We start from the raw sequence: 72,089 nt of genomic DNA, 5'->3' as shown, positions 1-72,089 counted from the left end.
TAATGATGGGATGATAATGAGAGATGATGTGTGTTGTTTAAATGAATTAGGAGTGATGCCTTATTTAGGGATTTCATAGTAAAATTTCCTTGAAAATGGCAAGACTGACATATTATCCTTCCAAAAATTTAGCCAAAAAGCATCGGACCAAGCACCATTGTCTCAACAAATTACTCTCAAATTTTTAGGGATGTGAGATAATAGGGTCCTGATATCAAAAATATAATTTATATGAAAAGTAATAATATTTAGATGGGGGAAAAGGTGCATTGAACTTTTTAATGACATATGACCCATATAAGTATGAAATGAAATGCGATGAAGGGCACAGATAAAATAAGAGCCCAAATAATAAAGTGTTGATGTATTGAAATGAAATATGACTCATAATATTGAATCAAATATTAATTCAACATAATAAAGGTCCTATAATGCATAGACGGATGAGAAATATGAGTTAGAGGAATGGGAGATTAATTAGATTATTTTATTTAAATTTTATATTCTTCAACAGTTAATAGTAATTACACATTTCTTTCTTATCAAAAGACAATAAATAACATCATAAAATAAAGCTATCTAAGTGGCAAGAGTAGAAAAAATTGAAAGAGGCAGAAGACAGTTAGACATTGGAGGAGTGATCTTGTATCCACTCATCTTTTTCTAAAATATGTGTACTTAAATTTCTAATTAATAGAATGCCAACACACTTATTTATAAAAAAAATGATAAATAATTATTATATTTCATTGATCAAAATTTTCCAATAAATTGAAGAACAACCATCTTAAATACATTATAAACTTGTCATGATTGAATAAATATAACCCCTATCTGAACAATAAAAATGATATGGAAGTGGAGGGGTAGGAATCTCCTCCTCTGTTGAAAGCATATCAAATACTTGTGATGTCGACGGGCGTATCTTGGATTCTCTTTGAATGCACCAAAGGGCTACTGTGATTGTTCTTAATATTCTGGTTGGATTCAAACCCTCAGTGCTGAGTAATTGAGGGTTTATTAACTCAATAGGGCGATACTCTCTTTGTAACCTCCACGCCTGCATCCACATATGAAATCGTAAATTAAATGTTTAGTTGGGATGCCAGAGCCCCTAAAAATAAGTAGTAGAGACTGTTTTATACCAGTAAAGTACTTACATGGTCATAGAGAATGTGCATACCCTCATCTTTCTGTTGTATTAACTTTTTCCTAGATACTATGTTTAACAACAGCATTCCAAAGCTGTAAATGTCTGATTTATTTGTCACATGACAAGTTTCAAAACACTCAGGATCTATATATCCCCTGTAGAATCATTTGGAAAGAAAAATATGAATCATTGATCGAAAATATTGATAATAAAAATTGCTCACAATCATATCCAAATATCTATTATAAACCGTTGTATATAAACTCTGAAAACTTGAAAACTATATTAATCAGCTAAATAAGAAGAAAAATTTACTCTTAGAAAAACTGAATGATCTATATTAATAAACTATTTAAATATCTAATTTAGTGGTGGGACAAGCGAATCATGCATTGATCTAGAAGTATTCGTTGTTACATGGGTAGATAAATTGGCTAAGTAAGTAGGAGATACTCCACCATCTATACAAGTCTCCAAAGGGGCGCTTTGGGTGTCATCTGGAAGTATTCTCGTAGAGCCAAAATCTGAAATATTGGCATTAAAATTATTATCCAGAAGAATGTTTGATGGTTTGATATCTCTGTGCACCATACACTCGTTGGTGCCCTCGTGAAGATACCAGATTCCTCTTATTATGTCTAATATAATCTTCATCCTTGTTGGCCAGTCAATAATCTGTTTAATTTCTGGGCCTGCTCGTTCCAACTATTTTAGATATCTGTATGTTTGAGGATAAGATATGGTTTCTCCCTTAACATAAGAAACATACATCAAACAAGGAAATAGGATTACCAAAAAGTAGATATGATAGATTTCCTCCCTCCATATATTCATTTACCAACATCAAGTTATCTTCAAAGCAATATCCCAGAAAATTCAAGATGCTTGGATGGTGTAACGTTGTTACAATTACCAATTCATTCATCCAATATTCCTGGCGTCAAATTTCATCTTTGTTGAATACTTTTACTGCAACTTTTCTTCCATCAGAGAAAGTTCCCTTAAAAAACAAAAACAAAACATGTTTACTGGAGAACAACTGGCATTTTTTTTGAAACTTCAAACACTACAATACTCAAATCTTTTTATTTAATTTGAAGGAACTCACCAAGTAAACTGTGCCAAAACCCCCTTTGCCGATTTTTTCTCCAAACCCATTTGTTGCGCGCTGCAATTCCTTGAGTGTGAACTCATACCCAGATGGTCTCATCTTCTTCACCAAATGTTTCCATTACCTATAAGGTGAAGCCTTTGCCCATACTTTAAAGATTTGAGTGCTACATTCTTTTAGAAATTTACCAAACCCGAGATAGGTGGGTAGTGACATTTCTGGTTGTGGTACCTATTTGATATCTTAGATTTATCTTGTCGCTTCGAGCAGCCTGTTGGGCCTTGAAATTTCCAAATAATTTCAAGCATCCTATTATTAAAAATGGTGGTCACTTTATGGAAATGACACATAATGGATGATGAATGATTTGAGCACCTATGTAAAGAAGGATATGAATAAATTCCGATGGACCCTCATGAAAGACTAGTGTTTTTGACCTGCAGAAAAGATGACATGGACAGAGAACGAAAATGAATGAAAAATAAAAATATAAGAAAGACCAATTTCATAAAATCAATTTTCCAAGATCTAGTAAAAATATTAGGTCTGTATGTTGTGTTTTTGGCTATAGATCGTACAAAAGACCGTAAGCAGGCTGAAACGCCTTTTATTTCGACTTGCATGAAAGTAGATGTTGACTTGGCATGACAATGTTTGAAAATCTCACATCTGATGAAGACCCATTTGACATATGGATGTTTCCTACCACATAAAAAAATTTCAAAAGGTTTTTTTAATTTTAATGTAAAATGGTGACTTTTCGCCCGAAAAGGGGTATGGTGCCAATTCAACCACATATATAAGTGGTGAAAAAATGTAGATATAAGGGAGAAAAAGAAGAAAATTTTTGTAACATAGAAGAGGAGAACAAGATACTAAATGTAATATTATTTTAAGTAATACAATCAACGTTTTCATTTCAATTGCGTTGTGGAAGATCTCTTATTTCTAGATATCAGTTCTCTATGATTTTCATTTCCAGCAAATGAATGCTATCTTAAATCTTCATATGAAAGAATTATTTGTTGTCATGGCAATTTGATAAACAAGAATCATTTGTGACTTTTGTGTTCTTATGTTTCTTGTCTAATTGGTCTTTCAAGGAAAGTTAAATTCAATTTGACTAGTTGTTGTGGCCAACATTAATTAAATAGTATTGAGGGTTAGACTAGTTGACAGATTCATCCAAGTGTTGAATTTAAAAATTGTCTCATAGGGTTATACGTGAAAGTCTAGAAGAAGGTGACTCTGTAGCCCAAAAGAAAAGAAGACACTGGTCTATTGCATATAAATTTCAATTCAATCATTACTTATACTTTTCAATTTAAGTTTCATGCAAGTAGGAGATAGAAGTGGAGAGTAGGAGTAAGAAGTAATCAAATCGAAGCAAGAAGAATTAGGAGAAGTTAAAATAATTAGAATGGTGAGATAATTTATCCCAAAGACATATGCCACTTTGAGATAAACACTAGAAGGAGAAGATACATTGTACAATTTGCTATAAAAAGCACCAATTTGGAGAACTAGTTGGTGAATACGTACACCCACCTAGGTTTTGTAGAGCCTGAAGTGAGGGAGTTAGCAATCTAATTGGTTCACTCCATAAGTTGGCCAAATCAATTGGAGAGTTTGAAGATAGGAGTTGGCATTACCTTAGAACTTATCCAATATGTTGATTTGAGAACCAACATTACCATTGTCTTACTTGAATCCATTGAGCTATGTTTTTTGCCCTGTTTCACCTAATAATCCAAATTAACAGCTTAAAATTATGGGTCATCAAGATTGTAATAATTAAAATTGTATAAAATTGCCATGACCATTCAAACCTGTATCATAATGAGCATAATGCCTCAACCTATTATGTTGCTCATGGTGCCTTGAAATGTTCATGATAGATGAAGTCTACAACCAACACAATTTTAAAATATCTTGTGGTAGATGTGTAGACACGTAAAATTGATTAAACTAACATTTAATTAATTTTCCCTTTATGCCTTGATTAATTTAATTAATCATGTTAGCCTATTATTCCCTTATTTTCTTAAATTACATTTAATTAATTTTCCCCTTCAACATATATAATTTATTTATTAATTAATTATACATGTATCTTTTATCCCAAAGTTGACTTATTTCAATAAATCAAGCTCACCTTTAAGGAATATTCCAACTTTATTATTAATCCCAATTAGCTAAATTAATTCGTAATTAATTAAGCTAATTCTATGATTCCTACAAACCTATCTTTTAATCCCCCCATTAAACTAATTAACCCAAGGCCTAATCCCTATTAGTATTTATTCAAATTAAAAGTATTGCACATCTACCCAAAACCAACATGTGAACCTTTCTTGAAGGACTTGCATGCACAAGTCACTTCAAGATCTCCACATCACCTTTGACCAAGGGGTTCTCACACATGTGTGAGGATGCTCTTTCCATAGAGCCACCCTACACTTTCCTCTTTTAGCTCGTATGCCATAAACCCGCTTTTCCTAGTCCCTACCCCTTTCCACACGTATTTCACTTGTCAACTCTTTGGACTTCCCAAGGTTGCTCACACATGTGTGAGAACATCTTCCCCTTTTCCCTAGGATATTTGTTCTTCCCAAGATGTGCTCACACATGTGGGACCACACTTATCCTTGCCCCCATCTTCCCCTTGTCACAAGGCTAGACCTTCAGATATGGGACCACATTCCTTTTGAATCTGAGCCCTTCATCTCACTTTTGATCCTAACCATCCATTGTTAGGCCCCAAACTCTATAAATTGAAGCCTCTACTCACATCAAAGGATCCACCTTTCATCATAGCCTTATGCTGCCATTTTGGTTGCATATCCATAATCATTCCATCCATCATGTTGCCCTTTTGAGTGTATAATCCATTTATCATAACACCCTCATCATGTCAAGATCCTTATCCACACATCCTTACTTTGTTATGCGATTGTGAGAGCAATCCACATTCACCATCATCCATCTCTCCAAATCTTCATTTGTCAATCTTGAAGCGTCGGGGTCGTGAAGAGGAGGAGAACAAGAAAGAATCAAACGCCAATGGGAGCGTCATGAGAGAAGTTACCTTATGTTTAATCATGTTTTATCATTCACGTTTTCATCATGCTTAAATCTTTTTCTTGATATCTCATTTTAAATGGTTTAGTTTTATTAAATATTAATCATGCACTAACCATTTTTTTGTGAGACAAGATGGAGTTTTGGGATAGCAAACTTTGAAAGGTCTTGTGGTAGACAAAGAAGTGCAATGAATAGAAGTTGGAATGGCGTTGTCATGTTTTCGTACACTGGTACTGCCCCTTTTGGTCAAGCTGTAAAGTGAATGGAATAATTCATTTTATTGACCGCACCTAATCTCAAACAATTTAACAACATAATAATTCCAGAAACCCAACATTGTTATATCTCAAATAAAGCTCAAAATTAGTTTATGATCGTATAACTAATTGCTAACCTGTAATCTTGTAGAATCCTGCAAACTCACCTACGATAGAAACTCCCCATATCCTCGATTCTACCCAACATCGTAAATGTCTATTTTGCCTTCACATTCAGAAGCAATGAATTGCGATGTAAGCCTGCTCTTTCTTCAGAAATTCAGGGCCCAATGAAGAATTCCTTCACTCATCTCACAAATCTTTCTCTCTTCTTCTTAAATCAATGCAAGATCACACACGCAATAGCATGGAAGAGCTTGACCCGTAACCGCATTGTGGTCTACGTGGACCCAATACCAAAACATGACCGCGGTTTACGGTGAGAAGAAATCAATGTGGGGCATGGATTGGGATCGCTGATGATGTCATGTACAACAAAGAAATAAAATTCAAAGCCGACAAACCCAGCATGCAAGCTGTCCTGAGAATTAGTGGTGGTAAACTTCCCTTTCTCAAAATACGGTCCAGGACATGCCACACCTATTGACAAAAACAGGTCTTCTTTATAAGAATTTAAGTAGTTTATTAAAAATTTCTTATTAGCATTTGTTTTTGGGTAAATCGGAGAAGGGGTCTCTATATGGTCTAGGGGAAGAGTACCAGTAGTTGAGCATGTACCAATTGTTGTGAGGGTTGTTGATACCTTTTGTTCCAAAAATTGAACAAATAAAACCTATTGTTTGAACTATAAAATATCAATTTTTGTCAGGAAAAGTACCAATCATCGTTAGGAAATGTACCACTAGTTGTTAGGAAATGTACTAATATTGTAAAAAGTAACCAATCAGGTGATGCCATATCAGCTGCACAACTATTGGGGCGTCTTTTGCATGCCTATTGGTCTCACTTTTTTTTTGGGCTGTTTTGGACACCTTGGCAAAAAGCATGTTGATGTGGCAGCATACTTGATGATGTGGTGCTGAAAGCTTAGTTATAAGCAAGGGACTTGCCAAGTAAGCTACTGTAAAAAATTGGGAGTGATTTGAAATTTCCACGTAGGATTTTGAGAAGTGCGAAGTTACAGTGTTCAACTACTTGTGCTCTTCCCCTATAGTCTAATAATTGTGTATTGGAAAAGCATACAAAAAAAATCATATATTAGGTCAGTGGTGGTATATTTGCATGTTTAATAGTTGGGAAAAAATATTAAAAGAATTGTGGAGGCATATGTACAATTATTAGATCATTTGTGCATAAATATTTGATTGGTTGTGCAAATTTTGTGATGGTCAAAGTGAACAGTTAAAAGAACAATAAAAAATATGTATGGAACGTCAGTTTGACTTTTGTTTACATAACAAATCCTCCTGTATTTATTGTAAATGTTGTTAAATAAAAAAATACTTTGACTTATTAATTAGAGTAATGGGTGAACTTGATCTAGTCTCTCTTATGTACATATTGGATCACTTTGATGTAATCAAAGTATCTTGCAATTTTACAGAGTGGTCATGGCTCAACAATATTTTGGGAATAGTTTGACATTTCTCTTCAAAATAGAATGAGTCGATAGTGCTTTTTGTCAGCTTTGCTACTTTGTGCCCTGTCGTATTTTTTATCGATACAAGCGGTGGTAGCATCACTCACAAATGACACTGATTGCGAATGCAAATGTGTTACTGAGGACTCGACGACCCGTATAAGAAGACTATTCAAAAATCAAAGATTAAAAAATTACATAATTAAGTTTCAACATATATGATCACATAAATTGTTATTTACAGTTTTATTCACGAAAATGTTTCAAAATGATTTTGTTAAGGCGGTCCGCTTGCAAGCTCGTGGGTAAGACCCATTTGTTTTAACTTACAGGTTAGAGTTTTGGTCGAAAGATGGAATTTTCCAAGAGCATCGCAACCTGTGAGTGTTTTTATTTTCAGAACTTACATGTGAAGCATCGGATTAGTTTTCATGGCATCTAATTTTTTTCGAACGTAGACAAGTTCGTCACGGTTCTTCTTGGTCAGCAGGAAATATTTTTTATTTACTGTAAATTGGAACGGAACTATTCTCTGTAACTTTTGAGCAGGTAAGTTCATAAATGAAATACATGGAAGCATAACTATTTACTTGATAATATATTCCAGGCGATAAAGAAACAACACAAAATCACAGCAGAAATCATCAACTGAATAGCTTCTCACATATCTTTTAATACCTTATTTCACAATCCTCTGTGTTATTTCATCTGCTTCAAATATTTACCCAGCTTAACCATTGCCTTGTGAAGGTCTTATGTATTACATTACTTTCCAATTGCAGAAATGTCCTCAATTCTTTCTAAAGCAGTAGGCCTCGCTTAAAGCCCCACTACAACACAATACGCATTCCCACTCATTTTGATACATTATCCGCCACTAAATGTGCTTAGGATATAAAGCTTTGCCAAGTAAGACTGCCATTTTAAAGATACAAGTATAATCCTTGTCTACGATTTTCGAATCCCGGAAGACAAAATATAAGAAGATCCAAATCATCTAATCCAAAAATATTTTTGCACCCTATAAAATGCCATCAAACTATATAGAAAAATCCGAAGCAAAATGTTGCACTAAATTTCTTAGCTCTTCTACATTCTTAATGAGTACAGCCCAAGCTATCAGCTGCATCCATATTAATACTGAATCCAAGAAAATCTAATCAACTAGTTAATAGTAAAATTAATAGGGAAAGCCTATCCATTATGTTCTTTAGGAGCTATTATAAACAAAGAAAATATTAAGTTCATACTTACAGCCAATGATTTCGGGTAGATTGGCAATTGACATCCAATCACCGACTTCTTTTAAGATTTATAGTTACAGAGCTTGTATTCGTATTCATCTTTTTTTTCCCCCTTTCATCATTCAAATAGAGCATACTTTATATATAATTGTTATAGGTAACTTTGCACATCCACATAATCCAAATGGTACATTGGATTTCGACAATTCTTTTGTTTGTCTCCATTTGCAACTTAACTACTTATAGCTATTGTTCTAGCTTTTGGGTAGTAGCGACACACATTGTGGGATCCATTATGCATGCAAGGGTAAAAAAATACACACTTCAAAGTATCACTTGATATCTACTTAAAGATGACCCAAAAATCATACACTTAAAATTACCAATACTTATGCACAAATGCCCCAATACCAATAAAGGTGCAAAAATAGTCCAATTATGGTCCAAAAATGTTAACTATTGGGGTTAAAATGGGTGGCTGTTGGAACATGTGAAATTTATTAATGGGCTTTTAGTAATTATTTTTTTTGTGTTTCTTTATAGTTAGTATTGGGGGGGTTGGGTGTGCAAGGAGTGAATGATTATTGGAACTATAACAATTATTGGTGCTCTTCCCCTATTGTAGATAATATCATTGTTATTGGGAAGGACATGAAATGGGCTAGGAATCTTAGCAACAAACCAATTGACTTTGCTAACTCTTATGGCCTATGAACAAATCAGATGGCTTTTTTTTATTTTGAACATGCATTCTTTGTTTTCATCTAGTCAATTCAAATGCTTTTTAATGATATTTCAACTTGCCTTACTATTAGTGATTAGTGATGTAATCTTCTTCTTTTTTATTAGACATGGTTGCCCTTTTATTTCAACATTGTATGTCATGGTTGCTAAATGTTTTGGCTACTTCCTTACTAATATCGTATCTAAATGAAGTGTCAAGGTTCTTCCTTATAGCTTGTTAAGAATCATTTATCTAATGAGTCTTTCCTTAATATCTTAGAGTAAGTAGATAGTGTCAATAAAGCCATGCAATGTTTGATCAAATTAAATTTAGCCTCTCGTTTTGGTATCTATTGACAAAAAAACTCATGCTATCATGGTCATTTATCACTATACCTAGATGGCTAGAATCTTATGTCTAGAAATAAGTTAAAATCATATGGAGATCTTTCAATTTTAAGGCTTTCCATTAGCCTTTCAATATTTCTCTTACTTATTGTGGAAAGTTGTGTTTTCACAAATTGAAAATCTATTGCATTATTGGGTCACTAAACACATTTCCCTTGTTTAGAAACTTTAGATTTTTTCCAAAGTATTCATTTCCACTTATGTTTATTACTTTTCTTATTGGGTCCCTTATGAAGCCTCTTATTAGAAAATAGAATGGTCACTTAAGGAATTTCTCTAAGTGTCATCAAAGTATGGTAAATAAATTCATATAGTCATAAGAATTTTGTTACCTCCCAAGAGACTAGATGGTGGGATTGAATTGATTAAAATCTATAAATAGGAGTTGGATTTGTAATCCAAATGGATCATTCATGCCTTAGAAGGATAGGAAACTCAAAAAATTCTTTTTAGATTGCCTCTACAATTCAAAATTCAGTACTTGACATATTTATACCATTCTCATCATGAGAGAGATAGGGCACATTTTTCTTAGAATTTCTTGACATACTTCACATGTATCTAGAATTTCTTATAGTTGTCCTTGTGATCTAGGATATATCCATTATCAAAGTTCCTTAGTTTTGCATCTTAAAGATTTATAAGCATGAGAATAGTTCTTATTTAGATCTAAATATTTTACTTCAAATAATTTTAGAGATATTCTTTCTCATTCACATCAAGATGAACTATGATGATACATACTTTAAAAGTTCATCCAACAATGGAGTCAATTTTGAAAGCCAAATACAACAAAAATTATGGTCAATAAGCTTGAAGATGATGAGTATCCTACCTATTGAATTTGGCCTATATAGTGGGAAAAAAATTAATTGGAAAGTGAGTTCACCACCATCTAATATTTCTCTTGTCCTCAAGAATTTTCCCTTCCCTTTCTTAAAATACCGATTCGTCACAAGACTACTATTTCGATACCATTAAAAAGATGAAGAAGGAAATATAAGTTAATTTAAGGTGTAGCAATCAATGTAAAATAGAGATGAGATTCTCATAGGCAAAAAAATTTCCCTTCCCTTTAATTGATAGACCACATTGTTTTCTCATTGTGTACAAGTTTATGACTTGCAATTATGCTACAATACTTTGCAAGAAATGGAAATGTGTGTAAATTCCATTCTAAAGGGTTTTCCATAAATAATTGTATGACAAGGATAGATTTTTATGGGGCATAATTTAGATAGCCATTCATTCCTAAATATAACTATGAATATTCTAACTTGGAGTGTACATCGATAACAACTCACACATCCATGTTTTTTCATCTAAATGTGTAAGTCACTTAAGAGATGGAAAATATCACATTCAAGGTTCCTTCCTTTTCTCTCTTTTAATGAAAAATTATTACGATAATATTGTCAAAACATGCTAATGTTAAGTTTTCTTGTGAATGGAAAAGTTAGCATTAATTCATAACAAGTTTATTGTGATTCCCAGAGAGCATTATTTATAATAAATAAATAATAATAAAATATTATATTAGTAAGTTTCAAATTTTATTTGGATCATTGTGATGATAGGACTTGTGTCTATTGATTCATTATGCTTGTGGGTTTAAGCCTTTATGTTAAAGCTATTGGCATTCATGTTGGTGACTTCCCAAAACAATGTCAGGATAGTATGCTCATAAACTTTGTACCATTGTTGAACTATTGAGCGCATTGATTGGTCCAAGAGGCTGAAGATTATATTGGGTGTAATTAATGCATCATATTGGGTGAACTAGGTGAGCTTGGAAGACTAGAACTAGAGCTTAAACTTCCACTTAAGCTTTTGGGGAGAGGAGGAGGAACATTGTTATCTTCCATATTCATGATTATTGATGGATTTTTTTGCACATCATCTTGCCACTACCATACTCCCCCTTCATCAAAAATCACATCTCGGCTAACTATCTATTGCATTGTCTCAAGATTATATAATCCATAGCCTTTAGTTGCAGTAGAGTAGCCCACAAAGATACAAAGTTGGGATTTGGCATCCAACTTCTTCCGCTTTTGATCTGAAATATGCACATATGCCAACTATCCAAAGACTCAAAGATGAGCCACTGAAGCCTTGTGACCACTCCAGGCTTCCTTTGGAGTAAGATTTTGATCTGCTTTCGTGGGACTACAGTTGAGAATATAAACTATAGTGGCAGTTGCTTCTCCCCCAAAAATATTTGGAAGTTTTTTTGTTTGCAGCATGCTTCGTACCATTTCCATAATGATACTGTTATTTCTTTCAGCAATACCATTTTGTTGAGGTGTATGTGGTAGTAAGATGTCTCTGGATGCCATTCTTAGCACAAAAATCAGCAAACTCATTAGAAGTAAACTCTCCCCCTCTATCTGTTCAAAGTATCTTGATAGGGTACCCACTTTGTTTTTCAGCTAGTGCTTTAAAATTCTTGAAAAATGTAAAGGCATCAGATTTCTACTTCAAAAAATAAACCCAAGTGTGGTGAGAGTAATAATCAATGAATGTCAAAAAATAAAGGTTCTTACCCAATGATGGCTCTTTCATGTCACCACAAACGTTAGCATGCACAAGCTCTAGAGGAGATTTGGCCCTCCAAGACTTGCCCACCAGAAAACTGTCTTGGTGATGCTTGCCAAGTTCACACCCTGAACAAACTTCTTCTTTTGCCTTGATTTGAGGAAGTCTTCTCACCATATTATTCTTATTCAACAAATTTATCCCTTGAAAATTCAGGTGACCATATCGTTGATTCCATAAACATGAATCATCTTTGGTGCTTTGAGAGCATGCAACTTACTAGAAACCAATTTGAGAGGAAACAATTTATTCTCTGTCATATAAGTCTTCACTACAAGATGATGATTAATAGATCTATCAAAAAATTTGCAGCAACTATGTTCAAATACAAATTTATAGTTCTTTTCTAGAAGTTGTCCTATACTCAGAAGACTATGCTATAATTCTAGCACAAAGAAAGTATTATGGATATGTGTAGTGTCTCCTTGCTCAGTCTTGATTGGAAGGGTACCTTTTCCCATTACATCAACCTCCTTATTATCTCCAAATTTAAGTTTACTCATTGAATCATCTAATTTGACAAAGAAATCAAATTTACCTATCATGTGATTTGAACAACCACTGTCCAAGAACTAGACATCCTCTTGGGGTTCTTTTGCCAAATTACATGCAAAGAATATAGAATTCTTTGTGTCAGAAGACTCTTCTGCATAACTGGCTCTTGACTTATTCAAGCTAGATTTCTTCTTCCTACACTCAGATTCATAGTGCCCATATCTTTCACAATATCTATAATGTATACTCCTTCTATCAACATAATCTATTCCTCTTCCTCTTCCTCTACCTCTTCCTCTATTATTACCAGAAGATTCACCTTGAAATTTAGCAATATGAGAGGGAGGAGATTTGGATTTTTCCTCAATATCCATAGAAGACTGGAAAGCTTGCACAAAATTTTTTATAGAACGCTGCATGTGCTCTTCATGAGACTGCAAAGAACCAATTAATTCTACAACTTTTAAAGTAGTTAGATCTTTACTTTCTTCAATAGCAATTACTATTGGATCAAATTTAGGAGGAAGAGACCTCAAAAATTTTCCTACTATTATATGATCTGATATAGTTTCACCTTGAGTCCTAAGCTGATTCACAATACCTTGAGTCCTTGTAATAAATTCATGAACGAACTCAGATTTCTTCATCCTCAAATTTTCAAATTCTCTTCAAAAAGTTTGAATTCTTACCAATTTGATTTTGTCTATACCTTAGTATGCAGTTTGTAGAGCCTCCCATGCATCCTTTGATTTTGTCAAACTAGCAATTCGAGGAAAAATTGAAACATCCAAGGCAGATTGAATGGTGAAAAGAGATTTGTTATTCTTCTTTCTATCTTCTTTTTGCTGATTTTTCTATTGTGTTGTCCATGTGTTGAATGCATTCTGATCAACAAGTTCAATGTATCCACCTTCGACAAATTCCCACAGATCTTGGGATAAAAGTAGGGTCTTCATATTGATACTCCAATAATCATAGTTTTCTCCAGTAAATAATGGAAGCTGAAATGCTAAATCCTTTTCATTAGCCATTTGGAGACTACCTGCACAATAAAAAATTCTACAATAGGCTCTAATACCAAATAAAAGATTAAAATTTACAACACAAAAAAAAATAGAGCTAAAGAAGAACACTATAATTTTTCAGATCTGATAATCTTGATATTAAAAAACTCATACATCTTAGCTTCTCAGTACCCACTCCTATTTCGAGTAGCATCTTCCTTGGTTATTTTTTCACCAAGGGCTATGGGGGTTGCAAATGCTTTTCATTGCACCATGTTAAACTTCTTCAATAAATCAATTACATACTTGGATTGAGAAATAAATATACGTTATGATGTTTGTTGTACTTCCACACCAACAAAATAGTGTATAAGTCCGAAATCTAACATTTCAAACTCTTGTTTCATGTATTCTTGAAACTTCTCCATGGGAGCTTTTCTATTACCTGTATAAATCAAATCATCAACATAGAGGCAAACTATGTGAATATCATTACCAAGATGTTGGACATACAAGGTAGGCTCTAAGTGGCTTCTGTTGAATCCTTTCTTCATGAAATAACTATTAATTCTAGCATACTAGACATGAGGAGCTTGCTTGAACCCATAAAGGGCTTTCTTCAACTTGTAGACTAAGTGTTCTTTTTCTAGAACTTCATAACCGATATGCTGTTCCACATAAATTTCCTCATCTATGTAACCATTAAGGAATGCCGATTTCACAACCAGCTAAAATATTGGCCACTTGTATTGTGCTACAATAACCAATATAATCTTGACTGCGTCAAGTCAAGCCACATGAGAAAAAGTTTCTGCATAATCCACTCTAGGAGTTTGCGCAAACCTTTTGGCAACTAGTCTTGCCTTATGGCATTCTACTGAACCATCTGCATGATATTTGACTTTGTAAATCCATTTCACACCAATCACTTGCTTACCTTTGGGAAGTGGAACTAATTCCCAAGTATTATTTTTATGAATGAAATTCATTTAATCATTCATAGCATTAACCCATAGGGGTTCTTTCACTACTTCATACACAGAGGGTTCAACTTTAATTGTACTAAAAAAAGCAAAATTAACAATTGGATTTATATTGGCACTCCTCTGATAAATATCAACCAAAATTCATACATCTCTTGGAACAGATGCTGGAGGTGATGGTGCTTGTGAATCTTCACTTGAACTAGGTGTGCTTGGAGGACTGAAACTAGAGCTTGTGGGGAGAGGAGGAGGAACACTATTATCTTCCATGTTCATTATTATTGATGGATTTTTCTGCACATCATCTTGCCACTGCTAGTCTGTTGGTTAGGGAAAGTCCTTACTAGCACTTGTCTTTTGCTGGACAAAGTTCCCTGAAGAAAAAATGAAAACAACCGAAATGTTTTATCATATCCTTCTCTACTTCTATTGTCAATTAAAATTTTCTCGAGGAAAGGAAATTTTTACTTCTTATAGATTGCACCAAGAACTGCGGTCTTCGAGTTGGTGTTGAAACCCATCAGTTGCTTTCTCCAATTCCTTGAGAGTGAAGTGGATTGGTAGCACTCCAGAGTCATGTTCTATACTAAACAAAAATGGTTGGCTATCATTCCAAGAACTACTTTCTCACCAGGATTTTGATACATCTGAGATCTCAGAGATTTGCATTCTCTGAGATTTTTAAGATATGCAACAAGCCTGAAAAGAGTGGGTAAAGGCCTCTTTTATTTCTGAGGCCTATGTACCCAATTAATTGATTCACATGAAGTGACTTCCTCTATTTTTAATTCGTTCACTCGAGAGACGACGTTTGTGTTCACTGTACACATTCCAATGCTTGACTCTGCTACACACGTCTCTGTTTGGACTGCACCTGTTCATGCAAAATTAACTACACATTAACTTTATGTGCAGTAAATATTTATTGCTTCCGGGAAGAATGATTTCTTACACTGAACAATTTCATTTGTGGTAGTTGATTGCTCAGAAGGACGTCCACCTAGGTCTAATACAAAGTCAACAGCTAAAGTTTGTCACTGACACAAATGCAACAAAAGAGTTGCAAAAGTGAAAAGTAAATAGAGCAACGAAGTTCACCTATACAATTAGGGTATGGTTGTGGCTATGACATATAGAAAGAGGAAAACTTAACTTGCATCTGCAGACTCAGCTTGCCTATTATACTATCAACCTTTCTTCGTATATAGACAAGTTCGTCACAAATTTTCGTTGTGTAGAAGAACCTTTACTTCATTTTAGCATGTTAGATAGCATTTGTTTGAACTCTAACTTAACATCATATCAAATTCCTTTCTCAATTTAAATACATATATTTATAGAAGGAAGGTATTCATTTTGGATTAATCACTTACTTCAACATTTTCTTGTTAATTTCTATAACCCAACGATCAATTAATTGCTCAACAAATATCACAAAAAATAAACTATCTGATTTGTAATAATTAATACTTTGGATTATTTAACTAAATAAACAGTGGAAGAAAATTCAAAAGAAACCAAACACATAAACACAAATAACATGGATATACCCAGGAAACCCTAATGTGGGGAAAATCTTGCAAATGTGGAATCTTCTATTCAGCTTCAAGAGCAAAATTTCCTTCGAGAAATGACTTCATGAATCTTTCAATCTCAGAAGAATCTCATTCTAGTTGCTACAATGATCTTACATATATATCCTTCTTGATGAAAACATCAACTATGCAAGATAAGTGAAACTTTCCTCACACAAAACATCCTAAGAGAAACATTCCTTACATGACTCGGGAAAGGAAATTTCCTTATATGAAATGAAAATTGGAAGTTTCCTTACATGACACATGAGAAAGGAAACTTATCTTACAGAACTAAGACTATCCACACATAAAACCGTTCTTGGAAATAACCTCACAACTCTAAGAAACATTCTAAATACAGAATAGAAAATATCCTCTTGCTGAACATCCAACATGAGCTATACTTAAGCAACTTCAACAATCACACCTTCCAAACTACAAGAAACTTAACACTCCCTCTTAGTGAGGAAGTTGTTTTGCAGAACACCCAGCTTACCCCTGAAGAATAGAAAATTACTCTTCACCAAAGCTTTAGTCAGAATTTTTGCTACCTATTTGTCCATAGGAATGTATTTCAACTTCACTGTCCCCTTCTCCACACAATCCTTGATGAAGTGGTACTTGATCTCAATGTGCTTTGACTTGTCATGAAACACCAGATTCTCAGAGAGTTTGATACAACTCTGATTATCACAATAAATGACAGTAAGATCTAGCTTCTTATAAAAAAGTCCCGCTAGAAGTTTCCAAATCCAGATAGCCTCACATGTAGCCATACTGGCTACCATATACTCGGCCTTTGCAGAAATCAATGCATTTGACTTCTGTTTCCTATTGTACTAGAAGATTTCTCATGATCCCAAGCTGAAGCAACACCCTGAAGTGCTCTTTATGTCAGTGGTACTATCTGCCCAATCTGCATCGGTATACCCCTTGAGATTCATTCTATCATGTTGAATATACCTCAATCCATAATCAATTGTGCCTTGGAGATACCTCAAAACATGCTTCTCAACTATCCGGTGCACATGTTTAGGTTCCACCATAAACTGACTAAGTGAATTCACTGCAAAACAAATGTCTGGCGTACTGTTGACCAAATACATAAGAGAGCCTATCAACTGTCTATACAAAGTTGGGTCCACTGCCTCTGATCTAGAAGCATCAACCTTCTTCCAATTTGTTACAAGTGGCATAGACATTGGCTTATAGTCCTCCATCCTAAATCGCTTCTGGATATCAATTGTACACTTCCCCTATCCAAGGAAGATCTCTCCCTCTTTCTTCCACAACTCTAAACCCAAAAAGTAGTGCATCAAACCCAAATCCTTCATCTTGAACTCTCTTGTAAGATCCCACTTGCAATGTGCTATGAGCTCGTTTAACCCTGTAAGAAACAAGTCATCAACATATAACACCAATATGAGAAGCTCACCCTTCACCTGAACATAGTACAAGTTTGGATTAGCCTCACTCTTGGTGAAGCCCACACTCTGCAAGTAACCATCAATATGTGCATACCATGCTTTGGGAGCCTACTTGAGGCCATACAACTCTCTCTTCAACCTACATACATGAGAATCTCTCCCATGCACTTCAAAACCCTCTGGTTGTTCTATGTAAATCTCTTCCTCAATCATTCCATTGAGGAAAGTCGTCTTCACATCCATCTAGTGTATCCTCCAACCCAGTTGCACTGCTATAGAAATGATAGCCCTTATCGATGAGTACTTGGCTACTGGAGCATGTTGGCATTATGTGAACTAACATGAAGACATAATGATATTGTATGTTGTCATTGATGTCAATATGAGACATGGTGTGAATCGGCACATGTGATAGGTGAAGAGAGAGGAACTGACATATGTATGAACCGGTTTATATGCCAAAGTGAAGTAGCATATTTGTTCAAGGTGAAATGGCATGTAGTTATGGGAACCGACACATGGAAGCATTGTATGACTACCGGTTGGTAGGTAGCTTCCACTTCGGGGTTTCCAGTTGGAGTAGCTCAAGTCTATGTGACTCAATTGGTGATCTTTGTGTGATGAGTTAGCAGTGTGATGGAGGACAGATCATGTTGCCACGTAAGCTCTGTGTGCATGAAGGATCTTGCATGAAGATGACTATTCCTATCTACCTCGGGAATGTGCGAAGTCTGTCAAATGGTGATAATGCGTGATGGGTTATCAGTCGCTATGAAAACGGTGGATAATGGATGATGGAGAATGTCTTGAGATCGATTCAAGATTGTTGCATTTAATGCAGTATGATTCAATGGTCAAGATCGAACCGTTTGAATTGCTTAACCTAATAGGTTTAGGGTTTAGGGTTTTTGCTACTGACCTGTATGTTTCCTATAAGGTTGATGTTGGGTTTCTTTTTGAGGTTGTTGGCAAAAGTTGTGAGTGTGTATCCAAGGGAAGTGATATGTGATTCTTGCCAGACCAAAGGAGAGAAGAGATACCTGCAAAGTGAATGTGCAGAAGGAAAAGAGGAGTCTAAATGGATCTGCATTAGCATTGAGTGCTGTTAACAGATCATTGTAATACCTGTTGATCTCTAATCACTTCAACAATTGTAAAATCCCCTAACAGGGTAGCCTTAACTGGCTTGATTCAAAATCCCTTAAATCGGGTGGTCTTAACTGGCTTGTTTTAAATCCCTTAACCGGGTAACTCGAGGCTAATGAGTTCTGAGAAGTTAGAGAAGCTTAGGAGATCCTTTCAGTTATTGAGTTCTTGAAATCCTCTAACAAGGTGACCCTACCGGGTTTAACCCTTAACCGAGTGATCCCTAACAGGATTGGTTCCTACCAGAACCTATTGTAATGTCCTTAACCGGACAAGGCTCCTAATAGAGCAGACTTCTAAAGAGTTCAAAAAGTAGCTTGTGGGTATTCATCCCCACCGTGGTTTTTCCTAGTTGGGTTTCCATGTGAAAAATATGTGTGTCATGTGAAACGCTTTTGTCTTGTGATGCTTTGTTTTATCTGTTAAGCACATGAAGGTTCTATGTTTTATGCCTGTCTGTAAAACATATTGAACTCACTATTGTGAAGATCTAAAGAATAAGTTTACCTGTTTATGCATGAGAATATAATGATGCTGTAGTATTGAGCTAAGAGGAAAGCTTATTAAGTGACCGGTTCATGACTGATTGAGCTATATTGGATGTTACCAGTTGCACTCTGTTTTACCGGTATCCCTATTTGTCAATCATTTGGAGTATTTGCTGTCAAACCAGTTTTGGACTGTATTTGTGTTTGTACTGATTCACCCCTCCCCTCTCAATACCGGTTTGGTACTAGTGATTCATCATTAAGTTATCAATTGGTATCAGAGCCCCTCTAGGTCCTCTGTGTTGTAAGCTTAACTGCTTGAAGAAAAGATCCTAGTCAAATGATGAAGAGGGAAGGTCCAAAGTTTAACAGGGAAAATTTTGGTATATGGAAAGACAGGATGAAGATATTCATCAAAAGCATGGGTGTTCAACAATAGAGTTATGTTGAAAATGTATATGTTGTTCCTACCGGTACTCTCATCGATGACCAAAAGAGAGATACAAGAAAATGGGCAAGTCATGGAATCCCTCATTAGTAGCCTATCTGACATTGAATTTATTGATGTTCAGAACAAGGCAAATCCCAAAGAGTTATGGGATGCTCTTGAAAATATCTATGGTGGTGATGAGCATGTAAAACAGGCTAAGGAAGAGAGCTTGAGAGGAAAGTTTGAAGACATGCGGATGGTTGAAGGAGAGACCATTCAACAGTATGGAATAAGAAGCAAAACAGTTGTTGGAGAAATAAATAGTGCAGGTGGCAAAATAGAAGATTCCACTATGGTAAGCAAAGTCCTGAGATCCTTGTTGCTGGTCTGTGCAATAAGGGTTGCTGCTATTCAGGGGCTGAGATCAATAGACAAGTCTAAGGTGTCCTTGGATTCTATCATAGCCAAGTTGACATCCTATGAGCTGAATAGTTTTGATGGTAGTGTTCAAAAGACAGAATCAAATTTTAAAGCTTCTGCTATACCATCCAGAAAAGGAAAAGAGGCTAGCACTAGTGGGGAACCTAATTAGAACAAAGAAATGAAGGATGAAGAGTTTCTGATGGAATTTGAAGCTCTTCTTGCCAGGAGATTTCCAAAAGGGACTGGTAAATACAAAGGTAAGCTTCCTTTGAAATGTTTCTCCTGTAACAGGATAGGACATATTGCTATGAACTGTCCTAATAGTGACAACAAGGATAAACCGGAAAGGTTCAAGAAATTCAAAGGAGGAAACCGAAGAAATTGTTTTGTGGCAGTTGATGAAGGTTTCACAGATGAGGAATCAGAAGATGAAGAGAAAGAAGACATTGTGTTTGTTGCTGTAAAGGAAGATGTGGCAAACAAGAAGGCTCTTGTCTCTCGGTTTGATGATTCCAATGAGTGGATCATTGAGAGTGGCTGTTCTCACCATATGACTAGTGACCGGAGAAAGTTTCTATCCTTAGAGGATTATGATGGTGGTGTGGTTAGCTTTGGCAATGATGCACCATGCATGGTCAAAGGCAGAGGATCCATCTCTTTGAATGGAAAGAGTAGTGCTAATAATGTGTACTGGGTTGATGGTCTCAGACACAACCTTCTAAGTGTTGCCCAGCTAAATGATAGTGGTCTCACTTTGTAATTCAAGAATGGAGTTTGCAGAATCAAAGGTAAAGATGGTAAATTGGTAGCCATCGACATGCAGACTAAAGGTAACCTATTTCATCTGAATGCAAATATAAGTACATGTCTTATGGCTAAGCTTGATGATAGCTGGATATGGCATAAGAGATTCTGCCATGTGAACTTTGATAACATTGTGAAGGCTAGTAAGATCAAGGTAGTTAGAGGGTTGTCGGCACTGAGCAAACTGGACAATACCTTGTGTAGAGAATGTCAATTGGGGAAAATGTCTTCCTCAACCTTTAAAGGTAAATCTTTCACTACTGACAACTTGCTTGATCTTTTGCACACTGATTTATGTGGTCCTATGAAAACTAGAAGTGTGCAGGGTGATAGGTACTTCATGATTCTCACTGATGACTGCTCAAGAATGATGTGGGTCACATTCTTGAAAGACAAGTCTGAAGCTTTTAATAAATTCAAAGATTTTAGAGCATTAGTGTAGAAGGAAAGTGGTAAAAGGATCAAATGTCTCAGAACTGATCAAGGAGGGGAATTCACTTCCAGTGAATTCAACAAGTATTGTGAAGAATTTGGCATCAAAAGACAACTGTCTGCCCCCCAGACTCCACAATAGAATGGCCTAGCAGAGAGGAATAATCAGACTGTGGTTGAAGCAACTAGAACCATGTTGATCCAAGGAAAGGTTGCTCACACCTTTAGGAGAGAAGCGGTGAGCACTGCAGTCTACACTATGAACCGGGTACTCATCAAAAAGGGTAAGGACAAAACTCCTTATGAGTATTGGATTAGTAAGACACCTGTGGTTAACTACTTTAAGGTATTTGGTAGCAAATGTTACATCAAGAGGAGTGAACACCAAGGTAAATTTGAAGCTAAATGTGATGAGGGAATACTTCTAGGATATTCCACCAAGAGTAAAGCTTTCAAGTGCTACAACAATAGGACTCAGAGAATTATGGAAAGCATCAATGTAAGAGTTGATGAATCTTCTGAGAAGACTGAGGAAACCGACAGTGAGCAAGCTGTAAATGAACCGGTTGCAACCTTCTGGTAACCAGTTGTCAGTCAACCGAGTACCAGTAACAGTGTTCCTGAACCAGTGAATGCTGATACTGATGAAAATGAGGATGAAGAAGAAAAGCATGAAGAACTAGTTAAGACCATTCCTTAGTATGTCAAGTTGAATCGTGATCCCAAGCAAATCATAGGTGATAAGGATGCAGGAATCCTTACCAGAAGAAAGATCAGAGAAAACTCATGTATGATCTTTGAATTTGAGCCTAAGTCATTCAAAGAGGCTCATAAAGATGAAGACTGGATCAAGGCAATGGAAGAAGAACTTGACCAGATAGAGAAAAATGGTACATGGTCCTTGGTACCCAGACCAGAGCATAAAAATGTCATTGGCACCAAATGGGTGTTCAGAAATAAGTTGAATGAGGATGGCACAGTGATTAGGAATAAAGCTAGACTGGTATGCAAAGGATATGTTCAAGAAGAAGGTGAAGACTATGGGGAAACCTTTTCTCCTATAGCCAGATTGGAAGGAGTTCGTATGCTTCTTGCATATGCAACTTTTAAGAGGTTCAAGGTATATCAAATGGATGTAAAATCTGCATTCCTAAATGGTGTACTTGAAGAGGAGGTATATATTGAGCAACCAGATGGGTTTGTCCTATCCGAAGACAATGACATGGTGTGTAGGCTACATAAAGCATTATATGGTCTAAAGCAAGCACCTAGGGCATGGTATGAGCACCTACATTCCCATCTTGTGAAGATTGGATTTGAGAGAAGAAGTGAAGATAGCAATATCTACTTGAAGTCTGAAGGAGATCAGATTCTAATCTGTGAAGTTTTTGTCGATGACATCATCTTTGGTGGAGATGACAAGATGAGTCATGAGTTTGCTGATGAGATGAAGAAAGAGTTTGAGATGTCACTCATAAGGGAGATTAAGTTCTTCATTGGACCGCAGATCTAGCAAATGAAAGATGGAATCTTCATCACTCAGTCCAAATATGTCAAAGAGGTGTTGAAGACTTTTGGCATGGAAGATAGAAAACCGGTTGGTACATCAATGGTGACCGGTTGCAAATTGACAAAGGAGGATGATTCTGCACTGGTTGATGAGAAGGAATACCGATCAATGATTGGTAATTTGCATTATGTAGTGCATAGCAGACCGGATATTGCACATGCAGTTGGCATCACTGCAAGGTTCCAGAAGAGTCCAAGAGAATCTCACTTGAGTGCAGTCAAGCAGATTCTTAGGTATTTGAAGGGAACACTTGACTATGGATTGTGGTACCCATACAACAATAATTTCAATCTGAAAGTATTCATAGATGCTGATTGGGCTGGTAATGTGGATGACCGGAAGAGCACAACCGGTGGTGCATTCATTCTCAGTGGTAGACTGGTCTCATGGATGAGTAAAAAGAAGAGTTGTATCTCTCAGTCTATAGCGGAAGCGGAGTATGTTGCAGCTTTCATGAACTGCACTCAGACAATCTGGATGAAGCATGTACTGGAAGGCTTCAAGATCCCTGTATCTGAACTGGTAAGTATATTTTGTGATAACACAAGTGCTATCAATATATCAAAGAATCCGGTTTTACATTCTAGAACCAAGCATTTTGAGCTTAAGTATCATTTCTTGAGGGAAAAGGTTCAAAATAAAGAGATTGCACTGGAGCATGTGTCCAGTAAGGAGCAGTCAACAGACATATTCACCAAGCCTCTCCCAAAGACAACATTTGTGCATTTGAGAGGTGAATTAGGGGTATTGCCCCTTCAGGAGGTTAACTAAAAGTGATTGTTCCACATCAGTCAGGTACTAAAAAGACAAATTTTTGGTTGATTGGTGTGTTTAAGGATGCTACTTCTCAGGGGGAGCAGCATGATGAAACAGTGATGATTGTACCTCCACTTTGGCATTGTTGTCAAAGGGGGAGAAGGAGTGAAGCGAAAAGATATCTGCAGCAAATGGGGACAAGATGTGAAGTAGAGAAGATATCTTTTGTATATTGACATCAATGCCAAAGGGGGAGATTGTTGGCATTATGTGAACTGGCATGAAGACATAATAATATTGTATGTTGTCATTGATGTCAATATGAGACATGGTGTGAACCAGCACATGTGATAGGTGAAGAGAGAGGAACCGACATATGTATGAACCAGTTTATATGCCAAAGTGAAGTGGCATATTTGTTCAAGGTGAACCGGCATATAGTTATGGGAACTGACATGTAGTTATGGGAACTGACACATGGAAGCATTGTATGACTACCGGTTGGTAGGTAGCTTCCACTTCGGGGTTTCTGGTTGGAGTAGCTCAAATCTGTGTGACTCAATTGGTGATCTTTGTGTGATGAGTTAGCAGCGTGATGGAGGACAGATCGTGTTGCCACGTAAGCTCTGTGTGCATGAAGGATCTTGTATGAAGATGACTATTCCTATCTACCTCGGGAATGTGCGAAGTCTGTCAAACGGTGATAATGAGTGATGGGTTATCAGTCGCTATGAAAATGGTGGATAATGGATGATGGAGAATGTCTTGAGATCGATTCAAGATTGTTGCATTTAATGCAGTATGATTCAATGGTCAAGATCGAACCATTTGAATTGCTTAACCTAACAGGTTTAGGGTTTAGGGTTTTTGCTACCGACCTGTATGTTTCCTATAAGGTTGATGTTGGGTTTCTTTCTGAGGTTGTTGGCAAAAGTTGTGATTGTGTATCCAAGGGAAGTGATATGTGATTCTTGCCAGACCAAAGGAGAGAAGAGATACCTGCAAAGTGAATGTGCAGAAGGAAAAGAGGAGTCTAAATGGATCTGCATTAGCATTGAGTGCTGTTAACAGATCATTGTAATACCTGTTGATCTCTAATCACTTCAACAATTGTAAAATCCCCTAACAGGGTAGCCTTAACAGGCTTGATTCAAAATCCCTTAAATTGGGTGGTCTTAACTGGCTTGTTTTAAATCCCTTAACCGGGTAACTCGAGGCTAATGAGTTCTGAGAAGTTAGAGAAGCTTAGGAGATCCTTTTAGTTATTGAGTTCTTGAAATCCTCTAACAAGATGACCCTACCGGGTTTAACCCTTAACTGGGTATCCCTTAACCAGGTGATCCCTAACAGGATCGGTTCCTACCAGAACCTATTGTAATGTCCTTAACCGAACAAGGCTCCTAATAGAGTGGACTTCTAAAGAGTTCAAAAAGAAACTTGTGGGTATTCATCCCCACTGTGGTTTTTCCCAGTTGGGCTTGCACGTGAAAAATATGTGTCATGTGAAATGCTTTTGTCTTGTGATGCTTTGTTTTATCTATTAAGCACATGAAGGTTCTATGCTTTATGCCTGCCTATAAAACATATTGAACTCACTGTTGTGAAGATCTAAAGAATAAGTTTACCTGTTTATGCATGAAAATATAATGATGTTGTAGTATTGAGCTAAGAGGAAAGCTTATTAAGTGACCGGTTCATGATTGATTGAGCTATACTAGATGTTATCGATTGCACTCTATTTTACCAGTATCCCTGTTTGTTAGTCATTTGGAGTATTTGCTGTCAAACCAGTTTTGGACTGTATTTGTGTTTGTACTGATTCAACCCCCCCCCTTAGTACCGGTTTGGTACTAGTGGTTCATCATTGAGTTATCAGAGCAAAGGTATCGTCATAGCCGATCCCTTTCTTTTTGAGAAAACCCCTTAGCCACAAATATTGCTTTGAACTTTTCCACACTACCATTTGCAACATGCTTGATCTATTACAACCATCTCGATGCTACCAAAGACTTGTTTTCGGGTCATGGCACTACTTCCCACACACTATTCTTCATAATGGAAGAATACTCTTCCACCATGGCATCCCTCCAAACCTGATTCTTACAGGCCTCCTTAAAGTTGGAAGGCTCCACCTCAATCAGTTCACTCATGAGTGCCATATAATTAGAAAAATATTTGGGAGCCTTTCTCTATTTGATTGGATCTTTATGATTACCAAGATACTCTTGGGATTCTCTCACTATTTGCTCGGTTGCCCTATTTCTCCTTCTTCCTATGATAGGAGTCTGAGGCTGAGGAATACTTTGTTCCTCTTGTTCATCAACTTGCTCATCCTGCGTGCTCTTCTCTCCAACTTGCGTGATTGAAGTCTGAGGAATTTGTGCAACCTCAACCTTGGGTGCCTGCTCCTTCTCTTGAACCTCTATCAAACTATCAGACTTCTGAAGAGCCCTTCCCTCCTCAAACTTCAAATCTCTGTGAACCACAGTTTTCTTGAGGGTAGGAATGTAAACCCGATAGGCCTTTGAAGTTTCACTGTATCCCAAAAGGATACCCTTCTCTGCATTTAGTTCCAACTTGGTTCTCTTCTCCATGGGAATATGAGAATACACAAGGCATCCAAAGATGCGAATGTGCCCCAAATCTAGTTTCTTCTCGATGAATGCCTCTTCTAGAGTCAATTTGCCCAACACTTTGTGTGGGCTCATATTTTTCAAATACTCAACAATATTGCAAGATTTTGCCCATAAAAACCAAGGCAGATCTTAATCATGAAGCATGGCCTTGGTTGCTCCAATTATAGCCCTATTTTTTCGTTCAACAACCCCATTCTATTGAGGGTTGTATGAAACTGTCAACTATTTTTTGATACCTTCCTGAGCACAAAAATCTTTGAAGGATTTCGAGGTATACTCACCTCCATTATTAGACCTCAGTATCTTGATCTTTGTCCCTGTTTGGTTCTCCATGAGAGCCTTAAAATCTTTGAACCTACTTAAGACTTCATCTTTATTCTTCATTACATATATCCACGTCTTCCTGGAGAAATCATCAATAAAGGTAACATAGTATTCATATCCACTCAGGGATCCTATTGACAGGGCCCACATACATCTAGGTGTATAAGATCCAAAATTCCTTTGGATCTAGTATCGTTGCTTGGAAAATTGGTCTTAGCATATTTCCCAAGAGCACAGCCTTTGCACACCTCATGCTTATCAACCTTCATTTCAGATAGCCCTTTTACTATTTCTTTGAGCACATTAAGTGCTCCATGGTGAAGATGAGCCATCCTTTTGTACCATAGTTCTCCAAGCCCTTTACTGTTACTCACCAACGCATGTGTTGGTTCAAACTGTAATCGAAACAAACTACCATGCCCGAATCCAATCACTTTTGCTACCTTGGAGTTCTTAGGATGAATATAAACTTTTCCTTCTTCAAAGGTCACGATGTAACCCTTGTCCTCCAAAGTAGAAACAAAGATTAAGTTCTTTGTCATTCGAGGAACATACAACACGTCCTCCACCAATAGAGGTTTTCTAAACTCCCTCTAAAACTTGACCATGCCAACACCAGTTTTGTTCCCGAGCTCAATGAAGAAATCCAACTTCTTCTCCTCCAACCATGTGAAATATTCTTCGACTCCCATCATGTGGTAAGAATCCCCACTATCAATATACCAAACATTGTTGACAATTGAACTTGAGAGACAAGTAATGAGTGAAAACTCATTCTCAAACTGCATTGAAAACTCTTCCACCTCCACAGTAGCTGCAACTTACTTCTTCGGCTTACCCTTGTGTTTCTTATTTGGGCATTGACTAGCATAGTGACCCATCTGATGGCAACAAAAACACTTTATTTTACTTAGGTTTTTCTTCTTCCCATCCTTGGAAGATGACCCTTCAGTCTGCCCTTTACTGAATTTCTGCTTTCCCTTTCTTGCAAATGCAAGATTTTCTTCATTATCAACCTTCTTTATTTGGCCCTCTCGATGACCGCTTTCATGAATCTCCTCCTTGACAAAATCATTCCAAAGCCTCGCCCAGTTAGGTAGGCGATCACAACCAATGATGCATTTGACAAATGCTTCCCAGTGCTTTGAAAATCCATTCAGGGCTATCCACACGAACTCATCTTCAACAATCGTCTCTCCAACAACAGCCAACTCATCCCTGACCTGTGTCAATTTGGACAAGTAAGAGGTCACGCTCTTTCCTCTGGACATCTTTGTGTTATGCAACTTGTCCTTGAGCATCATCTTACGACTCTGATAATTGCTTTGATAGAGTTTTGTGAGCATATCCCACATTTCTTTGACATTGTCTTTCCCAGATAGATGAATAATCAAATGATCTTTTACCCCATCAAGGATAATCCTCTGAGCTTTGGCCTCCTTGATTTCATGCGAATCTAGGGCAATATGATCATTTGTTGGAGGAGTCACTTATGTACTAGCATAGATCCAAAACCTATTCTTCTTGAGAATAGATGTAATCTGAACCTTCCACTGTAAAAAGTTAGATGCACCCTCGAGCCTATCCTCATACCGAACATTGGTTGCCATTGCAAACTAAGATCCTCAAAGAAGTTGAAAACTGAAATCTGAAGAAATTTGTGAAACAAAACTTGGCTTCATATTCAGAGTTTAGAGCTCTGATACCATGTTAATTTATATAACCCAACAACCAATTAATTTCTCAACAAATATCACAGAAAATAAACTATCTGATTTGTAACAATTAATACTCTGGAAACACAAATCCTCTTCCTCAAAGCTTTCTAGTGAAGCACAATCGGTGGCCTTGGATACAGTGAAACAACTGGGAAATGTTCATTGGGCTGTGATTGGGCTTTTAGCAATAGCTAATGTTCTTGAAAGATTCGACAAGATTTCTACAAACGACAGAGACTGTTTTGACCTTCTGAAACTGATGCTAGACCTCGCTAAATTTCTAAAGCAGCTCAAAGACATGAATGCCAACTTCCACAAAGAACTTTCTGAAAAAACGAACGAGGTGCTTCATTTGATTTTTCATTCAACTTAACCTTGACCTTAACTCCCAAGTTAATTTTTAGGTCATGTCAAACATTTAATGCTTATTCCCTCTTCTCTCATAAGCATTAAATGAATAGCGGAAGAAAATTCAAAAGAAACCAAACACATAAACACAAATAACACAGATATACCCAGGAAACCCCAATGCGGGGAAAAACTTGCAAATGTTGAATCTTCTATTCAACTTCAAGAGCAAACTCTCCTTTGAGAAATCACTTCACGAATCTTTCAATCTTAGAAGAATCTCATTCTAGTTACTACAACGATCTTACATATATAATGTTCTTGATGAAAACGTCAACTATGCAAGATAAGTGAAACTTTTCTCATACAACACATCCTAAGAGAAACATTCCTTACATGACTCAAGAAAGAAATTTTTCTTATATGACATGCAAACTGGAAGTTTCCTTACATGACACGTGAGAAAGAAACTTGTCTTACACAACTAAGCCTATCCACACATAAAACTGTTTTTGGAAATAAACTCACAACTCTAAAAAACATTCTAAATACAGAATAAAAAATATCCTCTTGCTGAACATCCAACACGAACTGCACTTAAACAACTTCTACGATCACATCTTCCGAACTACATAAAACTTAACATTTCTTGTATGCGATAAAGGAACGACACAAAACTGCACCACGAAAAATCAAATGAAGCACCTCGTCCGTTTTTTCAGAAAGTTCTTTGTGGAAGTCGGCATTCATGTCTTTGAGCTGCTTTAGAAATTTAGCGAGGTCCAGCATCAGTTTCAGAAGGTCAAAACAGTCTTCGTCGTTTGTAGAAATCTTGTCGAATCTTTCAAGAACATTAGCTATTGCTAAAAGCCCAATCACAGCCCAATGAACATTTCCCAGTTGTTTCACTGTATCCAAGGCCACCGATTGTGCTTCACTAGAAAGCTTTGAGGAAGAGGATTTGTGTTTCCAATCAAGATGGATCATACTAGTGTCATATTAAAATAGTAGGATCTTTATCCAAATAGAAACTACCTTCAAAGATTACATCTAGAATGACAAAATCATGAATTACCTAGTCCGAAATCATCTTTGCGCCGTCTGAAATATTGGACTCAAATAGTTTCAAAAAATTGGACGCTACAGGCTGCACTATATCCCTTAGTTTCATACCACTTTCAAGCAATTTACACCTTAAACCCTGTAAATAAATGTGTTCAAATCTACCGATCAAAGACTGATAGTTCAAATTTTAAAATCCTAATTATTTTTTGTGAAGAGGAAAATAGAATTTACCTTGTCAGTAAGAGAATACAAAACATCATCAATGCAACTTTCAAGGACAAGTACATCAACGGGTAAAATATTCGTAGAACCGCTGCTAGAACATGATCCAGTACTGCCACTGGGAGGAGAAGCAGTACTGGCTGAAGGATCATTCATCTTTATACCTATATAATCAAAGCTGCATGAAACAATAGCCATAACTAAATAATTAGTTTACTCCGTGTTATAATCGCATACCTTCGTTTAAACATAAAAATGTTAGAATTTAAAAAAATCTCGAAACAAAATCAATAGATCGTTCCTCAAGTACCTATTGGATAATCAGAAAGATCTATTTTCTACTCTTACACAATTAGCTCCCACGGTAGTCACTAAGCCTTCTTGTCCAACCTCGCTACCAAAACATTCATCTTAGAGCGTTTTGTTGAAAAACACTCTTCCTGACTTGTTCTTCTTATACACCTCTCATCATGGGATGGTAGGGATGCCGCGTAAGATATTTTAGTTAAACTTCTTTAATTTGTCGAAACATTTTCCAGGAAATTATGCATTTGATGAGTCCACCATAGATATGTTCTTTTATCATTTATTGTCGTCAACTGTTTTATGTGAGATTTCTCACTGACTTGGTTATGTGAACTACTGCGAACTTTCCTATAACCCAATTACTCTTTATTCAATTGAAAAAAGGTCTCAATTAATGTTATTTGTCATTCACGTGGAGCCCAATTTTCTTAAATGTATCCATGTAAAACAGAGATGAGATTATCGCGGGCAAAGAACTTTCCCCTCATTTCCTTAAAAGGCTAAAATTTGTAGTCCGCGCTGTTTCCTCGTTGACTACAGCTTCAGGACTTGAAATCACGCCGCAACACTTTGCAAGAAAGGGAAATGTGTGTAAAGACCATCCTAAAAGATTTTTCATAAATAATTGTATGAAATATTTAAGGGAGAAATACGAGCAAATAAAAGTCACCGACATAAATAATCTGGGGTTAATTAACTAAATAGAGTAGTCAAACATATAAATATGTTCTTAATTGATTTAAAAATAAAATGAAATAATAGTTAATTTTTTGATTTAATATCTTAAATATTGGTTGACTTCAATATCTATGAACATAATCTTCATTCCTATAAATTTAAATATGGGATGTGGATCTTAACTTCAGTCGTTGTTCTAAATTTAAGATGTAGTCAATTTTTTTTGTTGATATACCAACTCAAACTTGAGTTGCAATAGAAGGGATTGATCCAAAGAACTAGTATGCAACTAGGGTTTTTTAAATGATAAAGTGATTATGGAGTAAATGCATGATTTAGATGCAACAAAGGATTCTAGAGCTTGAATCACTATTTAGATTAGTGAGTGATTTTGGTAGCTAGGAAACACAATGCATAATAGAAAATGGTAGATCATTGTGTTGATCTACAATAACCACCCTTAGTTATTACCAATTTTTTCTTATAATCAATATCATTATATATTTAATAAATTTTTAATCAAATAAGTAACATCCTTCTAATTTAGATGTGTCACTTTCATAACTTTACCAAACAATATCAAGGGTAGTAGCACTATGCCAAAATTGTACAATATTGCACTAAGGAGGAAAAAAATATATCACCACCAATCCATATACCCAAGTCTATTCTTCAATTATTCAGTTAAAATGGTCCTACTTAGTGTAGACACCTAAAATTGTACTGTCTAATTAAATAAATATTTCTATTTATTGAATTATTTTAGCCTAATTCTTCTATTAATTGAATAAATCTTTATTTATTTAATTAATTCATTTATCCTCTTCTAAGCTTTTCCTCATTTAAATAAATAATTTTATTTATTTAAATTGTCCTTTTCCTAAATTAAGTAATTATTTTATTTATTTAATTGATCCCACTTCTATTAATTAACTAAATTTTTATTTATTCAATTAATTCATTAGCCTTTTCTACCCATGACACATGCCATTTATATCTTAATTCCTACACTACCTACCCTCTCATTATTTTCTTATTTTCTCTACCTACCCTCTAATCCTAGCCGACCATTTATCTTTTACACCTCTTAATCTTATCCCTCCATTTCTTATAGTGTCTTTTATATAAGGAGATGCTTCTCTCATTATCAAGCCTACTAATCATTCTACTCTCAACTACACATTCTAAAATCCCAAGCATTCTAGCATTCGAACTTTCATATGCGATCAAGCCTACTTGCAACCACATTTTCGTTCTTTGTTGAGCTCTTGTGCACACATAAAATCTGAGAGAAAATATATCAAGCAAGATAAATGGAGATAGGAAGAATGGATATCCAAACCCTATTGGACATGTGATGGTATAATCTTTGTGAATTCATTTGATTTGCATTGTCTTAGGTAATCTTCATATGTTATGGTGGATCTTTGTTGTTGTTAGGCTAGGGTTTTGTGGTTGAATCTATTTAGTCTTTCAATATTGTTGTTTCCATTTTTTACCATAAACATTTTGGTACACCTCGTGGGACATGTATTTTTGTTAGATCTATGTTTTTTTCTAGGTTTTTCTAACCCTATATTGCTATTTTGTAAAACAATTTGGAGAATAACTTTGTGCAACTAGGGTTTTGGACACAAGATCAAGATCTTGGAGAGATTTGATCTGATCTAAAAAATGGCTTGGAATATTTCTACCAAATTTTGTTTGCAAGTTGAGAACAGTATCGAAAGAGTTCAATAAAAAATTCAGATCTTTTGGAGCATATTTGAATTTTCTATGAATTGCTTATAAATTTTAATAAAAAATTAATTTTGAGAGAAAATTAGCGAGTTTTTCTTGGATATTTTTACATTATTGGAAACATCTCAAAATTATAAACAGGATCTGTTCTTTGTGATTTTAATTTTGATGCAAAATATTTCCTTAAAAATTGGCTTTTTAAAAATTAGGGTTTTTCATTATTTTGATCAGATCTCACAAAAGGATTTAAATTGTGGTACAAATTTTTTGTTGTAGGTCAAGAACAATATCAGAAGTGTTGAGTTAAAAAATTAGATTTTTTGGAGCATATATGAATTTTCTATGAATTTTTTATGTATTTTCATAAAAACATAATTTTGAGAGAATTGGATTTGTTTATAGTTTTGAAAAGGTCTCAGAATTATACATAGGATCTGGTCTTTGTGGTTTTAATTTTGATGCAAAAAAATTCCTAAAAAATAAGATCTTAACAAATTAGGGTTTTGCATGATTTTCTCATATCTCACAAACTGCATGGAATTTTTGCATGAATGTTTTTATGCAGGTTGGGAATGGTATCAGGAGTTTACGATAAATAATTTAGATTTTTGGGATCAATGTTGCATTTTCTATGAATTTTTTATAATTTTTCATTAGAAACTTTTTTGGATTTTCTTACATTTTTGGAAATGTCTTGAAATTTTACAAGTGGTATGTTTTTTATGATGCAAAATAACTCATGGAAAATCATATCTTTGAATCTATAAAAAAAAAATCTCGTCGAAGGCCCCTATTTCACAAAGTCTTTTGGATCTAAAATTTACCTAACTTGTGTGCTTGGAGGAGGGGTATTTTTGATAAACTACTAACAAATCTTTGTTGAAGAATTTTGGAAAGGGTTTTTGATCTTTATTGCATGCCTTGTTTTCATAGACTAGCAAATACTTCAATTGGTGCATTAAAATTGAATTAGTGTCTTTTGTGTCTTGAACCATAGGCTCTTTTTGTTTAAATCTCTAGAGGACTTGCGTCTTCGTGTGGTCATTAGGACAACTAGTGAGGAGGGAACAACCCAAGTGGTAGCGAGGAAAACCCACCTCTTTCGAACCACTATAAATAGCTGTATCTATGGTGAAAGCCATGGGTAACGTGTGCTGATTAGTTCATACCGAAACTATGTCTCCCTATTAACCCATTTGATCAAATTTATTTGATCAGTAGTAGGGTGCAACCCCTACTGGCTGGGATCCTTTTGTATTTACAAAGCTGAAAGTAGCACCTTTTTGTTTTAGAAAGCCAAAATCCTTCTAGTTGTTGGAGCAAGAGGTCAGACCTCTAGAGTGGCCCACACACATACGGTTCTTAGTAGAGATACAAAGTTCACCACGGGGAGTTTTTGTGGGGACTGATGCTTGGCTACCCTGGAGAAGTGAGTGCCAAGGGTGGAGCCAATGGGGTCAAGTATCTAAGTATCCGCTCTGAATAACTTAGCCTCGGGGGCAACCCCATGTGGGATCAACAACTATTGTCCTGGCCAACCATAGGAATTGTGCTTGTCTTCTTTAAAACATTCAAACATTCAAGATCAAACATCAAAACATTGTGTCTTTTGTGTCTTCAAGTGTATGCAAAACATTTTTACATGAAACAACACACTTTCTTTTGAGTCATTTTGAGTCTAAACACTTGCAAAAATTGAGTCCTCATTAACATTGTGTCCTCTTGTCATAAAAAATAGTTGAAAATTCAAATTTGGTCACAACAACAACTTTACACATTGGAAAAAATTGCACTTAGTTTCTGGAAATGTGTCTATGCATTGTTCAAAAACGTCTATGTCATTTAAATGTGTCTGTGTCCTGTAACCACATCTGTGTAGGATAGAAATGTGTATGTGTTATCATAAGAAAATTGCATTCACAAAATCTCATAAATGTGTCTATGCAGTGTCTAGTCACGTCTGTGTTGGGAAACCGCATCTGTGAAGTATATAGGTATGTCTGTGTTCAGTATTGAAAAAAATTTACAGTCCAGCAAATAAGAGCAAATCAGTTTCAGAATTCTTGAGCTTCCTAGGTTATTTCTCCAGGTTTTCATGTAGCATTCAACCTATCTTTAGGTCTCACAAAGTTCGTCATTGCTTGACACCTTGCATTACATTCACATTTGTCTAAACTTGAGTCAAAAGGTCACTTGCTTGTCCTCATCTTGCTTTGTCAACACACTACATACAACATTTTGCTAAGTGGTCCCTCATCAAGGTCTATCACCTTTGGGTCTCATTTGGTCTTACTTAGAGTCAAGTTCAATTTACCTCATCAAGAGATCTATCATCTCTTCGAAAGTCACACCTACTCTACTACATACATACTTGGTCTTACACTTTGGACATTGCAAGTACACCTTAGATTCATTTACATTCCATCCAACTCTTGGTCTTCCATATTTTCCATTTTTATCTAGTCTCATACATCTTGGTCAAGCCCTAGTTCATGGTTGAAACCCGTTCCCAAAAATCTAGGAGAGAAGCTAAAGAGGCTCAAGAGTCCACAAACATGAGTGGCTATGAGTATGACAATGATATCTTCTTCAATTCTAATCATACCACAGTACCTGACATGGACACTTATAGAATCATTCACAATGTTGAGAACATGGATAACACAAACAACAATAATGATACATAGAATGACAATATGCACAATATTTCAGTACATTCAGTAGAAGTGGAAGACTCTATCATGGATCCTCATTTTAATAGATTGGTAGAGGAAATCATGGGAAGAGATGTACAATATTACATACAAGTGATGGCACAAAGTGGAGCTAATATACCTCATGATTTTGACATGTCTCAAATAGTGGAAAATCGACCTATGCAAGAAACTCAAATCAACATGGATCAAAGGAGACCTAATAGTGGAGGTACTAGAGGACCACGTTCCGTGCCTGAGTCACCATCATCCTTGTTTCAAAAACCTAAGGTCCCAAATACACATGGTCAAGCTTATGATACTCATGAAAGAGCATCTCATGAAGAACTACATCTACATAGACCTCTATGGAAGTCTTATGCAGATAAATACACTCAATTGCACACCAATGTTAAGGACCAACCTCCAAAACAATTGGATATCCAGAGGTAGGCTCAAATTTTGGACACAAGAAAACCCCGTGTCAAATTTGGGGGCACTACACAAGAACAAACTCATGACATGCCTGTAGAATGTAATATGCATGGACAAAGCAGATATTCCATTCCTCATTACGACTCTATAAAAAGTGGCCCCTATACATAGTATCAATATATACCTCCTCCATATGAACATGTTTATGATCAATACCATCCATATATGCAGTATCATCCTCCTCCACCCGGTGGCTCAGACATGGGATATGGTCCAAGAAGTCAGTCTCCACCCAAAAACAATTTGGAACAACAGATAAAGGACTTACAAAAGAAGATGGAGGACCTCAATACACCAAAACTGGCTTACACAATGAGAGATATATGTCCTTATCCATTTGATAAAAGCATTCCAATGCCTCCATTTCCTACAAATTTCGTAACACCTAAGTTCAATAAGTATAGAGGAAAAGGAGACCCTAAGGTACATATAAGATAGTTTTTCATAGCTTGCATTGAGGTAGCAGTAGAAGAAACATACTTAATGAGATTGTTCCCACAAAGCTTAGGTGATCAAGCTATGGAATGGTTCTCCCAACTTCCACCTGGAATTAACTCATGGGTGATCTAGCAGAAGCTTTCATACAACATTTCTCATATAACATAGAGACAAATATATCAGTCACCACTTTGTGCAATACCAAACAAAAAGATGGGGAGTCATTTTCCTCATTCTTACAAAGATGGAGAAATTTAGCCAGCAGATGCTCTTGTGAAATTCCACAAAAACAAATGGTAGAGATGTTCACACAGAATGTCAACAGAGAAATTGGTTATGACTTGAGAAAAGCTTGTTTGTCCAATTTTAAGGACATCATTGAGAAAGGCTTAGCAACATAGAAGGTCTTAATTGAGTAAGGAGTCATCAAAATATTCAAAGAAAATAAAGAGGACTTTAAAGGAAAAAACAAGCCATGATTTTGGAACAAGAACAAGAACACAGTAAATGACGGCGTTGTTGATGCTGACACAGTAAGACCAAAAATCATCCTTTCTAGATCAAGTTCTACAAACAACCAAGTGAATACTCAAACAACTTCCAAACCATGAAGGAAATAAACCCAATTGGGAGAACCATCTGAATCAGATTTTAAGAAGCTAGCGGCAAAAAAAGATAATAACAATTCCAGACAATCCTCCATATGAGCCAAAAGTCAAACCAAATTGGTGGAATGACGATGACTGTTGTGAATATCACAAGAGCAAGGGGCATAAAACAGGAAATTGCCATTGCTTGAAGAACATTATACAAGACCTTATTGATAGAGGTGACATTGAGATCGAAGGATATTCATCCAATCAAGAACATGAGATGTTTAAGGAACCATCCCTAAACATGACAAGGGAAAAGCCAAAGCCACAGATGAGAAAGCCAACTATACCAAAGCATCCTATAACTATGATTCAGTTGTTAATCACATTTCGATGGACAATTATGTCTCTACCATTATCATAAAGGACAAAATGCCTTAAAATTCTACCCAAAGACCCAAAGTAGTCCTAAAAGGCATTAGACCTTCTTTTGAATCTACCTCTAAATGTAATGTCACAACCCATCGAGGCAAGGTCACTTTGCAAGGTGCTCCAGCTAAAACCACTACTTCCTCATCAACCAAACCTGAGTATGATCTGGTAGAATAGTTAGGGAGGAGGCTCGTGCTTATCTCCATCCTAGAGATTTTACGCATATCCCCCACACATAAAGCCATTCTTGATAAAACTTTGAGAGAAACCTCTGTACCCATTGATTTGAATGTGGATCAGTTTCAAGCCATGGTGGGATACCTTTCCATTCCACATTTTCTTACATTCACCAAAGCTGATGATGCCTTTGTAAGCCAACCACGTAATGCACCTTTACACATTGAAGCCTTCCTACACAAACATCGAGTAAAATGAGTCCTGATAGATGGAGGAGCTAGTCTTAATATATGTACATTGAATATCTTAAGAAATTGGGATATTCTGAAAAAGACGTGAATGCTACAAACAAAATTACCATTAAGGCATATGATGACGAAGAGCACTCATCCAAGGGCACAATCACTTTACCTCTCTGAGTTGGGCTAGTTACGAAGGATGTGGTTTGTCAAGTCCTTGATCTAGATCTCACATACAACATACTCTTGGGATGCCCATGGATTCATGAAATTAGAGTTGTTCCCTCAACATATCATCGATGTATCAGGTTCCCACAAAATGGAGTTCAAGTGACCATCAAAGCTAATCCAAACCCATTCATATATTGCAAAAATCTGTGACCTAGATTAGAAATAACAATCCCAGTCAATCGAGAAGTTGTTCCATCTTCAGTATATGTTGATCCAGAATCCTTGAAAGCTTCAACATCAAAACAAGATGAGATCAAAGAAAAGTTAAAGATTAAAGACTTGGGATGTGGTGAGTATATCTTTCATGTTGATCATCTCCCACTATCTCCTAAGAAATTTAGTCAACAAGAACAACCTACAAACAATTTGCAATGCCAAGGAATTGGGTATGAACCACGTACTATTGTGGCTACTATGTCTAAATGCAGATCTCCTCTAGTGGTGCAAGCAACTCTTGATATCAATAGTCTTAAGAGTGGTTCCAGTGAAGAATCTATTGAGCGTATCGCTAGACCTCTTGAGGTCTCACATATCTTTACCATTTCATCCATTCATTCCATTTCCACTCCTCTCCCAGACTTGGATCAACAAGAATCAGAAAATCCCTTACTAATTGGGGATCAAAATTCAAGCTTTGAAAAGAACAATCTAAAAGTCAAAAATAAAGAGAAGTCCTTCAGTCCAAATCAAAATCAAAAGTTATTGGACTTTGAAAAAATCAAAGTCAAGGATAAAAATCCTATGAAAGAAAAAGAGAAAGAGATGATCTCTCCTAATATCAAAATAACTGGGGGCAAAATTTCTAGAATTTCAAGTAAAAAAGAATACTTGTTGATCCTAAGTATACATCATGCTATCCTACTTTCATTTCTTTTAGCAATCATAACCTTTCATAACTCATCCACTTGTTCCACACATCCTTTCCCTTCTGGTGATACATCATGGACCTTTAATGCAACTTCCTTGAAGGAATTTGCTATCAGGGATGCCCAAAATTCTTTAGGTGACACGCATACGGGCCTATGTAGTCCACACATGAGTAATTCTATCTCAGTTCCTTTATCAAGGAAGACAGACACTCAAGCTACACATCAATTAGTCAAGGAACATTGCAGCTACAATCATAAGTTAAAGCCTCTCACATTTGAGGTAGGTGACTTAGTTCTCAAAGAAAATCCTAAAAAATTAGCAAGACAAAGAGAAGAAGGGCAAGTTCGAACCAAATTGGTTTGGTCCTTACATCATTACAACAATCTATGGATCAGGTGCATATCAAATTTCAACTCCAGATGGAAAACCTTTGGAAGATCCTATCAACAACATGCACCTTCACGGGTTTTACACATAGCTCTCCAAAATATCCTAATTGAAAAAAAACAAAAAAATTGAAAAATATCGAAAAAAAGTAAAGAGAAATAAATTCGTCCAATGATGAAAACCACTTCAGTGGCACCTTGAGAAAGTACCATGGTGAAAACTGGGTCACCGACACCATGTGTATGGACATTTCTCCTCCCTCCTTCAAGATTCAATGTCATCCTTCACTTTGCACACACTCACAACCTATCCATCCATAATAAACTTACCCATTCCTATCATGGCTTGTTATTGATCTATCTAAGATTGGTTAGCCATTCATAATAATCCCTCCTTTTCACCCCTTTCCATCCATAATAAATTAGCTCCTATTTGTGGCTAAGGCAAATCCTAAGTCTAGTGATGGGTGTGAAACTAAGAGCATCACACGTTCCAAGGAGTACAATTTCTTTCAGTTTTCTTTAGTCTATCCGCGCACAATCTGCAATAAAGAAACACTTGCATCACATATCAACAATAAAGTTATGTCTTCTCCGCAATAAAGTATCAATTTCATAGATTCAGTCAGTTTCAGATGAGACACAATAGCAATAGGCTTCAACAAATCAAATCTTTCAACAGACTCAGACAACATTATGGTTTAGTGCTATCTATCCTTTTCTGAAAGTAAACATTGTGACCACAATCAAATAGACTTATATAAGTGACAAGAGATACTAAAATTGAGGACTACAGTGGATTTTAGTGTCGAGTCTTGGTTTTCTTTTTTATTTTATCTTTGTGGTGACATGTCTTTTAGCTTTTCCAGGATGTCTTTGACTAGAGATTTTATCTCTAGGATGTCTTTAACTAGAAAGGTGAGGATGGGGTATCGTCGTCTATTTTTCTTTGTTGTCTGTGGATCATCTCTTAGTAATGCTACGACTTGTCCAAGGATATGAGGATACTGTGAGTCTAGTGTGAACTGGGGCATTCCTTGTTTGCAACCGTCTGATCTCCATGCAAACAGGTACAATGACTTTCTGGGTCGAACATATGATTGTCATAACCTATTTAACATAACAAAACTCAATGATAATAAAGCACAAGAAGCTCTTTCACTTCCATATCATCTATCTTCCATCCCTCTTTCTTGATTGACCTCCATCGTCCTTCTTGAGTCTGTGTAGCCTGCTCTCACATGATTGAGTATAATGACACGCCAAAAATATCTGCATTTCATGTAGTATGCACCTGCATTATCACATATTAGCATTTCATACATATATATAGATATCACAATTGTATCACATCCTGCATACAACACATGTTAACACATTTTACATTTTCATCATGTAAATAGTTATTTGCATTATCATATTCATTTGCATTTCATACATTCACATTTGCATTTGCATAACATATAAAACATAAAAGGACAGAATATTGCATTTCATCATGTACATATTTGCATCCATATCATAAACATCACAGAGGTACACATGCATATAGCTGCCACAAGGATGAATCACCTCATATATATATATCAAAATTATAAGTGTCATGATACAATGATGTCAAAATCATATGGCTACAATCACTCGAAGGTGTCTACATCATCATACAAAATGGTACAAAACAGATACATAGGGAGCCCTCTAAGGCTATGATGAAATCCCTCCCTCAGAGCTAGCTAGCCTCGACAGAGTCTGAGTCCTGGAAGGACCTGCCCTAGGATCATCTCTCCTACCCCCTCTATTTGGTGGTGGTGGAGGACCCATGATCCCATCACTAGACACCTGTCTCCTGTCTCTCCCCCCCGTGGTCAATGTAGTCTGCGACAATCTCTGGAAGCTCCTAGCCCACTAATCAAGTGGCACCACTCCATAGTATAGGTCTCTCCAATAGGTTATCTCCTTCCCCACATGCAGAACATAGGCATATCCGGCCCCTGTGTCCTCTGCTGCCTGTGTGCTTGCCTTTAGTGTTGTCTCAGCCTTTGTATAGTGCTGAATAGTTTGATCCCTCTCCCGCTTAGTCTCCACCATCTATCTCCTAAGCCTAGCCACATCCCTCTCTAGAACCTAGATCTCATCTACCTGTCCCTGTCAGATCTCCCTCAAGGATAGTATCTCATCCTCCTCCTCTCTCCCCTCATCTTGTCCCCACCCCTTTACCTATCTAGGAACCTATGCTGCAGGCACCTATAATGGCAATCCACCTCTACTCCTTAGTACATGCATCTGTCTCTCCTTTGAGCCACTCTCCTCTCTATTGCTACACCCTACCTCCGCTGTCGACCTCTACCTCCACCATCCCCACTATCATCTCCATCACCTCCATCGTCTCCCTCTATCGGCTCTCTTGGATCCGTAAGCCGTGGAAATGGATGCTCTCCCCAATATGCAGTGTACTATGCATCCATCCATGTATCCTCTACATCTGCCCATATGTACCAAGGCATGGGAACCATCTCTAGAAGCTGTCTCACTACCTGATCATAAGACAATAATGGCCCCAAATGCACCTAATCCCTCATGGTCCCCATACATCCCTGAACCCTATGGGATTTGTTGTATCCTACCGAACTGCCTACATACCCTGCCTATCAACTGCCTCTCAATAATATATGGTGTCCAATCGATCGGATACCTGCTCCTGAATAAATATGGCAGCTCCACCGCGTCATCCTTCCACTCCTCATAGTCTAAGTACAACTTCCATACCACACTGTCTATCTCATCAATCACCCTACGCCAATACTCTAGCCTCCCAATCCATGGCTAAGAAGTAATCATATCATATAGGTGCACATAACTATGCCCATGTCCTCTGCCTCTAAAGTGTATCGGACGTGTAACCGGTAGATGCTCATATGCCCATACTTGCAATAGTGTCACTCTACATCCTATTCCTGTTGATCTAAGATATACAAACTGATGCAGCTCATAATACAAGTGTGCCAACAGACATGACCCCCATGCAAACCTAGTGTTCTTAGTCACCAATGTCTCTAGTGTCCTTCTCCATCCCATAGCCAACCCTCGTGTTGTCATGTCTGGATAGAGAAACCAACTGATCACTCCTGCTAGCACTACTGGTAGAGCCAATCCTGTAGCTATCATAGTATCCTAGGTCACATGTCCCACCCTCATCTCTAATCCTGGATCCTGAAAAACTCATCTCAGTTCATCCCTGTCTCCCTTTCGATCACAAGGAACCAACTCCCCAACAATCGATATCCTCAGTATCCTGTATACATCCTCTAAAGTGATTGTCATCTCACCCATCAACAAATGAAATGTGCATGTCTATGAGTACCATCTCTCAGCTAGTGTAGTCAGCAACCCCATGTTCACCCGAAACTCAAGCACATACATAATGTATCGCAAGCCCATAGCCTCAACTGCTACTCTATCCTCAAATGTCAGCTCTACTCGCAAACTCTGAGTCGAAGGGAATCTCTCCCATGACTCCAACATTGATAGGTCCTCCTGCAGTCAAGAAAATCAATTTTGTCAATCCTAGTGTTACTCCCTATTCATCACAAAGTGCTTCTTTTTATGCTAGTTCTTATATCTATCATATGGCACTCTCTCCTAGTGGTACTCCCTGTTCATCACAAATTGTTGCTCTTTTATCCTAGTGCTTATATCTATCATATAACACTATCCTAGTAGCATTCCCTATTCATCACAAAGTGTTTCTTTTATCTTTTAGGGCACCTACTTGAGTGCATCCTCTTGAATAGCTTATCCAATTGTCAATTTCAGCCTAATGCAATTGGCAATGTATGTTCTATCACAAAATTGTCAATTTATTTGGTACTCCCTGTTCATCACAAAGTGCCTCGCTATATCCTATCCTAGGGCCTTTGCTTGAGTGTATCCTCTCAAGTAGTTTCCTGATTGGCAACGTATGTTCTATCATAGAATTATCAATCCTAGCCCTATCTGCTATCCTAGTCTTCCCTACAGAACCTGCTTGAGTGTATCCTCTCAGTAGCTTATCCAATCGACAACATATGATTATCACAAAACTGTCGATTCGACCTTGAAGACATAAACGCTCATTCATGACACAAACACGCTTACATACTTCACAGATATTTCTCCATTTCATAGACGCACCTGAAACACACAAACATGCCTCTGTTCTGCATAGACGTGTCTGCCCTGCATAAACACGCTTGCATATTTCACAGACGTGCCCCTGTCCTACACAAACATGCCTGCAATGCACAGACATGCTTGCATTGAACACAAACGCTATTACAATCATAGATGCACCTGACACCAACACAAACACACCTAGCCTAGCCTACCAAGACACCCCTGACACCAATGCAGACTCGCCTTAGCATTTTTCACCCCGCTTGACATTTTTTACAACCTACCTAAAGCGCATTTATTACACTATCTAACATACATTTATGACAACAATTAATATAACAAAGTACAAGGAGGTTTTGTGGTACTTACCGGCTCTCCTGCATCTACTGGCCTCTAATATCGGTGAATGCGATCAAATCTGTGCACCAATGTCATCGTTGCTGACTGCTATCTGCTCTCTCTGCACTCTGATCTCTTATGTGTGTGGATGAAAATGAGGATGTTTTCCCTCATAGTCTATCTTATAGACTACCCTAGCCTTCATCTCCCATGTCAGTCTTCTTTATCCCGTGACTTTAACACTCTATCCTATCTTGTCAGTCCTTTCTAGCATTTCTTTCTTATCAAGCGATTGTTTGCAATTTTTTTTCAGAAATTTTCAACCAATCTCTCAAGGGGCCATATCATTCCCATCTTGGGGAAACTTTGTATCAATTTATCTTATCTTCTTTGAAACAATGTGACAAGCTGCATTGTCTCAAAGAGCGGCAAAATCTAGACACCTAAAATTGTACTGTCTAATTAAATAGATATTTTTATTTATTTAATTATTTTAGCCTATTTCTTCTATTAATTGAATGAATCTTTATTTATTTAATTAATTCATTTATCCTCTTCTAAGTCTTTCCTCATTTAAATAAATACTTTTATTTATTTAAATTGTCCTTTTCATAAATTAAATAAATATTTTATTTATTTAATTAGTCCCACTTCTTCTATTAAATAAATAAATCTTTATTTATTCAATTAATTCATGAGTCTTTTCTACCCATGACACATGCCATTCATCTCTTAATTCCTACACTACCTACCCTCTCATTATTTTCTTTTCTCTACCTACCCTCTAATCTTAGCTGACCATTTATCTTTTACAGCTCTTAATCTTATCCCTCCATTTCTTATAGTGTCTTCTATAAAAGGAGATGCTTCTCTTATTATCAAGCCTACTAATCATTCTACTCTCAACTACACATTTTAAACTCCCAAGCATTCTAGCATTCGAACTTTCATATGAGATCAAGCCTGCTTGCAACCACATTTCCATTCTTTGTTGAGCTCTTTTGCACACATAAAATCTGAGAGCAAATATATCAAGCAAGATGAATGGAGATAGGAAGAATGGAGATCCAAATCCTATTAGACATGTGTTGGTATAATCTTTGTGATTTCATTTGATTTGCATTGTCTTAAGTAATCTTCATATGTTATGGTAGATCTTTGTTGTTGTTAGGCTAGGGTTTTGTGGTTGAATCTATTTAGTCTTTCAATATTGTTGTTTCCATTTTTACCATAAACACTTACATATCTTTTTAGGGGAACTAAATGGTTCATAGTTTTCATCAAAAAATAAAATTTATTAATTTGGACAATTGGGATGAGATCTTGAACCTTAGCCATTACTTGTGAGATAAATTCCTTGAGTATAGGGATGTATGACTCCTTATCCCCCTTTATCTTTTAGTTGGATGTAGTGAATTCATGAAGTAATTTAGGCATGCCTTTTTTATTTTCCTAATTAGCCCAAATTAAGTTCTTGATTGATTTAGTTGTTTATATCATTTTTTAGAATGAAGATAATGACAAGAAATCAATACATTGATGGCCAAGAGGAATTTATTGGGAACTTGAATTCTACTATAAGTGGATATGAAAATATGATAACAAGATAGCACCACCAAAGGTGAAATTTCTCCTTCAACCATATTCCCTAGATATGTAATTCCCTAAGTGTCGAATATGCAAATCACTATGAAATGCATTATCCTATGTCAACCTAAGTAAAGTGTAATTACATGAGACATAATTTAAACCAACATTTCTAATCTTCACTAGTGGAGTCAACATCAATATATAATACCTCATCTCTATCCACACTAGATGAGGTACTATCTAAAATAACACTACCATCATTTAAAGTAGCCCCATCCTCTGTGGTATACAATCTCTTCTTTCTATTAAAGCCTTTCCTTTTGAAAATATATTGTTTTACCTTTCTTCCTATCATTGACTTCATCTTCACTATATTCACTACCATAGGCACATTTAGTAGCAAAGTGTCATATCTTACCACATTTAAAACACTTGAAAGAAAGTTTACCTTTGTATTTTCTGTTACCTCTTTTCAGTTTATTGATAAAGTTAACTTCTTCTTGACCAAACTCCTCTGAATCTAATTGCTCTTCTTTTCCTTTCTTGACTAGTTTGGATGTTGCTTCTCTATGTCTAGTTTCTTCATTACATGTTCTCATCTCATATGTTGTGAGTGTGGCATGCAAACCATCTAATTTGAGTTTGTCAAGATCTCTGGCCTCTTCTATTACACAAATATTAGAATCATATCTTGTTGGTAAGGACCTTAGTGCCTTTTTGACAAACTCCTTATCTATGATATTGCTATCAGGGTTCAAATGTGTAGTTTTTGAGTCAAACTCATCGTCCCATATTTCACGAGTAGTGGTTGACAAGAACCCATCTCTCATGAGAATGAATGGTCCACTTAGCACTCATTGCATCTAGGTGATGCTCATAGGGGTGAAGCACTGGGACTTCCTGGGAGGTTACCCATCCCAGTACTACTCCAGCTCAAGTGCGCTTAAACACAAAGTTCCCTCCAAGGTTAAAATCACTTAGCTTGCAACCCCATTTGCAAATCATTTAGCAAGTGTTGTGCAAAACTCATATTTTATTTCCTCACCAAGATCATTAATGGCTTTAACAATCTCATCAACTCTAAGAAGATAATCTACAATCTTTTCCTCCTCTTTCATTTTCAGATATTCAATTTTTTTTCTATAAGTCTGCACCTTAGCCTGTTTCACCTTGTCATATCCCTCATAAATAACATTTACTTTATTGCATATATCATTTTTTGTTGCAAAATGCATGACTTTTACAAATTTTGTATTTGACAGACCATATAAAATAGCGTATTTTTCCTTTGCATTATTTTCATAATCTCTTTTTCCTACATGATTAGTAGTAGGTTGTGGAGGAATATTGTATCTATTTACAAGAGACATCCAAACATCAAAGACCAAGAATGCCAAATAAGCTTGCATTTTGATACTCCAAAATACATAGTTTTTGCCATCAAATAGAGGTGCTTTATTTGATGAAGATCCTTCTTGACTAGCCATTGTGTTTCCAATCCAAAACCTACCAAAGATGACTAAGCTTCCTCAAGGAACCCACTACTTTGATACCAATTGTTAAAACACAGTTATCCACTCAGGCAGGGTTGGGGGGGAGGGGGCGAGGTGACGGAGGGGGTCAGGGTTGAATCAGTGGAACTGACAAATTGTACTTTAAGCCTTTAATATCAATTTAGAGCACTCATGCACAAATATCAAGCCAAACAGTGAAAGAAACAAATAAAGCACACCATAACACAAGTATGTACATGGAAAACACTAGAAACTGCGATGAGAAATGCTGCTTGGATCTATTGTCCAAATGCATCCTCACATATAGCATTACAATCATAGTGCTTCACTAGCAATCAATGCCTCACTAGCAATCAAGATCTCACTAATCACAAAGCTTCACTGGCTATAAGTTTTATGGGCATCGTCCCTACAAAATCAAACTAATCAAAATATAGAGTATTACTTTGTTTACAATGAAATTTGTTTTTACATGTGAATTCAAAAATCTAATATTACTCCATCATACATTCTGTTAATATATTTCAGATATATATATTTAACGGAGAAACAACTCCTTTCAGACTCATTCTTACTCTTATTCAATCAATTACATATTACAATTCATTCCTCTCCAACATTTCTCTCTTAGATAATCATCCCAACTCGCATTTTGATTATCTGTTTATTGCAATCAGTCATTCTTTGAATGTCGTCCTTGATCTTCTAAAACAGAACCGACTCCAATATTATCTCATCAGAAAAACACTATAATCCTTCATTATTTCCTTTCGACACACCTTGTAATAACTCATCGACAATTACAGTCGAAAACACACATGTACAGTTGATAGAAGTTAGCCGTTAGGGTTTTATTAAGTTCAAAATTCTGCCACCGATCCAACTCTTCGTGCCACATCCAATGCTCCAGACGTGACTATAAGAAGACTTTAAAACACAGTCGTAGATATTTTACCATTTGAATATTGATCGTTGATTTACATATGATGGGTCATCGGACCCACACAGTCCACATTACTGTCCAATCATAGCCCTTGTCATCTTTGCGCAGGGTCCATTGGACTTAACTGTCTGAGTTGCATCGGAGCCCTAGGGACTCTTACAGGAATCTTCACCACAGGATCACGCAGACCGTTAGATAGATTCCACTAAAGGCAACGCTGACTCATATACTCTGCAGGTCCCACACTAAATCGAACGGCTAGAGTGATAGCGGAGGACTGGCAAAAATGAAGGTTCAAGCCACCACAAAGCTACTCTGGCTGTCAGATGTGAATTAGCCACGATAATAAACATGCTTGGCCAAATTAATCTCCGTAGAATAAGAACACCGACACAGAAGGTTCCTAGGTAGTCGGGACCAGTAACAGAATGTCATTAAGATCCTCCACACAGTTAACTTTAAAATGATCGCGGGCTAGAACAAGTCACCGAACAAACATAAAACATACATACTTGCATAGAAGAGGTTTGATACTTAGTTATTTTTGCAAGACCTAGGGCTTAGGGTTTAGGGTAAATAGAGGCAACAACAATGACAATTTGCACATAATTTTTGCAATCAGAGGCTCAGACAATTGCAAAGAAAGATGATCACATTTCTTGTTGACATCCATGTAACACAATGTGCCAGATGCCAACAGGTATTATTAAATTTTTCTGCTATCATATTTATTTGTTCTCTTCATCTAGTTGTTATTGGAATCTACAAATTTAATCGGTCTAAAAATCACAAATTAGGTAATGTAAGCTTAGTGAATAAGTAGTCTTTCAGGTAATAAGTTTGGGTACGGCTTAAATCACACTCACAATTGACTAACATTTTTTAGGCTTAATATGTTGCTTAATGTATGTTGTCACATAAGAATAGACTTCTAGGCTTAAAAGTGTTAAACACATAGATTTGACTAACATTTTTTAGACTTAATATGTTGCTTAGTGCGTATGGTTTAAGGCTGGTCATTTGTTTGCACTAAAGATAAACAATTTGTACCCATTCCCATTCCAGTTCTTCCCATTAAAATCAGACAAGGAAAACTTTAATTCAAGGATTGAAGAATTAATGCAAACTATGGTTTTTAGACTCTACCCTCTTGCCCCTCTAGAGAGTGAAGAAAATGATGAAAACACACACAAAAAAACAAACTCAATAGCATATAAAACTTAATGCATTAAAATTTCCTCAATAAATAAATTTTTTGGATACATTAGAGGACAACTAAAAATAAAAGTGGATCTCATGCATTCTCATACAAAACACTAACTCTTAGAAGAGACATGCATATTTTATATTTGAAAAATCCTATTTTTTCATCTCATACAAAGAACTGTAGTTAAGACTACAGTTGATCTCATGCAAGAGAGGGAAATTGCGATTCCAACATTAAAATCTACAATTAGAAACTACATGTAAATTTTAATTTTGGAGTTGTTATTTTTAACTCCTACAAACTATAGTTTAAACAATTGAAAAAATAATTAAAATACACAAAAAAAATCCCCAAAAAAAAAAAAAAAAACAATAAAAAAACAAAAAAAACAACAAAATTTTTATTCATTCAAAATTGAATACAATAATTCCTTGATCATATTACAATATCTTCACCTCAATATATAGAGGTTTTGAATACATCAAAAGACAACTAAAAATATAAGTGGATCTTATACATACTCATAACTCTTAAAAAAGACATGCAGTCTAGTAGACTAGAGTTGATCTCATGCCAGACGGGGAAACGACCGGTCGTCAACGCAGAAGATATTCTATATTTAAAAAATCCTATTTTTAAGCCCTGCAGTTTAGTAGACTAGATTTGATCTCATGTGAGACGGGGAAGAGTTGGTCGGACTTGGATATCAACTGCTTCCTTCGCACATCTCATATGTAGTTAAGGTGAGAAGAGAAACTTTCCCTTCAATTATCTGCAATACTTTTCTCATCGTAGGTCTCACCTCGGGCTGAGAATTACAGCACAGCAGTCCTAATTTGAGCACTTTCTTCATCTCATCTTCAACATATCCACCAGCAAGACTTGGATCAGCTGCATCCATGAGCCTTCCTTCGGCATGCAGATCTCTTACCCAATCTAACATTACCATTTGGGAAGGATCGAGAGAGGGATCCACAGGCCTCCTTCCGCAGGCAACCTCCAGCATTAAAATACCAAAGCTGAAGACATCTACACTAGGAGCTGCCTTTCCGGTGTGTAAGAGCTCCGGTGCAATGTACCCAAGCGTACCCACCACTCGAGTTGTTGGTGGGTTTTCTGTATGTTCGTACAGACGAGCAAGCCCGAAGTCGCCCAGCTTTCCATTAAGGTTAAAATCCAACAAAACGTTGCTGGATTTTATGTCTGTGCACTATTATTTTGTCCAACCCTTCGTGAAGATACAGCAATCCTGCGCCCACGTCCCTTAGAATTTTGTACCTCTGAGCCCATGCCAGCACACTTTTCCTCTTCCCAAATATCATCATGTCCAAGCTTCCATTTGCCATGTAGTCATACACTATGAATAAATTTGTTCCCCTCCTGCAATAACCTCTGATTTGCACAATATTCCGGTGCTGTAAACGTCCCAGACTTGAAATCTCTGCAATGAATTCCTTCACGGCATCGCTGCTTTCTCTAAACATAGATTTTACAGCAATTTCGAGGCCGTTAGAACGTAGGACTCCTTTCTACACCCGACTGGAACCTCCATAGCTCAGAACTTGTTCTTCTCCGAAGCCTTTGGTTGCAATATGCAAGTCTTTGTAGTTAAATCTGTGAGGCCAAAACTCTTTCTCCCATTCTTCTATAAAGTCTCCGTGCTTGTTTCTTTTCCACACAAAAATGGCTCCTGCAACTATGAACAACAACACAAGCACTAGGGTAGTTGTTATAAAGGCTATAAGTCGACAGTTAGAATTCTCGCATAATAAGAGAAGGAAGATGAGATAATTCCATGAATTTTGTTCAATTCATAAAACTTATATTTTTATTAACACGGGTAATTCTAATGCAAGGCTAGGAAACTAACTGAAGGGAAATTAAAAAAAAAAGAAGACTCGTTCAAATCTTCAGTCAGTTTCCTTTTGATGTATAAATCAAGTCTTGTATTCAAGTCTTGAAAAACAGAGTTACCCGTGTTGATAAAAAATATAAGTTCATGAAATGAATAAGACTCATTGAATTATACGCTTCACTCTCAAGGAATTGAAGGAAGCAACTAATAAAAATATTAGTTGTCGAAATATTCCAGAGGGATGTTCTATACTGAACGAAGACAGCTGTCTTTTGAACAGGCCTATTCCCAGAACTGCATTCTTACCAGTCTTTTGATTTCTCTGATATTGAGATCTGCATTCTCTAAGCTTTGTAGGACATGTAGGGAACCTGAAAAAAGTGGGTAAAAGCCTCTTTGTTTTTTGAGGCCTATCTTTCCAATGACTTGCTTCGTCTATTTTCCTTTCGTTCACTCCAGAGACGCCGTTTGTGTCGGCTGCAAATGTCTCTGTTTGGGCTGCATTCTCCATGTCACCTGTTACAGAGAAATTGGCAAATTAACTTTCTGTGCATTAAATACGGAATCTGATTATATATTGCTTCTGGGAAGAGTGTTTTCTTACACTGAAAAATTTCTTCAGTGGTGGTTGATCGCTCAGAAGGAAGTCCACCTGTTTCCGATACCGTGTCAGCATCTAAAAAGTTTACTGGTTTTACAGATAAAACCAAGAGTTATCAAAGTGAAAAGTAAATGGGGCAATGAAGTTCACCTGCAACATTACGGTATGGCTGTTGCTGTGACATATAGAAAGAGGCAATCTTAACTTGCAACTGCAGACTCAGCTGGCTTATTATACTATCCGCCTTTCTCCGTATGTAGATAAGCTCGTCACGGATTTTCGTTGTGAAGAAGAACCTTTACTTCATTTCAGCATGTTAGATATTCAATTCAGCATGTTAGATATTCAATTTAATAACGTCTAATGCAACTCTAACTTAACATCATATCAAATTCCTTTCCTCAGTTTAAATACGTAACTTTACAGAAGTAAAGCATTTATTTTGGATTAGTCATTTTACTTCAACATTTTCTTGTACGCGATAAAGGAACGATACAAGATTGCACCACTAACAATCAAATGAAGCGCCTCGTTCATTTTTTCTGAAAGTTCTTTGTGGGAGTCGGCATTCATGTCTTTGAGCTGCTTTAGAAATTTAGCTAGGTCCAGCATCAGTTTCAGAAGGTCCAAGCAATCTCTATCGTTTGTAGAAATTTTGTCGAATCTTTCAAGAACATTAGCTATTGCTAAAAGCCCAATCGCAGCCCAATGAACATTTCCCAGTTGTTTCACTGTATCCAAGGCCACCGATTGTGCTTCACTAGAAAGCTTTGAGGAAGAGGATTTCTGTTTCCAATAAAGATGTATCATACCACTGTCATATAAAAAAGTAGGATCTTTATCCAAATAGAAATTACCTTCAAAAGTTTAGATCTAGAATGACAAAATCATGAATTACCTGATCCGAAATTATTTTTGCACCCTCTGAAATGGACTCAAATAATTTCGAAAAATCGGATGCGACAGGCTGCACTATATCCCTTAGTTTCATACCACTTTCAAGCAATTTACACCTCAGCCCCTGTAAATAAATGTGCTCAAATCTACCAATCAAACACTGACAGTTTAAACTTAAAAAGCCTAGTTGTTTGGTGCGAAGAGGAAAATAGAATTTACCTTGTCCGTAAGAGAAGACAAAACTTCATCAATGCAACCTTCGAGGGCTAGCACATCAACGGGTAAAATATTCGTAGAACCGCTGCTAGAACATGATCCAGTACTGCCACTAGGAGGAGAAGCAGTACTGGTTGAAGGATCAATCATCTTTATACCTATATAATCAAAGCTGCATAAAACCACGCCAAAACTAAATAATTAGATTACTCCGTATTATAATCGAATAAGTTTTCTTAAACACCCAAAACTTTACCCCCCAAAAGAAAACCCTCGAAAGAAAATCGACAATAGATTGATCCTCAAGTACCTATCGGATAATTTGAAAGATCAATTTTCTACTCTTAAGCAGTTAGCTCCCACGGTAGTCAGAAAGCGATCTTGTCCTATCTTGCTGGCCACCGCTACCAAAACATACAGATCAGAGCATTTCGTTGAAAAACATTCTTCCTGCATTGTTCTTCATATACACCTCTCATCAGGGGATGGTAGGGATGCCGCGTAAGATATTTTAGTTAAACTCTTTCCATTGGCCGAAACATTTTCCAGGAAATAATGCATTTGATCGGCCCACCATAGATATGTTTTTTTTGTCAATTATTGTTGCCATCTGTTTCTCACTGGCTTGGTTATGTGAGCTACTGCGAACTTTCCTATAAGCCAATTACTCTTTATTCAATTGATTTAAAACTTAGGTGAGCTGGTCTGTCCTCCTCGGGGAGCCCAATTTTCTTGAAGGTATGAGATGGAGGGAATTTTGGCGTAGGTAACATGAAAAAGGTTAAGGAAATAGAAATTAATGTAAGACGTAGCAATCCATGTAAAAACAGAGATGAGATTCTCGCGTGCAAAGAACTTTCGCCTCATTTTCTAGAAGGCCAAAATTTGTAGTCCGCGCTTTTTCCTCGTTGACTACAACTTCACGACTTGAAATTAAGCCGCAATACTCTGCCAGAAAGGGAAATGTGTGTAAAGACCACCCTAAAGGGATTTTAACGAGTAATTGTACGAAATATTTTAGGGAGCCAATAAAAGTCACCCACATAAATAACTTAGGGTTAATTTACTAAATAGACTAGTTAAACCTATAATTAATTTAGTTTTCAGAGTTTAGAAATATGTTCTTTACTGATTTAAAAATGGAACGAAAAAATAAATAAAAGTATGTCTTAGAGTTAGAGATGATAAATATTGTAATAAACTGGATAGTTAAAAAATATTGCCTTTTCTTTTGCTGAGTTGCATTTTTCATAACTTGAGATCCTCCATGCAAGTACATATATGTGTAGGTGATTAGAGATAGGGGAAAAACCAAGGGAAAGACTCAGGAAGAAAACACTTGTGCTGCTGCACTTTAAAAAATAGCTTTTATTATTATTCATTCCCTTTCATCAACCAAATACATCTGCCTATATTTATAATGGCCATTGGAATTTTCTAGAATACAAAACATTGCACAAATATGAGAAATGTAGGTCGGTGAGAAGCATCCAGAAGGGGCTATAGGAAGCTTCTAAATTAAATTCTGAGTTTGACAATCTCATGTCTTTGGTGGGAGAAATTAATGTTTGCTAACACTCCCCCATAATTTCTACCACAAACCACTTGCTTTGAATATATATGCCATGATCTAGTAGAGATGGGTCCCGATCTAAAGCCTTGTTAGGTACCCATTTACAAACATAGTCATTCACAATATCCAATTATGCCAACGACATTCTTTTCCTTTGTCTCCAATGAAGTTTGCGGACTTCTTGAAATTCTTTTCTTCCATAGCTTCAAACCATTTTTAGATCTATTGATATTTTCTTAATCATGATGCCTTTATATTGGCTTTGTCCAACTATTGTGGCAGTCTCTCAAATCTTTGATTTTCAAAACATCAATATGGAAGCTCTTGCAACTTATCTCTAAATGTCTTGCTAGACAATACTTTCTTTTGACTTGAACTATCTATTATGCCTTATGAAATTTTTTCTTGATTGTTATCAACTTTCACATACAAACTTTTATACTTGAACAAATTCTTGATCATACCTATAATTTTTTGCCAACTTGTCCCATAGCTCCATCTACAATCCATTTTTATGCATTCATTCTTCAACTCTTTTTTTCCAACATGTCTTCTCACAATGATTTCTTAAACCAAAAATACTACACGAATGTAGATCCTAACATCTATCCTTCGTATGTCCTTTCCTGTTACAATGTGAACACTGAATACATTGCCTTGATTTGATTTTCTTAGACTAGGAACACTTGTATCATTCTTTCCTCTACTTGTTATATACCCAAGACCTTCATATTTTGGTCTCATTGTTGGTTCAATATGATTGTTCACCCATTGTTCATGCTTGCCTAAGTCATTACCTTTATATCACATTTTTTTCATGATCTTCAAACCAACATTCATTTCATTGCCTTATATCTAATAGTATTATCATCAAAAAAACTAGAAGATTTTTTATTAATAGCATTACCATCTTTACCATGACATTCTTTATCAGTAACATCTTTAGCAAAGTTACAATTATCAAATGACAAACACAAATCTTCGGTGTTGCATGAAACATCACATACCAATGCCTTATACTTCAAACATTCATTCTCATATTTCAATGTTTTGATTTCCTTCAATTGTAAATTATTTTTTTCTTCTAATCTCTTAAGATATTCTTCCAAATCTTCATTCTTTTTCTTAACCTCATCAAACAACTTTAACTTTTCTTTTAACTCTTTATTTTTATCTTCAAATTTGCACAAATCTTTCAAAAGAGCACTATTTTCTACTATAATTTTAGCCAATTCTTTCTTTACATGCATTAATTCTTCTTCTAAGCTATTTTTCTCCTTCATTACCCTTTTACCAACTTTTCCCATTGAAATTCATAAATTTTTAAATCCTTAATACCTTAATCAACAAATTTCTCATAATCCAAATACCAAAATAGTAGTTCAAATGTTTCACACAACAATATGCTCTCAACACTCAACACATTCATTTAGAGAGCTTAGAAATGAGACAACATATGTTCCATCACAGTAACATTCACACAAAGACACAATTAAAATCAAAGAACTTGATAACCCATAGTTCCTTTGCTTCCAAACAAGGGAGATTAGATCCACAAAAAAAAAAACACCCACATACAACTTAATATTCACCAAATTGAACACTGAAAACACTAGCTTACATGTTCAGCATCATTAGTTTGCTTTGAATATTTTGACAGGAACTAATTTGCACACTACAATCTCCATTTGCAATTGATAGCCTTTCCTAAGATATCTCATTGCTTCTGCAATCTTTATAAAATTTCACATTTTCTAGAGAATCTAGCGATCTTGTAATTCCCCTCTTTGTGTATTTGACTTGCTACTATTTGATGTCCTCAAACAATGGGCTTGTTAGCTACAAATCTCCCAACAATATTGCTCAACTATGATCTTCTAAAAATTCGCAATCAACTTTCATAGTTCAACAATAACCCTTAATTTCACCTTGGAGTAGCCTTTAAATTCTTTGGTGATCTCTATCTTCTCTCCAAGGAAAAATCACAAGAATATAATAGAGTATAAATAGAAATGCTTAAGGATTCCCCGCACTTGGAGAGTTGATGGTATATAGCTTATAGTCCAATCTACAAAACCCATGGCTTTGGACACTTCTACCAGTAGCAGCAAAGCACTCCAGTGAATTATTTTATCCCTTCAAGATCTTCAAGCTCTTGTACAACTAATACTACACAACTAGCAATCAAACTTTGGGACTTTAATTTTAGCTACATATACACCAATCTTTCCCTTGGCTCTGATACCAATCTGTGTAGGTTGGAAGAGACAAGGGAAAAACAAGGGAAAGACTCAAGAAGAAAACACTCGTGCTGCTACACTTTTTTTATAAAACTCTTGTAAAACTGTAATGTCAAACTCTTCTCCAATCGTCTATACTGGTTGCTTGATCATCGCTTTGTTCCTTCTTATCGATTGGCAACAACTTAGCACTTTTGCTGTCTAACAAATTCTATTATAACTCTATCATCATCATCAAGCCAACAATCTCCCCCTTTGGCATTGATGGCAACACTTAGGAATTTTTTTGTCTAAGTGTTACATTGAAATAATCATGACCTGACTCAACCCAAATAGATAATGGAAAACTCCCCCTTAGCAATTACAAAATTTTGTCTGACTTATACTACTCCCCCTTTGACAACAATGACAAAGGTAAGCAAATACATATACAACACACCAAAAATTTGCATTACCAAATGTATAAGAGTTCAAAAGTTTACAATATTACATCTTGAGAAAAACATCAGCAAAATTAGTCTTCAAGACTTTCAAATCATTCTCCCATGTCTCCAAAAGAGTAGATGTAATCTCAATGTGTGTTTGCATCTGGTATGCAAGCTCTTCCATAGCATCAAGTGTACTCATTTGAGGTGTAGTCAAAATTGCCTATGTCTCTTTGTATCCTCTCTACAAAATTTGTAACTTGGGGATTAGGTGAGTCTGTAACTCCTGCAATGATGTAGTCCTCTTAACCTATTCTGCCTCATCAAAGAACAATGAAAAGTTGCAAAAGAATTTTACCTCCATTCTTCAATGCTTCTCTGATTTGGTCCATGTTCACAGTCTGACCTTCTTTGTCTTTGTCAATAGCCTTGATCAACATCTCAATCCTTTTCTTTTGATACTCTTTCTCTACATTGTGTAGAGCAGCCTCTCTAAGAATCTTCATTTGCTCCCCTACAGTTGTAACCAAGTGGTCTAATTTTTCAATGGGAGTTGTGAGACTATCAGTATCAGTCTCTGGTAGCGAATCGAAAAATATATCAACTACAGTAGGTATGGTTTGACCTTCTTTCCTCTGAGCTCTCATCATCTTCTTCTTGGCCTTGGATTGCATTACAAATGCAATCTCCATCAATTCTGTTGGACTCAACATATCCATATTTATTGGTCCTCAAATAGACATAGTATCATCATCCTCATCATCATCAATGATCTTCTTTGAAGTAAGTAACCGATAGGTCACTTTCTGCTCTTGTGCTTCTTTTTCTGCTTCACTTCTTCCTTCACCGGTGGCTTTGTAGTTTGCACATTATCTTGTGTATATTTTTACATTTCTTCTATCTTTTTTGGTGGCTCTGTGATTTGCAAATCATCAATTTGTGCATTCTCCCATGTATCTGTCTTCTCTTCATCTTTACCAGTTGGAATCACTTCCGGTATCACTGGTTGTTCTTCTGTGACAGTAGGAACATATGTAGTACCACCTTCTGGTTCAATCTCTATTTGAGTAAATATCTCATCAATTTCAAATGTATCCAATAGTTTACCTTCAATTACCAGTGCCTTATCTTCGTCATTAGAATAATCTATCATCTCCGGTTCCTCTTCTTTTTCAAGTCCAAAAAAACTTTTTCAAAATTAGCTTGCACTGACCGGGACTCATCAAAAACAAATCTTGTTAACCTCTTCTTATTTCTAAATAATGGTTTTTATTTCAACAGAATTTCTTGCACTTCCTCCTGGGATGTCTCCAGTTGTAAATGTATAAGTGCATACTCTATCATTTCTTTATCCTACTTAATTGCAGTTTGCCATCTAGCTTCCAATTTTCTATACAAAGAATCAGGTATCTATCCTTATAATTCAATCAATGCTTATCCATAATGATTCATAAACCAAACAACTGAATCTTCAATTTGTTTATGCTCTTCCCCATCAAAATGATTATAGTTCTTGTGTACACCAACCAATATACCATAATTCCTTATATTCACCAATAAGCTCTCAAGAGAAGTAGATTTAGTTACTGTGGTTTAACTATTTTGACAATGGGTGCACCAACCACTTTAGATTTCTTGCCACTTGCCCTCAATTCTTTCTTTGCTCCTTCTGATTCGGTTTCCTCTGCTACAACCTTAATTTTTTTTTGTGTTTGTTCTTTCTTCCTTTTCCTTGTAGCTTTAGGTTCTTGTGGCTCATCTTGTTTTTCTTTTATCTTGATTTGAATCTTTGGAGAAGGAGGGGGCTTCTCCTTCTTGACATTTTCACTTCGCGTTTGTCTATCGGTGGGTGCACTAGAGGTTCCTGCCTTCTTTTCTTGAAATCTTGTTCTAGCTTCATCAATCATCTCCTTTGTGAAGCCTTGTGCAACAACAAATTCATCAACTTCCTTTTTGACTTTTTTGGCTATTACGAGTGTGGCCAATTTAGCATGTACCTGTATATATTTCTCCTTAACTGTGCCAAACCTAGGTACATTAGGATCTACCAGTTTAGATAGAAGGTGATCAACATAAATAGTCAAGATATCTTCTCCTAACTCATATCCCATAGGCATGACCCATGAAGTTCTTGGATCTACAACCTCCATCTGACAAGTATCAGTATCAACCATAAAACTGATAGAGTCTTCATACCTTTTTACAACATGCTCTAGTATCCTTTCTCTGACATGCATTCTTTTCTAGAAATCCTTGAAGTATCCCCATATAGTCTTTGTGAACTCATTACCAAGTATATTAATGCTTGTAAGGAAGTTAAGTAGCGGAAACAACTTCCTACACTAACCTTGAGAGGAGGGTAATGCAAAACTTTTTCAGATCATTACAACAGTTACAGAAAATAGAAATAGATATAATAGCATTCATACCACAACACAATGATTTATGTGGGGAAAACCCTTTCGGGAGAAAAACCCCACCCTCCAAAAGCAGCTCAATATTTTATTCAGCAATCAAAAACAGATTACAAAATACTCGTAGAGCAATCTCTTCGCAGGAGTATCACTAATCAGAGATTCAGAGGCAACTCAATAGCCATAGGACTCTTACACACAACCTCTATCTCACACACCTCATAAATAGGAGATACAATACAAGAAACCGTCAAACGGTATTACAAAACCATGGGCTAAAACCACCCAATAAGGTGTAGCCGACCTTATCTCCCTTCTATGACATGTTAAAGCACACATCAACATGTGTCGCTCCCTTTTACAGCTCATTTATGTATCTGATACAAATTATTTTTCCTATTTCAGGAGTACAAACCTCCGGAGGCCATAACTTGAGAACCGGGTGTCCGATTGACGAACCGTTTGAAGCGCCGGAAAGCTCGCGAAGTGCTCTATCACCTCATAACCCGCTTCGCCGGTTACGACCACTTTTCAGGGCATTTCGGAGCCTCTAAAGTCCCCAAAATTAAGTTTAAATATTTTATTGCACCCCTCCAAGACGAAAACTTTAATATCTTCAAAACTAGCTGTGACCTTGCGACGAAACTTCACCAGAATGCTTATCTAGCCAACCAGAAGCTTCAGGGAGAGTTTCACACCATTTCGTGCTCAAATAAAAACTTACTATAAATAGTAACCTCGCATAAATGCAAGGTTGAGACACCATTTTTCCCAACAATGCTATTCTTGATTTGCAAGGTTCCCACTGCATCCATAGACCATTGAATATCACATATATTGAGAAAGTAATTCTGGAATTAGAAAAACAATCCAATAATCAATTGACCAAACTTGAATTTTTGTCACCTGTCCTTCTTGATTGATTCAATATTCAATACCAGTTGGGCTCTCAAGGCTTCTGCTAGATCATAATCAATATTTTCTTTCAACATCTGGTAAGCTGTGTGGATAGAAGTTTCAAGAATGCTATTCATCCGACTCGAATGGTATACTCTGTAGCCGATGACCATGGATGCAAACTTTACTTCTGGATCTTCAATATCATTTACTGCATGTCATGGCATGACAATCCCACTTCGAATTTGTCAGTCGGATAACCTCATCCTTCAGGATTGATCTCAAAATAGGGACTTCACCAGTTGCCTATAATCCGATGACAACATGGATAGCCTCCTTTATGATCTTGTGTGGTCGATCTAACCACATAAACTGATCATGAATCTTGCTCAAAACATATTTGACATGCTCTTCCTCAAAATCATCTATATATTTCAAAGCATGATGAAAACCCCTATCGGTTACCCTTCTGAATTCATCCTTCACCACTCCTTGTTTATCACATAGTAATAGGTATTGATCAAAGATGAAAAATGTGCCCAAATCCTCCAGTTTGCAATGAATGTATGATCTAATGTCCTCAACATGAAAAACTCCATAGGGCACGCTGGATAGGGCTCCAACTGGATTTGTCTCTGTCGACTTATGAGGATGTTTCTTGAATTCCGGTCGAGGCCTTTCTATATAAATATCAACAATATGTGGTGTATCCATTATGAAAATTCAAATATAGACTCAGATTCACAAATAAATACCTTTAAACTACTTCGCAACTAGGGTTTTCAGTTTGAATTTTCTTCCACTGATTCACTTTTCACAAATTTTTACAATCCGCTATCAACTTCGCCAAAGTAGCAATCAAATGCTCTTCTATGTTTTTGTTTCTCTCCAAATGCACTCTCAAAAATGCTAAGTGAGAAATGAAACTATAAAACACCTTTTATTTGTCCTTGCCAACTGCATTTAATTCTAAACCAATTGAACATACCATAATCACCAGTCAAGCCTAAGACTTGCTACCGGTTTACCTACCACATCCAATTTATAGGTTTCATCTCAAAATCACTTCATAACATCATATTGCATCAAAACATGCAGATTTGACTTATCACACACTATATAGGGAGTGCAAAAATGGATCTGACAATATGCTCCCCCTAAGCTTCATACATAGCTTAGTTTTTTGGTGAGAGATTCTCCACACTAGGTGAAGAATTGGAGTTCTCCAATGGTTTCTCCTTATATTTCTTCCTTCATATATTATTCATCTCATATCTAGTTTCTTCCATATTTACCTTCTTTCCTTTTTGATCGACAAATTGATTAACCGGTTCATTCATTCTAGCTCTACAAAACCTTGCAATATGTCTTGGTTTGTGACAATGGAAACATGCCATTCCAGATTCTCTCTAGGGTCCAACATTTCCTCTATTAGTTCTTCTCTCGAAATTCATAGCTACATGACCATAGTTGTGATAGATTGAACATGTCACATTCCATCTAGATTCTCCATTTTTTATGAACTAGACTGATTCACATAAGGTCTCTGCCAAGTAGGGTTCCTTCGGTCATTGTTAGATCTCTTCCATTCACCATTAGACCTCTGATTCATGTAAGATCTCTAATTGTTCACTCTTGATCCACACTCAACAACTCTATGCCCATACTTGTTACAATTGAAGTAATATCCATCAAAAGTACTAGGCTTATATCATTCATATGCATTAGGTCTAAATCCATCAAAAGTACTAGATCTACTTCTACAAACATTTGCAGTATGACCTGCCTTATGACAGATAAAACATATTGGTTTGTAGGTTCTCTTACCAATGTTCTTATTGCTCTTTGGTGCAGATTTGGCTTCATGCATGGTGACCTTGGTACCATATGACTCTCCTTGTTCAAAGGTTATGTATCCTAAGCCATGTATATCTCCTTGTTGCCTTTGTGTCTGAATCTGCTAATCAAGCATAGCAGTGCTCTTGTTGAATTTAGCTAATAACTCATTTGCATCAGCCAACTCCTTGGTAAGCTCCTCAGATTTGACTTTTCATCATTCAACTTTTCCACCTCAATGTTTGCTTGCTTAGATGAACTATTTTCACCGAGTTCCAACAACTGCTCAGCCAAATATTTTCTCTTAGCTAATGAAGATTTGTGCTTGACCTTTATTTCACCAAGGGCTTCTTCAGATTCTGCAAGCCTATGTGAAAGCTCTATGTAATTCATTGAACCTTCCCCCATGTTAGCCTTAGAGATCCTTCCCAAGCGGTTAAGCCTTAAGGGAATTAGGCTCTAATACCAATTGATAAACTTATAAGGCACTGAGAGGGGGGGAGGGTGAATTAGTGCAAATAAATACTTAATAGATCTAATTACAACTTTCAGCAACTTGAAAATCAATATGTATGCAAGGAATATAACCACATAAGCTAACATCCAACAAAGCATGCAAACCATAACACAATGATTTTTCACGTGGAAATCCAAATGGGAAAAAACATGGTGGGAATAAGTACCCACAAAGATCAACTATCTGTAGTATAGAGATTTGACCGATTAAGGTCATAAAATACCCTATTAGGGGCACACCCGATTAAGAGTGTTTTAGCCCGATTAAGAGCTATACAATATGGCCTGTTAGGACCCGACCCTATTAGGAGCTATGCAGTTAAGGGATTTCAAAACACAAGCTGATGTATCACCTTGTTAGAGGATTTCACCTTCGGACCTATTAGGATCCTACCGCACCCTGTAAGGATTGACCTTGTTAGAGGATTTTGTTGCTGCAACTGTTAAGAAGACAACAAGTTCATTTGATTTGAAGTTAGCACCTCTGTGCCTAATTAGATCCACTTTTTCTCTGCTTCTATCACTGACTAAATATCAAACCCTAAATTCTCCATCAACAACATGATCAAATTCTCACTCTTGATCCACGAAATCATACATCTTACATCTCCTTATAAAGAACTCTGTTAAGTCAGTTAAGAACCTTCTAGATTCATTGAATCTTGTCACCTTTTACATTTTCCCTCTCATTACACTTTTATCATGTTGGCCAAATAATTCATAACTTAAAAACATAACAAAAGTCTACCGGTTACCAATCAAAGTAACTCTGGTTTACTGGTTCTTTCTTCTTCCTGACTATAACTGTTCTTTTGATCATAACTCTCTCAATACGTTGAATCTGCTGATGCAGTTTGGAACATAGGTGCATGTTCCTATCTCCAACAAACCTGTAAAAGTGCAACATCTAAATCTTCTCCAATTGTCCTTATTGGTCACTTGATCATCACTTTGTTCTTGCTTACTGGTTGACAACAACTTAGTAGTTTTGATGTCTAACAAATTCCACTATCAGTTAGGCTATACCGATTGGTCTAGATAACTTAGATGACTAAAAAAACATGGTTGCTATTAATGACAACACAAAGAAAGTTATCATACAACCTATTATAACTCTATCATCATGAAGCCAGCATTGAAACCATTTGGACTAGGAAGTGATCAAAACCAACAAGGGGGAGAATGGAAACATCATAAAACTTCAATAGAGTTTCCCAATTACCAACAAGGATAACTTTAAGAAACCACCCCCCGGGAAAAGGTGTAAAATCCCGGCGAATCTTACATTATTTTTGGGGGGAAATTTTCATATTGATGGTGAAATTTTTTTCAAAATAGGGAAAAAAAATATTTTGTATTGGCAATTTTTTTCTAGGGTACGAAAATTCCATAAAATTCTGGTGAATATTACCTTGTTCTATGGAGAAAATATATATTATAAGAGGCAAATATTTTTCATTTAAAGCAACAAATATATAATTGTATGGGCAAAAAATTTTACTTCGAAGGAAAAGTTATTTAAGTGTATTGGTGATTTTTATCCACCACTTGAAAAGTATTTAATTTGTTTGGCTAATATTTTGTTATTTATGTAAAATAATATATTTTATTGGCGATTTCATGAATTCATTTCTATTAATAGACAAGGCACATCACATCACATTGAGTCTGGATTTTGCACTATGTATCGATAAGCGTGGCCTCTTTGACACGTGAAGGGTGACACGTACCTAAAATCCATCAATGATTTTAAACCGTTGGATGATCGTAGATCAATGGCTGAAGTTTTATTTTGGACCAAATTTTTGAAGAGAACGTAGTTCACCAAAAAGTGCCTAGAATGGAATTGGATTCAATAGACACGTATTAAATGTCACGATCGATAATATTGGTCATTTAATATATGTCTAGTCACTAAATGCAATCCACTTTGTCCCCACAACTTCCAATGTGGTACTTGCCAACTTGGTACTGGTTTATAACTGTTTCCAATTTCGAACACTAGTGCATTTATGGGAAAGCTTTGCAGAGATATATGAAAGATTTAAAAAAAATTAAAGGAATTAATATGGTTAGAGAAGTAATTATTACAATCAAGAGCTTCAACTATTTATATATGATCTCTGCTTCTTTCATCTTCAATTAGCCTTCGGTAGATAAATCGTCGAAGCTCATAGTATTTAAATTCTGTCTCTAGTTTAGGTCTATATGCTCAGGCTGTTTAATTTGGTAATCTGATTTCTGAAGATGGACACTCCTATCCACTTGAGAAACATTTTTGCGGAGGACTAGAGGGCCTTTTTGGGATCTGTTAAAGACCTAACCGTTCAATCAGTCTGCAAGGAGGTTGGGATGTTCACCAATGAGGCTGAGGATGGTGTTGGGCAGAGACTTTCTGCGTAATGAAAAAGATACCATGTTAACTCGAACATTACGTCTTGGTTCTTGGCATCTCTTCTGGACCTTAGAGGAGACAAGGTGGATATGTTGATGTTGTTCAGGAAGGTGTTTAAACAAGACTTCCTTGAAGATGATGTTACTGTTGTCATCTTTGCAGAAGTAGGGGTGGGGATCCATTGGGTGAATGAATTAACCAAGCTTCTCATCCCTGACCAAACAGTGCCAGTGGCCAGGCAACCATTTCTTTTGAACTTGAATGCGGAGCAGTTGACGCATCATAGGAAATGGCATGGATTGGTAGGGAATTTCTTCGGAAATGGTTCCTCCTGGATGAATTTCCAAACTACAGTTGGCTTGAAGAATTTTCTCAGCTTATAATGTCTGAAGAATTCTGCATGGAGGGCAGGCGAGATTCTTAGGGTAAACCATGAATGTGTCCACTACCTGTGCCCTAGCCCTGACCCCCTAGTGGTTTTGTTTTTTTGGCTGTCCTCGTAACCTCACAGGCTCACTCATTTTGGCTTTAAAGTTTTTGAGGGACTCAAGTCTCAAACATGTAAAAATTGTAAATTTTTGAAACATATTAATCATAATTTTGTAAATTCCAGTTCATTTCAAGTTGTCTCTTATGGATATAAAAATGCTTTCTATTTTATTTTATTAATGATAATTTTTCAAATGCTTTTTATCTATTACCTACACTATTTCAATATTTTGTTAAACAATGGAAATAAATTTAATACTGTGATCTTTTTTATGTAATGTTTCTTCCTCTATATTTAATATATATAAAAAAATCCAGTTAGTTCCATTAATTATGTTTACATTGATTATAATTTTATAAATATTAAAAAAAGATGTTTATCTTGTGAAAAACAAGTGAATTAAAAGTCCAACTTACTTGTTGAAGTTTTGAACTAGTGCATGCAGAGGAACGATAAACATGTTTTGCAAACTTCTAACGGAAGACTTCCATAAATGATAAACATTTAATTAAGTATAATTAAATTGTAAATTTTCAATTGTATACTTAATTAAATTTAATAAGCTCTATTTCGGCAGAAGTTGAAAAGGATTAAAAAGTCTACTAGGCTGAAAAATAGGAGATGTTGGACGCTTTCCTTTGTAAGATGTAGGAGGCAGTATTGCAACATATAAAGGAGGAATATAAGGTGTAGGAAGGAGACCGGGTCCATCATGAGGAGGAGGAATATGTCTAGGATCTATAGGCTTACTCAAAGATAAGATTATATCATTCTTCCATTTTTTATAAGATTGAAAAAGAGCATCACTTTGACTCTTAAGAGGTTCAAATTTTTTATGCTAAAAGTAATCAAGATTAACATCTCCATGCCTCACCGTGGGTTGGTACATGCTATTATTTATAGTTACGATTTTATCATTATGAAGAAATTTGAGACATTTATGAATGGTAGATGAGATCACTTTCATGGAGGAGAATGAAGATCTCCCAAATTCACATAAAAATGATCTGATGTAGGAATGATAGTAAAAACAACATCTAAGCACTTACTACCAACCTTTACGGGAAGAGTAATAGAACCTATAGTAGGACAAGAGAAACCATGAAAGATTGTAACCACTAAATCAAATTTGTCATAAGTTACTTCATGCAATAGTAAAGTATAAAGATATTATTAAGTTATTACATTCACCATACATGTTGGATCAATGAGAACCCCTCATGAGAGTATGTCTTTGATCTTTGTAGTGATATATAGTGGGCCATTAGGTGCTTCAGTAAAGCTATAATTAAGTATTTAATCACCCAGAATTGAACGTTTTATATTTAATTAACTAAAATTAAGTTTATAAATCTCTATTTCGGGCGGAAGTTGAAAAGGATTAAAAAGACTTCAAAAACAGTCTGGAAAAGTGACTCGAGTCTAGTGACGTGTCTGAAAAATGACAAAAGTCATGGGACCCATGACAACTAACAACATATACCATCATTCGTTGGATGAGCACAGATCAACGACTTAGGGTGGATTTCAGTCTGAATGTGTGAAGTAAACACATTTGTGAGAACTTCGCCCAGAATTGAACGTTTTACATTTGATTAACTATAATTAAGTTTATAAAACTCTATTTTGGGCGGAAGTTGAAAAGGATTAAAAAGACTTAAAAAACAGTCTAGAAAAGTGATTTGAGTCTAGTGACGTTTCCGAAAAATGGCAAAAGTCATGGGACCCATGACAACTGACAATAGATACCATCATCTGTTGGATGAGCACAGATCAATGACTTAGGGTGGATTTCGGCCTAAATGTGGGAAGTAAACACATTTGTGAGAACTTCACTCAGAATTGAATGTCTTACATTTAATAAAATATAATTAAGTCTATAAATCTCTATTTCAGGTGTAAGGACAAAAGGATCAAAAAGACTTAAAAAATAGTCTGGAAGAGTGACTCGTGTGTGGTGACATGCCCAAAAAATGGCAAAATTCATGGGACCCATGACAACTGACAACAAATACCATCTTCTGTTGGATGAGCATAGATCAACGACTTAGGGTGAATTTTGGCTCGAATGTGGGAAGTAAACACATTTGTGAGAACTTTGCCCGAAATTGAACGTTTTACATTTAATGAAATATAATTAAGTCTATAAAGCTCTATTTCGGGTTGAAGTTGAAAAGGATTAAACAGACTTAAAAAATAGTCCGAAAAAGTGACTCGGGTGTGGTGATGTGTTGAAAAAATGGCAAAAGTCATGGGACCCATGACAACTAACAACAGATACCATCGTCCGTTGGAAGAGCACAAATCAATGACTTAGGGTGGATTTCGGCTTGAATGTGGGAAGTAAACACATTTTTGAGAACTCTACTCGGAATTGAACATTTTACATTTAATTATCTATAATTAAGCTCTATTTTGGGCGAAAGTTAAAAAGATTAAAAATACTTCAAAAACAGTCCAAAAAAGTGACTTGTCACTTGAGTCTGGTGATGTGTTGATTGTCCTCAGAATTTAGATTGAAGCAATGAATGTTTTGTCCTTCGGTGATGAATAGATATTAATAATAATTACTAAAATTACAACAGAATTCTAGATATTTTGCCCTTTAGGTATTACTTTTGTACTTTTCAGTGTTTTCAAAACAAGTCACTCATATATTATAATCATATTTCATTTTGTGGATAAACTAGTAAATCGAGGGAGATTCAGAAACAACTACTAGATTGAGGAATGCAAGTTCCAAATGAGTCAATTTGCGCCAATCTAGTGAAATAGAAATTTCGGGTAAAATCTAGAACACCTACATCCCACTTTTTTTACTTTTTTTAATTTCGTGGTTCAATTTGAGGGTTAGCATTTTTAGGCTTGTATCTAGCATTATTTTGAATTATTAACAATAACAATGATGGGGAAGTCGGGAAGTAGTAGTTCAACAAGAAGCCAAGTGAAAAAATAGACCTAACCGAACTGGTTAAAACACCATGTTTCACTGATGAATAACATGATATTTATGACCCTGCTATCCATAGTGAAAAGCGTAGCATAGATATTAGATATGCATTGTTTAATAAGACGACAGATCCAAGTAGGAAAAAATTTACCATTTTCAACACAATGTTAAAACAAAGAACAAATAAAATCGCATCCTGGGATGATGGATTGGGAAGCATGGTGTTACCTGAAGTATTCCCTTGCCCTGAATGTGTCATGGTCTGCACCGAAAATTATGATGAAGATAAAAAAGCAATTGTCAATAAAAATACAAAAGAGGAAATTCTATACATAAATGTGGGAGAATTTTCTTGTTTGTTGAACCTAGGGTTTGAAGCACCAAACTCAAACATCCACATTGACCTAGGAAAGCTAGCAAAGAATTATGAGAGTCTCAATCCAAGTCATATAGATTCATTTATTAGAGCTCTAATAATGCGTGCTACTCTGTTGGATCGGAATCATAAGCCTCCTTATGATTCTAACATTTTTGTTCCATGGGTTAGGGATACTATTTCCTTGTTGACACTTTGCTTGGGATTGGAAAATGATTGGGAAGTGGGTGCTAGCCTTCTTGAAATGATTTTTAATATCCATTATGTAAGTCAACTAGTAAGATATAATTTTGTTGAGCACGTTGTTCAATCCATGCAAAAATAATTACTAATGATAAAAAAAGGTTTCTGTAAGACATTTAGGTTCTCATCCTACTTGTGCTATCTCCTTCTATCCAAGTATCATCCAATATTCGAGACCAACAATCTTAACATTGTGAACTATAAGATTGATGAGAAGGCTTAGAATAGAACATAGTGTCCAATATATGAATGGACACCAAAGATAAGGATGCATGATAACAAAAATAACTACAACCATTTTGTAGACTTCTTTTTGGCACCAATGTATAATGAAATTACAAGCACTCCAATGCCTAGATTGCCTATGTCTTGTAGAGATTACATTCAAATCAGAAGTCAAATACAATTCGTTGACTAGTTCTTAATGGAAGAATACACTGTGTTAAGGTTTTACGGATCAACAATAAAACCCTATAGACTTCCAATACATGCGATAGAGAGGGTATTTGCATTGGAATATGTATGACAGTTGGAGAACACAGATAAACACTTCCATGGTCAACAAAAGAAGAGAATATTTCATTCCTTTCCTTTCTCATGTGGAGGGTTCACAGTTGAGAGAAAATAATTCAATGTGACACATGATTATTTGATAGTTTTTAGCTTTGGTGAGGAGGATCTCTGGCAGTATGATCCAATCAGTGTAGTTCAAACAAGGCTTAAGAAAAATGGGGACTCTTTAGCGTTATGTCAACATAAAAGTAAACCATTGCTAGAAAAGCTTAGAAACATGGGCTCCTGGGATGAGGTAAAAAAAAGAGATGGAGAAAATTACCACTAATAATAACATTTCAATAGAATAATTGTCATCACAAATTATGACATTGCACACACAAAGGACAACAAAAGAGGGCATCCAAAATAGAAGGTCCTACAATTTCTACCAAAAATTTGCTAATCCATCTAACAAATCTATTCCCAAATCAATTATGCAAGAATGTAAAGACAATTATTGGACTCAAACCAAAATAAATAATTTTTGGACTATGAGGAAGAATCTAGGTGAACCAAAGACTAGTGCACAATTTGAGTCCATCGACGAGGATGAAGAGTTTAGCAAATTGTAGAATATGGAGCATCCCACAATAAGATATGATAGGAGTGAAGATGAAAATGAGTATGAGGTTGAGCCCACTCCAAAAACTACTACAATCCCTAAAATATTAGGTGGAGTCAATGAGTCCATGAAAGAAAAATATAACAAAGGGTCAAACATTATGGAAAAAGTGGGTTTTGAAGTTGGTGGTCTAGGTCCCAGAGGAGAAAGAATTTGGTATCCACTTGAGGTACAACTTCTATTAGATTCAAAATCAAAACTCCTATTAAACCAATCATTGGACTTGATTCTTCATATTCATCATGGAAAGGTACTACTCATTACCCTCAGGGTCCACTTGCATTTGTTTCAGGTTAAAATCCACAACCACCACCACATCATGGTATTCCAATTGGTGGTGAATCAAGTGCCACTGCCACTAGTGGGGAATCTGGGGATAGTATTCCTATTAATATTCAGTCAAGTGCCACTACCATTGGTGGGGTTGGCATGGGTACTACTACTGATACTAGTTGTCTTGGTGTTGGACATGAAGTGCAACAACAAAATATCTCTGGCAAGAGGCCACTAGTGGTAGATACTCATACCATTTAGAATCCTATATCAAGTGCCACTAACACTACAAATCTATCATTTGCAGCTTCAGATCAGACCCCTCAAAAGACTATAAAAACTACACATGAAAGTGACTATGGGACAGGATCGGGAATGTTGGTACTCTTCGTAATACATTAGTTAAAACCACAAGCATAGGTGGAACTGGAGCCTCTGCTATTTCACCTTTCATACATTCAATTGCTTCAACAAGCCAAGATTTTCAGTTTCATGATTACTATGAAAAATTTGAACACACAACAAATGCAAATAAAGAAAAAAAGAGAGCATTTCATAGGGTTTCCCTGACTGAAGTTTTAGATGAACAACCTGCAAGGAACATGGTATTTCCAATGTATGACCCACACAAAGATATGATGGAGTTTATGATTGTTATGCCCCCAACTAAAGATTAAAATCCACCACACGGTTAGATAGATCCCTTTGAGTTACAAGTTAGCACCCTCCAAATGGATTTTTCCAAAGTACAAAATGTGGACAAAATTAGTGTGTCAAAAAGGACTAATGAAGTGGTCTAGACTTCACTGCTAAAGATGGAGAGAGAAAAAAATAAACTAGAGAAACAAATAGAAAAGTTACAAGTGGACCTGGCAAACGAAAAATCAAAGAGGAAAGCAATAGATAACAAGTGCAATGATTTACAGAAAAGGATACAAAATTCGAGCTCTACAGTAGAAATTGTAGAGCAGGAAAAGATGGATGCAAAATTGAAGGACCTGAGTGAAAAACTGGCTAAAAGCACTAAAAAAATTGATGAGGAAAGAGCCAGTTTTAAAAAATTATACAAAAGTTATGAGTCTGCTGCTGCCGAAATAAGAAAAATATAGGACCTATTGGATCATGGAAAGGAAAAAGAAAAACATTTGAAAGAGGAAGTAGAGGAATAAAGAAAAAAATATGCACAAATGAAAGAAGACCTGCACAATGCAAATGATAAAATTAAAACTTCGGAGGATAGATTGAAAGATAATATGAAAAATACAACAAAGTATATACAAGAAAAACTTTGGGGGCAAATAATGTAGAGGAGTGACAAGTTGTGTGAATGGTTTGAATTGAATGAAAGTGAGATTAATTTATATGAAAATCAAAGGGCATACTAAGAAGAGCATACATGTTTACTCAAAAGAGGATATGGCAAAACAAATTTTGCAAGTAGTCTATAGTACCAATGACAACTATTTGGCATCCAAGGGAATTAAGAGCCACAATGATGTGACAATTAAGACATCATCTATCCTTAAAAAATACCAGAAACTAAGGGAAACATCAGAAGTTATGGATAAATATGGTAAAATGATATTGAAGCAACAAGAAAAGACAACTACTTTGATTAAACTTCGTTTTCCTAAGACTATTGACCCATCAAATAAATTCATTGGAA

General features: G+C 36.1%; 3 protein-coding genes across 4 annotated transcripts; all 3 read right to left on the bottom strand.

Moving 5' to 3' along the window:
• Positions 1-17,088: 17,088 nt before the first annotated feature.
• On the bottom strand, positions 17,089-17,457 carry LOC131856592 (secreted RxLR effector protein 161-like). Its single transcript, XM_059208435.1, has one exon. The coding sequence runs from the start codon at positions 17,455-17,457 to the stop codon at positions 17,089-17,091; it is 369 nt and encodes a 122-aa protein (XP_059064418.1).
• Positions 17,458-29,814: 12,357 nt separating this feature from the next.
• On the bottom strand, positions 29,815-50,533 carry LOC131856591 (L-type lectin-domain containing receptor kinase SIT2-like). Its single transcript, XM_059208434.1, has 6 exons — positions 50,328-50,533; positions 49,852-50,239; positions 43,475-43,561; positions 41,633-41,757; positions 30,036-30,204; positions 29,815-29,940 (listed from the first exon to the last, which is right to left on the bottom strand). Exons 1-6 carry the CDS (start codon positions 50,531-50,533, stop codon positions 29,815-29,817), a joined length of 1,101 nt encoding a protein of 366 aa, XP_059064417.1.
• Positions 49,562-53,025, bottom strand: LOC131857093 (L-type lectin-domain containing receptor kinase I.9-like). Of its 2 annotated transcripts, XM_059209158.1 has the most exons (6): positions 52,622-53,025; positions 52,404-52,526; positions 51,656-52,291; positions 51,509-51,556; positions 51,211-51,420; positions 49,562-50,745 (listed from the first exon to the last, which is right to left on the bottom strand). In XM_059209158.1, the coding sequence occupies exons 3-6, from the start codon at positions 51,687-51,689 to the stop codon at positions 50,579-50,581; spliced, it is 459 nt and encodes a 152-aa protein (XP_059065141.1). In that variant the 5' UTR covers positions 51,690-52,291; positions 52,404-52,526; positions 52,622-53,025; the 3' UTR covers positions 49,562-50,578. The 2 variants fall into 2 exon arrangements, with proteins under 2 accessions (XP_059065141.1, XP_059065140.1); XM_059209157.1 differs by lacking the exons at positions 49,562-50,745; positions 51,211-51,420; positions 51,509-51,556 and having other exon boundaries at positions 51,654-52,291.
• Positions 53,026-72,089: the final 19,064 nt, after the last annotated feature.

The sequence above is a fragment of the Cryptomeria japonica genome, chromosome 7, assembly GCF_030272615.1.
Source record: "Cryptomeria japonica chromosome 7, Sugi_1.0, whole genome shotgun sequence".
Lineage (NCBI taxonomy): Eukaryota > Viridiplantae > Streptophyta > Pinopsida > Cupressales > Cupressaceae > Cryptomeria > Cryptomeria japonica.
The sequence above is the reverse complement of the archived record's forward strand: the minus strand, read 5'-3'. Positions and strand labels throughout refer to the sequence as shown.

What these genes read in the sequence shown, in the direction of transcription:
- LOC131856592 (XM_059208435.1), bottom strand. Translation starts at nt 17,457, where the DNA reads ATGGAGGACTATAAGCCAATGTCTATGCCACTTGTAACAAATTGGAAG.
- LOC131857093 (XM_059209157.1), bottom strand. Translation starts at nt 52,768, where the DNA reads ATGATTGATCCTTCAACCAGTACTGCTTCTCCTCCTAGTGGCAGTACT. An exon ending in TGTCTTCTCTTACGGACAAG is followed by an intron (nt 52,527 to 52,621) that starts GTAAATTCTATT and finishes ATTTATTTACAG; the next exon opens with GGGCTGAGGTGTAAATTGCT. An exon ending in CAAAAATAATTTCGGATCAG is followed by an intron (nt 52,292 to 52,403) that starts GTAATTCATGAT and finishes TATTGGAAACAG; the next exon opens with AAATCCTCTTCCTCAAAGCT.
- LOC131856591 (XM_059208434.1), bottom strand. Translation starts at nt 50,533, where the DNA reads ATGTTTAGAGAAAGCAGCGATGCCGTGAAGGAATTCATTGCAGAGATT. An exon ending in GCTGTAATTCTCAGCCCGAG is followed by an intron (nt 43,562 to 49,851) that starts GTGAGACCTACG and finishes ATGTTTGTGTAG; the next exon opens with GACAGGGGCACGTCTGTGAA. An exon ending in TGTATTCTCTTACTGACAAG is followed by an intron (nt 29,941 to 30,035) that starts GTAAATTCTATT and finishes ATTTATTTACAG; the next exon opens with GGTTTAAGGTGTAAATTGCT.